At 35.0% G+C, this 72,089-nt stretch overlaps 3 protein-coding genes and 1 non-coding gene across 5 annotated transcripts; 1 reads left to right on the top strand and 3 right to left on the bottom strand.

Moving 5' to 3' along the window:
* Positions 1-29,205: 29,205 nt before the first annotated feature.
* LOC116146687 (transcription factor CYCLOIDEA-like) lies at positions 29,206-33,450 on the bottom strand. Of its 2 annotated transcripts, XR_004130561.1 has the most exons (4): positions 32,198-33,450; positions 31,907-32,020; positions 29,806-29,886; positions 29,206-29,282 (listed from the first exon to the last, which is right to left on the bottom strand). XR_004130561.1 is itself a non-coding variant. In XM_031432110.1 (2 exons), exons 1-2 carry the CDS (start codon positions 33,224-33,226, stop codon positions 31,982-31,984), a joined length of 1,068 nt encoding a protein of 355 aa, XP_031287970.1. In that variant the 5' UTR covers positions 33,227-33,450; the 3' UTR covers positions 31,765-31,981. The 2 variants fall into 2 exon arrangements, 1 of the variants encoding a protein (XP_031287970.1); XM_031432110.1 differs by lacking the exons at positions 29,206-29,282; positions 29,806-29,886 and having other exon boundaries at positions 31,765-32,020.
* A 7,798-nt stretch (positions 33,451-41,248) lies between these two features.
* On the bottom strand, positions 41,249-63,325 carry LOC116146654 (transcription initiation factor TFIID subunit 2). Its single transcript, XM_031432067.1, has 25 exons — positions 63,176-63,325; positions 62,486-62,819; positions 61,888-62,033; positions 61,722-61,788; positions 56,755-56,954; positions 56,483-56,636; positions 56,103-56,187; positions 55,885-55,976; positions 55,333-55,458; positions 55,184-55,237; positions 54,839-54,907; positions 53,450-53,547; positions 52,998-53,345; positions 52,815-52,902; positions 52,359-52,484; positions 52,218-52,274; positions 50,957-51,036; positions 50,819-50,861; positions 47,558-47,644; positions 46,039-46,128; positions 45,425-45,483; positions 45,256-45,346; positions 44,096-44,261; positions 43,590-43,773; positions 41,249-42,518 (listed from the first exon to the last, which is right to left on the bottom strand). Exons 1-25 carry the CDS (start codon positions 63,289-63,291, stop codon positions 41,390-41,392), a joined length of 4,089 nt encoding a protein of 1,362 aa, XP_031287927.1. The 5' UTR covers positions 63,292-63,325; the 3' UTR covers positions 41,249-41,389.
* TRNAF-GAA lies at positions 61,133-61,205 on the bottom strand. The gene has a single exon. It is a non-coding gene; the product is annotated as a tRNA-Phe (tRNA).
* Positions 63,326-64,313: 988 nt separating the features above from the next.
* On the top strand, positions 64,314-71,293 carry LOC116146674 (general transcription factor IIE subunit 1). Its single transcript, XM_031432090.1, has 10 exons — positions 64,314-64,455; positions 64,554-64,676; positions 65,024-65,144; positions 66,462-66,590; positions 66,757-66,866; positions 66,990-67,173; positions 68,392-68,592; positions 70,023-70,250; positions 70,376-70,589; positions 70,902-71,293. Exons 1-10 carry the CDS (start codon positions 64,433-64,435, stop codon positions 70,991-70,993), a joined length of 1,425 nt encoding a protein of 474 aa, XP_031287950.1. The 5' UTR covers positions 64,314-64,432; the 3' UTR covers positions 70,994-71,293.
* The last annotated feature ends 796 nt before the right edge of the window (positions 71,294-72,089 follow it).

Below are 72,089 nucleotides of genomic sequence, written 5' to 3'. Positions count from 1 at the left end.
CAAAGGCTAGACCATTTGGATTGGGTTGTGCCACCAGAATCCAATGAGGCGGTGCCACTGCCAAAAACACCTGTAGGTTGCATGAAAGCGCAGAAAAGGGTGAAAGCTTGTATCGCGCATACTGTAGTGCGTCAAAGAAGGGGAAAACAAGTGGCGAATAGCAGACTAGAGGGCTCCGAGGGACCAGCGAACACCGGTCGTGCAACGGGTGTAATACCTATGGCATTGCGACTCGACAACATGTCACAGCATGAGCCGTCCCATGCCACATCGCATGGGCACTCCCACAAAAGTGTAAGGTGGGGAGATTCCTAATATCACCGAAATGACGACCTCGACCATCGTCATGTGGGCAGTCCCCATCATACGCAGGTTGGTTTGAACCACCGCAGAGATCAAATTTTTTTTCCAAATCACTCAATGCCATCACACGGCTCCAGTCAGTGTATGTCAAGGTTTGCTAGAGCTTCTGACCGAGTTGAGGAAGAGCTTGATTTGTGATCTTTCCTCAACTGTGACCATGAGGGTCGAACCCCTGTTGCAAAAAGTGATCCCTAAGCAGCTCTGTTGCCTTAGATTGAGGAACTACAATGAGCGTTGGATTAGCTTAAGGCTCAGCAGAATGAGAGTGGGAAGGTCGCAGAGGCATCTCCCTTTTCTCCAGCAATTTTAGTTGCTCCTCTCCCATCGAGATTTAGAATACCCAACATATGAGAATTCAGACCGACAGGATCACATGTACGAATTCAACGACCTCATGAAACTCTACCAAGTCTCCGACTTGGCCAATTTTCGATGCTTAGCAATAACCTTGACTACCCATGCTAGTCGCTGGTTCAGGTCGCTTCCCGCGGAATCAATCAGCTCATGGCCTCAAATGAGCTCGTCGTTCCTAAGACACATTCAGGTGAACATGAAGTTCTCAATGTTGTTGAGCTACCTGAGCAACATACGGCAAGAGAGGGATGAATCCCTCTAATCTTACATAGACAGATTCCACAAGGAACTCCACAAAGTGGCTCATACTCTTGAAGAGTCTGTTCGGACTCTCATTATCGTGGGAGTTCGCCCGGAGACAGATTTGTGGAAGGAACTACAATCTGAGGACGATGTTTTCCTCACTTGCTTCTACAACCTCACCGAAAAATACCTCTGAATTGAAAATTCTATGGCCGCTCTCAATCGCCACGACCCCGATCCCTCAAGCAGTGCTCCCAACTGGGGGAAGAATAGGAGGACTGATTGCAGATGGGCTAATGATGATCAGTGGAAAGGAAAGAAGCAACGGTTTGAATCTAAGAAATCTTATGCCCTAGTTCCTCGTCGCGATCGCGACAAGAATCAATACACTCCTCTGAACGCCTCAACATCGACCATTCTGGATAAGTCAGAGGAGGCCAGCTTGCTCGGAGAGCCAGAGCCCATGAAGAATCCCCCCTCAACCAGAAACAACAAAAAGTATTGCCGCTATCATAGGGATAATGGGTATCATACCGATGAGTGTCGAGCTCTCAAGTAGGCAATCGAAGACCTTATCAAGCAGGGGCACTTCAAAGAATATGTTGATGGCTTGACTCCCGTTCGGGAGAAAGATCAAGAGGAACCAGGGAAGAAGTGTCATGGTCACAAGAGACTCTATTGTGTAGGGATCATCTTCGGAGGACCATACCTCGCAGGGAATTCTCGAGGTGCCTAGGAGAGGTATGCTTGGGAAGTTTGTCATGACCCCGTGAGTATAATGAGCACAGCGTTGTGACCCACTAAGGTTCGCAGGGAGGAGATCATCACCTTCTCTGAGAAAGACGTGTTGTGATTGCATCATTCCCATGAGGAGGCTCTCGTCATCGCGCCTAAAATAGGCCGGTACGAAGTCCACAAAAAGTTGGTGGACAATGGAAGTGCCGTGAATGCCATATTTTAACGAGCTTTTGAGAAAATGCAACTGGACGAGGCAAACCTAAAGCCTACCTCCATGCTTTTTTATGTTTTACCGAGGACCATCTAATTCCTAGGGGAATGATATCACTCTTGGTCACGTTGGGAGAAACCAACGAAGTGACCAAAATAACAGAATTTTTGGTAGTAGACTGTCCGTCCGCCTTCAATGGAATTTTGGGATGACCTATACTGAGAAATTTCAAGGCAACCATCTCCATCTACCATCTAAAAATGAAGTTCCCCACCCTGACAGGGATAGGGGAAGTAAACGGATCTCAACGCGAATCTCGTGACTGCTATATAAAAGTTATACAGATGGCATGCAAAGGAAGAGGAATGCCAGTTGGCATCCCAGAACAGGCAATGGCGATCAGTATGATCGAGCCGCAGCCCAGCCTGGTAGATGATAACATGGCGCATCTAGGAGTGCCCTCACAGTGGGCCAGTTAAGGATTTATCTGAGATATCAGTCTATCAAAATGAGCTGACCTGAGTGTTAAGAATCGGGAGTAATCTTAACCCTTAGCTCACTAAAGACCTGACCAGTTTCCTTAGAGAGAATGTCAACGTGTTCGCATGGACTCATGTTGACATGATCGGGATCAGCTCGAGTGTCATATGCCATGCGCTGAATATTGACAGTGCGGTCAAGCCGGTTCACTAGAAAAGAAGAGCATTTGACCCTGAATGCTATGCTGCCTTGGAAATCGAGGTAGATAAGCTCCTTTTGAACAGGTCCATTCGAGAGGCGCTTTACCCGAGCTAGGTTGCAAATCTGGTCTTGGTAAAGAAGCCTAGTGACAAGTGGCAAACCTGTGTTGACTTCACCGACCTCAACAAAGCCTGTCCGAAAGACAGTTTTCCTTGCCAAGAATCGACCAGCTCGTCGATGCCACCTTTGGACATGAGCTGCTGAGTTTTATGGATGCCTACTTGGGATATAATCAGATTTCGATGTACGCACCAAACAAAGAGTATACCTCATTTGTCACAGATTGGGGGCTATATTGTTACAAGGTCATGCCCTTCAGCTTAAAAAAATGTTGGGGCAACTTACCAGTAGCTGGCTAACCGAATATTTTTCGAGCAGATCAAAAAATCGACGGAAGTCTATGTTGATGACATGCTGGTCAAGTCGCATGTCGCTTCAGATCACATAGCATATCTCGCTAAGATGTTCAGCATACTCCGCAAGTACATAATAAAACGCAATCCTCTCAAATGCTTATTCGGAGTATCCTCGGGAATGTTCCTGAGGTATATGGTTAACTGAGGGGGATAGAAACCAACCCCAAGAAGATTCAAGCTCTCCTTAATATGAAAAGTCCGACCAACCGAAAACAGGTTCAGAGTCTAAATGGGAGGATATCGGCTCTCAGTCGTTTCATATCAAGGGCAACAAATTGTTGCTTGCCACTTTGTAATATACTCAAGGCCAACAAAAAGTTTGAATGGACTCCGGAGTGCGAGCAGACTTTTCAGAGCATAAAAGAGCACCTCGGGAAGCCATCTCTCCTGTCCAAGCCTCTCCCTGAGGAAATTCTACTCCTGTACATGTCCGTCTCTTGGCATGCGGTCAACGTAGCTCTCATTCAAGAGGAAAGCAGAGTTCAATGGCCAGTATATTACATGAGAAAGCGACTGTTGGACGTCGAGATGCGGTATCCAGAAATAGAACGATTAGCTTATGCCCTGCTGATTGCCTCCAGAAATCTGCGACCCTACTTCCATGTCCACACAATCCATGTTTTGACCAACTATCCACTTAGGCAAGTCCTTCAGAAGCCAAAGGCTTCGGGTAAGTTACTCAAATGGGCAATGGAACTGAGTCAGTTTGATATGCATTATAAACAGAAAGCAACCATCAAAGGGCAGGCTATTTTAGATTTCATTTCGGAGTTCTCGTTCCAACCGAATCAGGAATTCGAGCAGCGAGTTAGCAAAGTCACCTAGGAAACCGCTTGAAACTTATCGACGTGGAGCCTCTACGTCAATGGTTGCTCAAACAGGAAAAGAGTCGGGGCAGGTCTTCTCCTCCTCAGTCCCGAAGGGACTCGCATCCATGGAATTCTTCGATTTGAGTTCCAAGCTATGAATAACGAGGCCGAATACAAAGCGTTGCTCGCTAGCCTGCGATTGGCAAAAGAAATGGGTCTAGCGTGATTAGTATTCACAGCGATTCCCAGCTGGTTGTCAATTAGATCTTGGGAGAATATCAAGCCAAGGAAAAGAACATGATCACCTATCTAAAGAAAGCTAAGGCCGCACTCGAGTCTTTCAAGCACTTCACGATCAGACAGATTCCTAGAGATAGTAACTCTGTCGCAGATGCCTTGGCAAGAATAGCTTCATCACTAGACTCAGATGCACCGGAAAGTATTCATGTTCGGTACATAGAGATTCCTAGTATCAACTCGCCCGAGCAGGCCGTGGCTACAATGGAGTCAATTTTTTGGATGACTCCAATTATTTAGTATCTCTGAGATGGCACTTTGCCTAATGACAAGACTGAGGCAAAAATCTTGCGCACCAAAGCTACTTATTACACACTTATAGGAAATCAGTTGTACAAGTGAGGGTTTAACATCCCTCTCCTTCTATATGTAACCGATGAAGAAGCAGAGTATGTCATGAGAGAGATACATGAAGGGATCTATGGTAATCACACTGTCGCACAATCCCTCGCCAACAAAATTATCCGCCAAGGGTACTATGGCCCCTACTTTAGGAAGACACTTTCAACTTTGTAAAAGTGTGACAAGTTCCAGCGGTTCGTGAACATACCACGAGCGCCTTCCCACCAGCTGACGACAATGACCAGCCCTTGGTCATTCTCCATGTGGGGAATTGATCTTATTGGGCCCATGCCAGTTGGAAAGGGATGGGTCAAGTATGCTGTGGTCGCGGTAGATTACTTCACCAAATAGGTCAAAGCTGAACCATTGGCCGCGATCACTACTAAGAAACTCAAAGACTTCAACTTAAAAAATATAGTGTGCTGCTACGGAATTCCTCATGCACTCATCTCTGATAATGGCAAGCAGTTCGATAATGAGGAATTCAAACAGTTTTGCGATAAGCTAGGGATCCATAAAAAGTTCACCTTAGTCGCAAGACCGCAAGCCAATAGACAGGTTGAAGCTGTCAACAAGACCATTAAGCACACTCTGAAGGCTAAGCTTGTTGCTGCCAAGGGTAATTGGGTTGACAACCTCTTAGAAGATCTATGGGCATATAGAACAACTTCGAGAACCTCTACTTCAGAAACGCCCTTCTCGCTAGCATATGACTGCGAAGCTACGATCCTAGTGAAAGTAGGAACTAGTTCGCTTTGAAGAGACCTATTCAATGAAACGGACAATGAGGCACTTTTGCGTGCAAGTCTAGACTTAGTTGAAGAGCACCGCGACAAGGCTCGATTAAGGATAACATTCTACCAGCAGCATGCAAAGAGGTTCTTCGACTCTAAGATCAAGAGAAGAGACTTTCAGGTCGGCAACCTAGTTCTGAAAGAAGTCTTTCTCGGTAAAAAGGAACCGAGCGCGGGGGTACTATGACCTAACTGGGAAGGCCAATACCGCATCGCTAAGGTAATATGACTAGGAATGTATCACCTCAAAAGACTTAACGGTTCCGAAGTACCTCGAGCTTGGAATGTTGAGCACCTTCGCCCTTATTACCAATAATTCCGAACTTGCTCTTAATTTTTCATTTCCTTATAAAACTTTTCCTTGTGAACTTTGTAAATAAGATCGCTTTTAAGCAAATTTGTCTTGTATGATCTTGTTCATCGCAATGTTTTTAAAAGTTTCCTGTTTGCATATGTAACATTAGTTTTGTGAAGTACCCAAAATTATACATGCTTTCACAAATGGCTAAAAAATATTTTATATATATATGTGTGTGTGTGTGTGTGTGTGTGTGTGTAATGGAGACAAGTACAGAGAGAGTTAAGAAATGCAAAAATAAAGTTAAAAATAAGGTTGTGTAGAAGCAGGAAGAAGCGATCACTGGTGTCCGCCTCTAGGCCTTGTGAGTGCAACCTCAGTATCCCCCGGTTGGTCACCGACCACCCGATCAGCTACTGGATCCTCTGGGATATATTCCTCCGGCTGATCGTCCTCTGGAGGAGGCTCTTGTCCTTCCTCCTCCTCGACGTTATCATCAGCGTCTGCCATGGAAGTAAGGATGTTCTAGTATTCAATCGAGAGGTCGGAGAGGTCCATCCCTGAGTTCCTTGGTCGCAAACTATAGATGGCCTAAATCACCCAGTCAGCGGCTTTCCTCTCATTTTCAAGGCTTTGTCGCTTCATTTGATCAGTTAATGAAGCGACCCGGCCTTGGAAAAACTCGAGGTCCATCTCCAGTGCTCTCTTTTGCTTCTTGGTATTTTCTCACAACTGAGCTCTTTCTGCCTTTGCCTTCATGGTCCGTTCAGAGTTTGCTTTCAACTCTTGCTTTTTCTTGCCACACTCTTTGGTGAGTTTAGCCACTGTCCTCTAGAGCTCCTTGATCTCTTCGCCTCTCTTCTCGAACTCGGCCTTCTGGAACTCTATTGTGCAAAGGGTAGAGTTCCTCTCTAATAGGTATTGATTAGCCTGGATGTGGTATTCTTTTGCCTCTATGTCTAGAGCTGCGAGGTCCTGTTTTAGCTTCGGATTTTCTTCCTTCAGCTCGTGGAGACCCCTAGCGGAGTCCAGGTCGATCTACTATTGGGCCATGTGCAGGGCGAGCAGAGACCGCACGAGAAAGGAAATAAGGGTTAAACTCCATTTTTCTAAAAAACATAAAGGGTACGAAAACCAACCAATATTGGGAAATCCTTGACGAGGACGAGCTGCCTTACCTGGCTTTGCAGCTGGAGCATTGTAGCTATCAGGTCCGCAGGTCAAGAGGCCACGAACTCCTCAAAAGCCGCAGTAAGTTGGCACTCCAATAGGGTATACACCACCGGCTACAGGTATTTCAAAAGTTGTCCCATAGAGTCCAACACAGGTGTGTCCACCCTTGAAGGAATTGGCATCTCGTCAACCGGCTCTTTGCCCGCTCTCTTTCGGGAGACTGCAACTTTCCCTTGTCCTCTGCGCGAACGCTTCAGGACTATCGAAATGTCAGGTGCGGACCTCGGGGTCACCCCCGAGTGAAAGGCCTAGTAAGGTTGCGACCTCCCAGGCTGCGAATCTCTTTTTCCTTAGCTTGCAACTGCTTTCTTTTCTTAGTTTTTTGGCCCATGGTTTTCTGCTTGGGGGCGCAAGTAGCCGCTGGCCGAGAAGTTTCCCCTTGTTGTTCTGTGGGTGTTCGCGCAACCATTTGTACCCCTCTGGCGGGGGTATCGCCAAAGATCGCCTCGGCTAGCTCAGTCAGGGTGACCCGGGGAAAAACGAACCCCCTAGTCCTTGTCGTCGGTCTCAGGACTCTGGGTGGCATGGTCGCTACATGAAAGCATGATTAGTGAAAAAAGTCATTGCATGCAACAAAAAAAACTTCTAAAGTGCGAGGACACTTACGAACTAAAGGTTCCAGAGACACTTCGAAATTGAAGGAACCATATTTCCTCAGGTTGGTGGTCGTCACGAGCAGTCTCGCGTCGTGACTTTGCTAGGGTAGATTACCGAATGCTACGATTCAGTTGAAATCAGTCAGAGTCGTCAACTTGGTCATCTTATTTCCTGCAAAGAGATGGAAAAGTTTGTTAGAAAGCAAAGCTGAAGGAAAAGAAAAATTCCGCAAAGTAAAAGAGGGGAAAACCTACTCGGTTCCCTAAACTGGCAGACGTCATCATATTGAAAAAAGAAAAATTTGGTTTCATAGGCCTCGAGATTAATATGGTAACCAAATATTCCTCCCTCGATCGTAGATCGCTTCGAGAGGTAAAAAAAGTCTTTTATCCTTGCTCTTCTTCAGGTAATAGGAGCATGCAAGCTTCAGCACAATCAACTGGCCAAGGCCATTCTCACTACATGCAATATACATAGCAATGACTATCATATATGCATTGGGCATCAGTTACAGCGGTGCAACCTCGAAGTGATCAAGGATCGACCTAATGAAGGGGTGAAAAGGTATCAACACCCCGCATTTGAAGATCACTTCCGATATCACGACCATTCCCTCTGGGGGATTCGAGCTGTATATGTTCTGTGCTGGTAGATGTCCACGCTAAGTGCGTATTCGTCCATTGCCTTCTATATCTCATCTCGGGTGGTCATTGATAAAATCTCTCGCACGGGGCCCGCTGGGGCTTCCTACGCCTGCGAGCTCGTCCCCTCAGTTGTTTTGGTCGCTGAGGCATCCATTGCTCCTGAGATCTGAAAAAGGGGCGACATGCAAAGATAACTTAGTCTTCGTACAGTATTCCGTACGATGATGTGGAAGAACAAAAGAAACCCTAATGTACCTTCCTTAAACCCTAGAAAAACCCTAAAAACCCTTGGGGACCACCCCTAAGGATTTGTGCTTTAAATTCTTACTCTTTATGAAAGAAAAAGCCTTCTCCTCACAACTGCCGTAAATATGCACCACGAAGGTTTACCAAACAATTCATACCCACCATTATCATCAAGACAAGCTATCAACAAAATAGTAAAAGAAAAGCAAAGAGAAATCCTCCTTACCTCTTGGCTGCGGGAATGGACTTTCTGTCGTAAACAAAGGGTGCACGTCAATTGGAAAAATGGGAGATTGATTTCGTGAGAGCTTTGTTATTTCTCTGAAAGTGTGAGTTTTGTGACAAAGCTTGAGACGAGCCTGTGGTTTTTAGGGGGGGGGGGGTGGGAAGCGACGATTGATTTCCCTAGGTAAGCGATACTTGGGCGGAATACGTTTCTCGCCATTGATTGTGACCACGTGTCATCAATCCGCGAGAAGAAGTAACCGCCATGCTTCGAAAATGCCAATCGACGCTTCCCTCCATTGGAACAACCAAGTGACGACTTGATTATCTCCTCCACATTAAATGCACCCTTATCTGCATTTAATGCTTTGAAAGAGAATGTCGTTTCAACATGGCTTGCATTTAATGCGTATGATTGACACTTATTGCGCACTAGACACATCTGTCAGAATAAAGATTATTTTATTAAACAGATTAGCTATCAAGCACAACGGATAACATCTGAAGAGGTTGTTTAGACAGAACACACTTCGCCGCGTATCAATTTCGAGACAATGCGATTTCTTGTCCTTGGTAAAAATATGCTAAGTATTCTCAAGTCATGGACCGTGAATGAGATTTGAAACACATTGGTACGACACTAAGTGAGGCATGATCCAGGTCGTTGAACTTGTGGAAGAAGGCCATCTCAGGTTGCTTATGCTACCCTTAGAAACATGTGCTGTGACCTCTTTGCAGCTCGGTCAGCTCGACCAAATGTTATTCGGGACAAGTCAAGTCGTGGCATAATCATAAAGTTCTTAAGGTTCAATCCTTAAACCTTAAAAACTAGGGGACTTCTGTTATGCCTGAAAAGTTAGGGCTGACGTGGACTCTCGTCAGCAAGAGCCAATCAGGATTCAGGAAGGTTTTGTGCCGTCCAGATGCTGCCACATCGTGCAGTGACAGGGACGGTATGGTTCTTGTCAATACAGCAGGTAAATGCCAGGCTTGCGAGTGGTTAGGGATTACCCATCTACCTAAGCCCTACGCAATTTGAGGATATTTCTCGTACAGATAACTCATGGGATGCAAAGAAGAATTTGCACGGCACCTACCCACTTGTTGACTTATAATCATTACCTTGAACTCTCCCATTATAAATAGAGGACACCCCTCTCATTTACGGGAATAGCTGATCTTAATCTAAAACAGCTTCCACTCTCTCTCTCTCTCTCTCTCTCTCTCTCTCTCTCTCTCTCTCTCTCTCTATATATATATATATTCTCTCTAGATTGTAACTCAGCTCGCCTCACTTGACTTGATTTTACCCATCTATTAATATAATAACAGTGGACATAAGATTCGCTTTTGAGCATCGGAACCACTTTAAATATTGTTTCTCATTCATTGTTTCATTTTATGTTTTCTTATCACATGTGATTTTTAAGTCCGTTTAGCACTTTGCATGTGTAAATTGTTTGTGTCAAAATCTAGCATCAATATATATATATATATATCCCAGATAGCGTTTCTCTATATATAAAGAATAATACTACACATACATTATTTTTATACAACATTATGTGGAAAGATATAATTGAGTAAAAGTTTAATTTTAATTTTAAATTAACTAATCATATCTTACTACGTAATATTGTATGAAAAATATTATTTGAAAATGATGTATATATAATATTACTCGTATATAAGAGATTGGCAGATTGTGTTGCTCCTTGAGATTGAGCTTCTCTAGATCCCGGATCCGATTAAAGAGGTGAGAGCATGACTGTTGAATAATTTATTTATTACGAATATCACATCAGTTGCATTACCGATGCCGACAATATATACAGAGTCTGAACCTACATTTTTAGTCTCATTAGTTTTCATTCTCAACCAAAGGGTTGCCCTTACCTACGCCTACCCCTGTTCTCTAAATTTTGATCAAGCTTTTTTTCACAACTCTATTCACCATTTCGCAGTTCAAAAGTCTATTACTTCATACTCAAGAGAATTGCTGTGTGTCATAAAACATTTTAAACTAAATTTATTAGTGTCAGAATCTACTCTACTGTTTAGTATAGATTTGATTTTGATATCACAGGCATACAAACTTATATTATAGTACGTCACCTCCTCAGTTCTTCATGCTATACAGCCACTAGCTCTTTCACTTCAGGTGATGAATATAAATATTTGACATGAAAGAAAGAAAATAACAATGAAAACGTATGGAAGAGAGATTTCCATTTCCTCCTCTACTTCTGAAAGATATCAAAAGTGAAAAAAGAAAATGGGGAAACTGATAGTTGATGGATGGATATAAAGCTGCTTCTAAATCATATATCCCTTCGTATGTAAAATATACTTGTAAACTGTGACTTTTTCCATTGCTTAATTAGCTACTTGTGTTGCAATTTTCCATTGATAGTTTAAACATCTTAGTGATGTAATTAATAAGGGAACAATTGAGACTAGTTAGCTACCTACTTCCACCAAATGTCCTAATCTATATTTTCCTTCTCACGTTTTCAAATTACAAATTAAATATAATCTTGCTCTCTTGTCCTTTCCATTCCCTCCTCTACTTTCCCACTTCCCTAACATAAGGTTATACCTTTGGACATGAAGACATCAAACTCAATTACCCCATAAATGAAAATACATTAACATGACACACAAATTGTATCAATTTATTCTTGTGCAATTCCTGTTGAAGCATATACTCAAGAGTGGATGTAGGATGGACGATTTCAAAGCAGACTCTCCATTTTTTCAATAGAGAATATCACCAAGATTTTGTGACTCGTTACTGAATTTATTCCAAGTCTAGGATCTTAGATTGAATCAATATATCAATATCAATATTGATTCGATCTAGATCTCTTATTGAATATAACAAAAGCATGAGACATTTTAGTGGAGCTAAACTACCCATAAAATTTAAGAAGATTCAGATTTTTAGGTCGGCTTAGAGTAAATATATAATTTTTAAATTTTGGAGTCAATTGAAATAAATATTATTTTCCCTTGGGGCATCTCCAACCCAACACTAATTTGGTGTAAAACACCAAAATGGTGTGGAAAATTTGCTTCAACCCAACACCAAAATCTATAACAAATTAGTGTAAGTGAATAGTATCACACCAAATTTGGTGTAATACTATTCATCCACACTAATTTGGTGTGATACTATTCATCTATTATAAAATATATTTTATTTCTTTATTGTTATTTAATTTGTATTTATGTTAATTTGATTATTATTTATAGTAATATTTATAATAATAAATTCATAATAATAATATAATTCAAAAAATGATGAAAAATTAAAAACAAAACTTTATTCAATGCAAATATTAAACTATAATAATTCAAAATAAAAATTAACACTAATTTAAAAACACTAAAATTAAAAAAAAATACAACATAAACTAAAATAACAATTTTGTATTCCGGTATATTAGTTTCAGATCCTCTAAGATCATCAAAATATTGAAAAGAATTAGAGCTTACCATAGACAAATCAAGGGTACCAAGACTTATTATGCTCTTTCAAAATGCATTAATTGATCATTTGTGGGAAGAATCTACTAATTTAGAAAATTAAATTACTATTAATATATAATTTTACTTTTATGTTGTTGTTGTCTTTTTTTTTTGTGACATTTTATACTAGATGTAATATTTTTTTTATATTAAATATATGTTTATTTGATTAAATAAATGCTTAATTGTATTAAATTAGTATAATTTTCAAAGTTATTATTATTTAATAAAAATATCATTCCTAATATTTAATTAATATATACAAAAATAATTAATGAAATAAATTAATTATTGATTATTAGTAGAAAGAAAAAGAAAAAGAAAAAGAATATTCTAAAGAATATTTTTTTAGTGTAATATTTGGTGCAACAGGTTAGAGATGTAATAGTAAAATACACCAAAAATCATACCAATTTGAAATAAAAATTTACCAATCTCGTCTTTGTAGTTGGAGATGGTCTCAATCAAAATAGCAAGTTTTTAGGGTTTATACAGGAAATATATAGTTTTAAATGTTGGAGTCACATCAGAAATCGATATTATATTCTCATTATTTTCATACCAATTTCCAACCGAAATAGTAGTTTTCCCGTTATATAATTTTCAATTCACGCCATTGCCACCCTCTATTAAGCGCAGAAAATGAAAACATGTAACCCATCTCAGCTATGAAAAGCTGAATTAACACAAAACGAAGATACATTGATCCGATACCTGATCGATAAAAATAAAGTTTTAAAGGGTGAGAGATTTTGCCAGGTGTTGATTACAGAATGAAACTTAAAACTCTGAAAAACTTAAAGTGAGAAACTAGATCACGCCATAGGCAAAGTCGTCTCAAAAACCAAGGTAACTACTTTTTTGGAACCAACGAAGAGCTCCCTCTCTCTCTCTCTCTCTCTCTCTCTCTCTCTCTCTCTCTGCAACACACTGTACGTAAAATGTACTAGAAAGAAAAAAAATGGAGTGGAAAAAAACCTTCTCTTCTTTTTTTCTTCAAAGAATGCAAGTACAGATAGTCTTCATTCATTGTGCTGTTTCTAGCTACTTCTTTTTCCCTGATTTGTCTCCATCAGTTTTATGTCGTCTTCTTCTTGTTCAAACTTTGCTGCTTCAATTTATGGCTTAGCTTCCGTGTAGTAGTTAGAGTTTCTTTGTTGGAGGTTTTTCAGATTCTCTTTGGAAGCAAACAATATTTGACCAAATTGAAACAGGTTTGTTTGATGCAATTTTTTTGGCTCAAATTTTATCTCTTTCTGCATATGGGTTTTGTTTTGTTTGCTTATTTCTTCTGTTATTTGTGTTTTACAAGAAATTATCTTTTTGCTGGCGATGATGTTTTTAATTTGCAAAGTGTGCCTATCTCTCCTGCAAAGCACTAGAAGAATCTATAACGTATCTAAAAGGTGATCTTTGACTGTAATTTATGAATTTCCATTTTAGAATTCTGCGTGATAAGTAATGTCGTTTCTTCATTCCTTTTTGCAGAGAATGTTAAATTTGGTCATCAAGACTCACCCCAGGTAAACATTGCTTGCGTTTTCTTGATTAATTTAAATTGAACTTCTTGGTTGATTTTATTGAATGATTACATACCTAATTAATTACTCATCAAGGAATGGCTATTGCCATAATAGTAACTATAGTGGTTTCCACGTTTAAGCGGTATATTATACGCATAATTATTATGTTTTTAAGTATTTGTAGATGTAAAAATATAAATATAATTCTTATTATATTCAGTCATTAACACCAGTTCATGGTTGGACTTGAAAGATCATTATTCAGTGTTATTAGTTGAAATAGAAAGGATTTTTAAGTCTACTGATCTCAGCCTTAAAAGCAGAAGATCTTCACCTACCATTTCGTGATTGGACTTGAATTAAAAGGAAATAATCAGTTTATGCACCAAAGATTATGAGATCATAAACATATATCATAGTCTTTCATATATTAAGATAATTAATTAAATCATAACCCAGTATTATTTGTAATAAGCTTAAACACACACACACACACACAAAAAAAAAAAAAAAAAACCATACATATGTATTGATCACATCAATTCCATCACATCATTCTTTACAAATTTTATGTACTCTTAAATAGATCCGTGAGCATGTGATCACACATACTGTGACAAAACATGGAATGGATTCAATGAACATTAACAAGGAAGACCTCCTTGAACACTTCTGGCCAGGCCCCATAAAAGGATTTTGTTCAGTCAATAGCGTATTAGGTAAAGTAGGGCGATATTTTCTACTTTTTTTGGTAAGCAACATCATCTTTCTGCCCCATCCAAAAGTTAGGTGAAAACTTTTACTGGGTCCCTTGTTTATAGTCTTTTGTACCTGGTACATGTGTTCGTTTATGATCACTTGTATTGAAGTATACTGCCCTTTTAGGCTTATGTCAATTCAAGGACCAGTGCCCTAGTTTCTTTGTCTAGGATTTGACTACTATTAATTTTGGTTAGTATTCTCGAGCTCGAGGAATTAGGTTGTGTTAATTATTGTTTTCTATTTTATGTTGATGAAGGTAATATTTGGATGCTTATCATTTTCCTTTTCTAAAACAGGGATTTGACTCTAATAATATTTGGTTAGTATCTCGAGCTCGAGGAATTTAGGTTGTGTTAATTATTGTTTTCTATTTTATGTTGATGAAGGTAATATTGGATGCTTATCATTTTCCTTTTCTAAAACAGAGAGTAGGAAGGTAGAGAATTCGATGTATATTAAGGATTGAAAACCTGTTTTAGAAAAGGTAGAGAATTCGATGTATAATTAAGGAATGAAAACACCCTAAACATTTTTCTCTACATTTTTATAAGAATGATAATAAATATGTTTGTTGTTTTTTATAAATAATACTAATTTACAAACTTTCATATATAAACAATGGTTTTAACGTGATTGAGTAATTTGAATTAGAGATAAATTTAACAATTAGGGAGATAATATGTTAAACATGAAGGATTGTAACATCAGTTTGTAGGGGAATAGTTTGTATATGTAGCATTAAGTTTTCAATTTCTATTTAATTTTAGACTGCCTTTTCAAATTTTGAGAACACAGATTAAAAAAACAATAACTTGAAGTTTTAAAAGTTTGAAGATAGAATTATACGTAAGAACTACTTTCAGAGTTGATTGGAAAGTTATTCAAAATTTGAGACACAATATAAAGTATAATATCTTATTCTTATGAGTGAGAGTTGAAGATAGAATTACACCCAAAAAAAAAAAAAAAAAAACTGCTTTAAGATTTGATCGGAAAGCTATTCATATTTTAGAACACAAAATAAAAATAATATGTTAAAGTTTTTGAATGAGAGTTGAAGCCAAAATTACGAGAAAACGGTGCTCTTCGATTTGATTAGAATCATTGAAATTTTGAGAATGAATAACACTATATGTATAAATCTTTATACAAACTTTTTTTTAATGTAAACTATGGTCATAAAGTGATTTGATAAATGCATATAAAAAGTTAATTCGTTAAAGTTCAATAAATATAAATGAATTATGTGTCAATGAAAGACAAATGTCACATTAGTTTGTGTACATTAGTTTATATATTTATTTATATATAATAACGTTCTTTTGAAAAAATAAAAATTAATACTTGAAGTTTTCGAGTGAGAGTTGGATTTTAGGATTACCCCAAACAAAAAAAAAAAAAAAAAAGGAGAACATTATAGATTACCTTTAGGGGCCGTTGGTTCGAGGGTAAATAAGATAACGAGGGTAATATTAATTTATTTTGTAATATTCCTGTATTTAGTTTGCAAGTAATAAAATATTACAGTAATATTTTATTGCAAATAGTAGTTACTGTTGGTAATGTGGGGGTAATCTTATTACCTTGCTAGGGGATGTTATTAAAACATTACCGGGGTAATATTATTTTTCTTTCCATTTTGCCCTTAATTAAAAACCATTTCGGACCCAATTGCCGCCAAATATCTACCAAATAATAATTACCTAATCCCCCTACATTTGAGAAATTAGCTAAAACACCTCAGCTATAAAAAGTTTAAAAGTTAACAAAATACCCCTAGTCACCCAATACCACCGTCGGTCGTGACTCACCATCGTCGGCCACCGGCATCAGTCGTCGTAATGGTGCACAACCGACGGGATCTAGCTGTTCGTGCACCGGTAAGGCTTTTTCCAACCATGGATCTATGATCCATGGCCGGAAATGGCTCGATTTGGTGTTTCTACGGCTGTTTCACGACCACATCTTTGGTCATGAAATGACCATAGATCTGGCGGTTTTTCGACCATGGATTTGTGATCCATGGCCATTTTCGGCTTTGTCGGCACACAACTGACCATACAGGCTAGTCGTGCGCCATTCCATCGACTGTCGGCAGTTGTCGACGATAGTGGCTGGTTGTCAGCAGTGGCTTGGGGTGGTTGAGGTGTTTTAACAAAATTTCAAATGTAGGGGGTTAAAAGAAATGATTCAAAAAATAATAATAAAAAATACTATTATATTAATATTTAAAAAGGAGGGCAATTTAGTAATTTCTATAACATACCCATCCATTTATTCTTCCAACCAAACATATTATTCACCAATTTATTCGAACCAATCAAAGACATTTTCTAAATATTCTTAATAATCTTTAAGGTGGTCTTTATTTCCGTTAATATAATATATCCCTATAATAAAATATTATATGATCCAAACGCCCTCTTAAGGTTCCAAACTTTTATCACTCGGGTAACAATTTTTATATTTTTTTTATCAAATGGATCCTTAAAGCTTGAAGCTTGTATCATGGATACCCCTTTTTCCTAATTCATTATATTGCTGTTTATTTTATCACTCGGGTAACAATTTTTATATTTTTTTTATCAAATGGACCCTTAAAGCTTGAAGATTGGATCATGGATACCCCTTTTTCCTAATTCATTATATTGCTGTTTGTGTTAGATGGATGAAATTGTGACTTTGGCTTTATAAGAAAATGTTAAGGTAAAATGGTAACTTTGGTTTAATAAGTGTTTCATAAATCTAATAACAATGTAACATAGTTAGAGCAAGGGGTATATGTGGTAAATTTTTAAACTTTGAGGGTTTCTTTGTAAGAAAAAGTGGTACCAATGATACATTTTTCAAACTTTAAAGGATCATTTGTAAAAAGGTGTGAAAATTGTCATCCGAGTGATAAATATAGAAACCTTGAGGATAATCTATGACATTCTCCGCAAAAAAAAAAAAAAAAAAAAAAAAAAAAAAAAATTTGCTCCTAGATTTTCACCAAAAACCTATTCAATTTTGATAACAAAAAATGAAAAAATATAATCTCTTAAAGTTTGACCACAAGAACAGCTCCTAAATTTGACCAAAAAACTGATTTAATTTTGAGAACACAAAATAAAATATAATATCTTGAAGTTTACCAGTGAGAGCTGAAGACAAACTGATTTGAAAGGCAAGCTATTACAGTTCTTTTACGAGTTATTACCGTTTTGTTAATTGGCACTGTAAAGTAATACTTTTTTCATCACCAAACTTGATTGATAAGGGTTCATTTTAATGCTATACCAGAGTTGATATATGTGTGAACCTTAGATCATTGTAATGGATCCATTTAAATAAAATTTTTAGATGCATAAAATGCTAATAACAGGAGAGTTTATGAACTCATTTAAATTTCAATTTCTAGAGCAACTAGTATGGATTCAGTGGCACGATACCCTTGTTTCTGGATTCAAAGAGTTACAGAATATCAGATTGATTTCATGCAGCGAAGAGAAATTGGTAAGAATTACTGTTACAATTAAAGCCTTTTAATTACTTCTATCTCAGCTTTTAAGTACTGAGTCAAGTTAGGTTTTGTGTAGCTTATTTATAATTTATAATTTAGCTGGTTTTTTTTACCACTCATTAAGTGTAAATAGGATATTCAGAGGATTTAGGAATGGTGTTTGACTTGTTTTTGTGATGAAAAAAAATGGTTTCTCAATTCTCACCTTAGTGAGTCATGTCTCTTTGCTAGAGCAAGAAATAATGGAAGGAGGGAGCCAGGAATTTTATTCTGGGGGCCAAAATGTAATGGTCAATGAATGAGAGGACCACAGAAGTTACGAAATTAAATTATATTTTAAGTGGAAAAAATATGGGGGCCACAGTAGAACTAAAATTTATAGGGACAAAAAAAATTTATGTTAGGTTTAAAAAATTTAACCTCCTAGATTCTGAAATCTCATTTTCACCTCGTTCAGCTGGGCTTATATCAAACCTTATATGAGCCTCCTAACTATTAGAGATGTTACAGAAATTATGTCAAGAAGTGATTTTTTTTTTTTTTTCATTTTAAGGGAGATTCTTCTCGCAAGAAATGTTGTTTTATAAGTATATTCACCGTTAATATATACAATTATATAAGCTTAAACCTAAAAACAATACTCTATGTAGTGTGTGAAATCTGCATAGCAAAATGAGAGATCCCATGAGATCATTGTTAGGATATTATAGTCTTACTAGTTTGATTTTTCTTAGTGGAAATTCAATGATATTATTTTCATGCAGGTATCCAATTAGGTGATTCACATGAATCTTTATGATTTGTTTACATTTTCTTGTTATTTGTATTTCTCTTATCTCGTCTTGAGTGGTCTTCAAGAAACTATGAAGACTTAATTTTAGAATTTATTTTATCGCATTATTTTAAAACATCATCGATCCTCACTCTATTTTGTAGAGTATTTTCTTTTTTCACAAAATTTGTCTTCCGCTGCATATGTATTTATACTTTCATACTCACAAAGAATTATATTTCATAAATAATTATACTAATTATACTCTTTTTTTTAAAATACTTTAAACTAATTTACTGATTAATATCCAGATTTGGGATGTAATTATTTAGTATTAATCCTGATGAAAATGGTTGGTTTTACTCTCAAATTCTTAACTTTCTAATTTTTGAACTAATTTTTTGAACTTAATATAGATTTAGTTATAATTAAAAAAATTTGAACTAAGTTTCAACTCAAGTAAAATCGAGTTCAGAATGGAACTATTGAAAAACCATAATTAAATTTGTTTTGTTTTAGTGATTATTACTAGTTTAATTATTATCCATTAAAAAATAATAATGAGTGAATGATTATGGTTAATAGGCTAATAATGATATAAGGTTTGTAGGTAATTTAAACTAGTATATATATGTCCTCTCTCTATGTTTCAAATGTAAGCGAGTCGTCAAAAGAAAAAGATAAACAAACTTTTCTATTTTGTATTAATTGTAAGGAATAAATACACTTGTAGAATTTATTTTTTCAACAAAGTGATATTAGATCTATGGCTAGCGATGGTATGACGTCATTCCAATTTCCATCCATAAAAAATAAGAGGAAGACTCCTTTGGGGGCATATGATGTTTGGGAGATTGTGGAGAACGGGTTCATTGACTCACAAGATGAGTCAGCCATATCCGCGATCCAAAAGGAGACTCTGAAAGAACTCAGGAAAGAGAGACAAGAAAGGCTCTCTTTCTCATCTATCAAGCATTAGATGATAACTTCGAGAAGATTTCAAATGCAACCACTGCCAAGGAAGCATGGTAAAAGCTCCAAACCTCTTACAAAAGTGCCGAGAAAGTGAAGAAAGTACGTCTCCAAACATTAAAAGGTAAATTTAAAGCGTTGAATATGAATGAAGTTGAGTCCATCTCTAACTACTTTTCTAGAGTCTTGGATATTTCTAATCAATCAAGAAGAAATGGTCAGAAACTAGAAGGTGTAAGGATCATTGAGAAGATACTTGGCTCCTTGGATCCAAAATTCAAACAAATCATTGTAACAATTGAAGTCAAGGAACTTTAAGGTTCCTTACAAGCCTATGAAGAGAAACATAAGAAGAAGTAGGGGATCTCCTTAACGTGCAACACAAGGAGAAAGAGGAAAGCCATGACGAGAGAAACCAAAGTGACCGAGGTCGAGGTCAAGGTTGTGGACAAGGACGAGGTTATAGTCGTGGAAGATATAGGAGTTTCAACAGCAACAACAACTCTTATAACAATGAAAAAGCAGAAAGTTTATCAAGAGGCCATGGAAGAGGGCAGTAAAACTCGAGGTATAACAATTCTCAAGTTGTTGCTACAATTGTCAAAAGTTTGGCCATTACGCCTCTGAATACAAAGCTCTCAATAGTAAAGTTAAAGAGAGAACTAACTTTATAGAAGAAAAAAAATTAAAATGGCATCCTACTCCTAGCATGCAAAGACAATGATGAAGGTCAAGAAAACACATGGCATCTTGACATTAGTGCAAGCAATCAAGTGTGTGAAGAACAAACATGTTCATGAAGTATGATAAAACGGTACATGACAATGTTTCCTTTGGTGATGAGTCCAAAATTCCAGTGAAAGACAGATATAACATCTTTATTCGTTTGAAGGATGACAAACACCAATTTATTTCAAGTGTTTGCTATGTATCCAACATGAAACACAACATTTTGAGTTTGGTTCAACTTTTAGAATAAAGGCTATAATATTCACATGAAAGATTATAGTTTTTCTGTAAGAGGCAACAGAGCTAACCCTATTGTCAAAGTTCCAATGTCAAAAAGTAGGATGTTCTTGTTGAATATTCAAAATGATATTGTAAATTGTCTTAAGGATCGCTATAAAGACACGACAAGGCTTTGACATCTTCGATTTAGACATCACAATTTTAGAGTATTAGAATTATTATCTAAGAAGGAGCTAGAGAGAGGACTATTGTACATTGATCAACCAGATCAACTACGCGAGGGATGTTTACTTGGGAAGCAATTGGGAAAGAGTTTTTCAAAGGAGTCAAGTTCATAAGCTCAAAAGCAACTTGAACTTGATACATACTGACGTGTGTGGACCAATAAAACTAAGTTCCCTTAGTAAAAGTAACTACTTCATTCTCTTCATCAATGTTTCTTTAAAAACAAAAAGCAAAACACTTTGTCATACTATGATTACTGTTGTTAGCTCACCTGTTCTCGAACCAACTACTATATCTAAAGTTCTTAGTTTACCAGAATGGAAACAAGTAATGCAGAATGAATATGATGACTTAATTGCTAACAATCCATGGACTCTTGTCCCTTTTACTTCAGAGATGCATATTGTTGACAATAAATGGGTTTTTAGAACCAAATTCCATGTTGATGGTACCTTCCAGAAATACAAAGCGAGATTAGTTGCTCAGGGTTTTCAAGTAACTGCTAGGTTGGACTATTTTAAGACTTTCAGTCTAGTTATAAAACCCTTTACCATTAGGATTATCCTTACACTTGCTGCTACCTACAGTTGAGACATTCAACAAGTGGACGTCAACAATGCCTTTTTGAATGGTGAGATGAATGAGATTGTGTATATGCAACAACCTTCTAGTTTTATTGATCAGCAAAACATCATATGTTTGCAAGCTAAATAAGGCATTGTATGGATTTAAACAAGCTCCAAGAGCATGGTTTGATAAGTTGAAAAAAACTCTTATTAGTAGAGGATTTCACAATTCAGTTTCTGATTCTAGTCTATTTGTTCGTAAGGAGAATACTCAAGTGACATGTTTTGGTCGATGTTGATGACATCCTTCTCATTGGGCCAGACATTGTGTTTATTCATCAGTTGGTGGAAGAACTCAATGATAAATTTGCCTTAAAAACTCTTGGTTATTTACATTATTTTCTTGGGCTTGCGGTCACTAGAAATTCTTTTGGAATTCATCTTAAGTAGTCCAAATATGCAACTAATTTGCTAATAAAGACCAAGATGATAGAGCCTAATCCTTGTTCTTTCCCATGACTTTTGGCACAAAATTGTTTCTTGTAGACAACACTCTATTCGGCAATCTTAGCTTATTTAGAAGTACTATAAGGGCTTCACAGTATTTAGTTCTTACCAGTCCAAATATAAGTTTTATTGTTAACAAACTTAGCCAATTCCTTCAAGCTCCCACTGAATTGCAGTGGCAAGCTGCAAAAGTTCTAAGATATCTTAAAGGAATTGTGAATCATGGAGTAATTTTTTGACCAACAACTGCTTTAAACATAGAATGCTATACTGATGCAAATTGGGGAAACAATATTGTAGATAGAAGGTCAACTAGTGGGTACTGTGTATACTTGGGTCCTAAGCTGATTCAATGGAGCTTTAAAAAGCAGAAAGTAGTTGCCCTATCATCTACTGAGGCAAAATACATGGCACTAGCACATACAACCCCTAAAGTAGCTTGGTTACTGAGTCTCTTTTATGAATTAAGCTTAAATTTTGGCAAATCTCTAGTTATTTGGTGTAATAATGTTAGTGAAAGGACATTGGCAACAAATCCAGTCTTTCATGTCAGAACAAAACACATTGAAATTGATGCACATTACATAAGGGAACAAGTTCTTGCTAAGAAACTTACAGTCCAATATGTCCCCTCTAAGTTACAAATTCTTGACATCTTGATAAAAGCATTGTAAATTGCTCAATTTCTTACTTTAAAACAGAAGTTGAATGTAGTTGGTCAAGATACAGCAAGTGCTGAATGATCGAGGAGATTGAAGTAGTGATTGTCTTAGTAAAAGTGTTTGCAGAAGGCACTGAAAAATAAGCTATGAAGTTGAAATCTGCAGTAGTTATTGAATGTTGAGGTTGAAATTGTTGAAAGAATTTAAAAGTTGGAGTTGAAGTTGGAAGTTTTGATGTTGAAATAGAGAAGACTGAAGTTGAAGTTTTGATGTTGAAATGAAGAAGATTGAAGTTTACCGTTGAAGTAGACACTGAATCAGACTGAAATTGAAGTTTTGATGTTTAAATGGAGAAGATTGAATTGTCATAATTTTGGTAGCATCAACGCTAAAACTTCTCTCTCTCATCATTATTGGGAGATACTAAGGTACACCTTACATTAAGACATTGCATTCGCATGCCTTAACACCAAGACATCATATTGGTATATCTCTACACCTAGACATCATATCTCAATACTAATACATTACATCGATACCAACTCACACTAGAACATCGGTCATCTTACTAACACAAGTTATTTGTTATATCGTCAAATATTCTGAAACCCGACCTAGGGTGTCACTTGGCCAAGGGGTTGGGTCCTGGGTTGACCGATTAAACTGGTTAAATCGACGGTTTTACCATGATCCAGTAAGTGTAAAATCTTGTAAATACACCCCTCATAAATATGTATTAGTGCCTATAGGTTTGAAACCCAACAAAGACACCCTTGTAACAATTAGGTTTTCGTTTTTCCTAGCCAAATTCTTGCTAATTACGGTGACTGAAATTCAATCTGGCACCACCACTTGAATCATCGGTCTCCACTTTACAAAACCCCTCTAGCCCCGACACTTGGTAGCCCCCTATTCGTCGACTAGAACTCATGTATACCTTATTTTTTCAGCCAAATTTCGACCGAATCTGATGGCCAAAATTCAATCCGAAACCACCACCTGAACCATTGACCTCCACTCTACAAAACCCCTCTAACCCCGACACCTGGTAGCCCTCCGTTCTCTGGCCGTGACTTGTGTATACCTTGATTTTCCAGCCAAATTTCAACTAATTCCGACGTCCAAAATTCAATTTGATACCACCCCTTGAACCATCAGCATCCACTTTACGAAACCCCTCTAACCCCGGTAGTAGATAGCCCCTCGTTTGCCGACGGCCAGGTTAGGGATTTTGGGAACATTTGAAAGTGGTAACTTGGCCCAGAGAAGGCCTCGGGTCCTAGTCTGACCTGTTAAACGGGTCGAGCCGGGCTGGGTTTAGAACAGAGATATCGTCACCTCATTTAGATTGGTTATATTTGTAATTTTTTTTTTCATTTTCTAATAGTGCTTAACTCAAACCCTAGGAAGTCCAAATACAAGATTCTCAAATTTTGCTTGGTTAAACTTTGATTCTCAAAAATCCAAGCTTGGTTCATGCAAATTGATGGGGCCCCATGAAAGGGGGCTTCTGTTCATAAACTTAATAGATTCCACTACTAATACTTTCCCTGTGTGCACACTTAAAACTCTAGTCAATATTTTGATTGTACTTTTTGGTTTTATGTCACTTGTCAAATTTCTTTTTAATTACTTTTTTTTGCTAGTTATCCTTTAAAGCTGTCATTGCTACAAATGCATTTAGTATGTCTCCTCATAAGTAGACGTTTGAGATAGATTTTGTCTCTGCAAATAAAGGGCACTCAAATCAAGTTACTAACAAAATCAATAGTTTAAGTACATTTCAGTCCAACTAATTGATGTCATTTACTAGCTCTGTAGTAGCTGAAGGGACGTTGACTTCTAGTAAAAAAAAGAAAAAGAAAAAGAAAAAGATAATTATAAATATGTTGTCTTCAATATTTTAGTTCAGATCGAGTTGTGCCATAACAATCTCTTTTAAGTTGGAACATAGAGTGATTCCCCCTTCAGTCAAACACTTGGCTTGATCATGTCAAGTGATTTTGCAAATATTGAGGGATTACCAAGTCCATCTTATCTTCTAGCATCTTTCTTATATGAGTTGATCTATTCATCTTTAGAAATTTGGTATATACAAAATTTAGTTGCAAAAAGAGGGGCTAATGGAATTCTTTGGACGAAAGAATCAATTTTCTATATGATTGGCCATATGGTTCTCTATTATTCAACAGTCAATTAGGGGCCTCAATGATGATTTGGGTTGTTTCTCTCAAAATAACGGAGCTTTTCCTAAATCATATCATGTTGAGTGTCTAAGAGTTTGTCTCGATTTGGTAATCATTCTAGAGGCTTCCATCGAAACAATGCTTTATTCTAGGATGTACAATCAACTATTGTACCCCAACACATTTTGGGGAGAATCAGCTAGCTCTGTGTTTTAGTGGCATTTCGCCCCTGATGATAACTCATTCCTTGATTCTTCGATATTAATTTGTTAAAACCTCCACTTTCTCTTCCCCAAACTTCATCCTTTTATTTATTCCTTTGAACAAACCTTCCATTAATGTTAAACTACTCAATATAGTTTTCCATAGCTATTATTCTTAGTATTTTCTTACTGAGAAGTTTTGATTATGCAAATTTCTAACATCTCCCCAGGTGGCAAGCCTTTTAACCATTAGGGTTAATTATATTTAAAAGTCTTGTATTTACTAGGGAGAGAGACAATTACCAGGTTTACAAAAAAAAAAAAAAAAAAAAAAAAAAAAAAATTGTTCATTTCTCTCGTTTACCTAACGTTTAAGGAGATAAATACATCCAACTAAGAAGCCTAATACGTGTATTTACCTGATAACGCATAAAAAGTCAACTAATTTCTCTTGGCTTTTAATCCAAACTAGTATGAGAATCACAAATAACAGTTTTATTTGTGTATTATCATAACTTATATTTAGATTATTCATTCTAACACATAAAAGTTAACTTATTATGTTCCTTTGAATCCGAGTTAGTAGGAGAATTGTGTGTCATTTTTACGAACATTTAGATGATTCATTTTGATCATAAAAAAGTTAATTTATTCTCTTTGCTTTTAGTTCGGACACATCTCTTGTTAACAATAAAATCACGCATATAAACTCATCTTACAAATGATTGGTAGTTTAGTGTGATTGTCGAATTATCTGTTTTAATTAAGACATGAACATTACATTTATAAGTGTTCGCTGAAGAGAGTTTTTACATAAAGTATTATGATTTATTGTTAAAGAAAAAAATTACTAAAATCCATAAAAGGGTAAATGTACAATATGTTGGATTAGATAGAAGAAAATAGGAGTTGGGTATATTGTATAATATACTTTGAATTCAATAGTGGGTTACATACAATGCACCCTAGGCAGCTATAACATTAACGTCTTTTCTGTCTTCTGCAAAATTTGTACTACAAGCTTACAACCCACCAGTTGGCCTCTTAATTTCTTCATCCCTCATCCCACTTGACATGATCCACTGCACACTCAAATCCAATCGACTGTACTGTCTCCATCTCCATCTCTCTCTCTCTCTCTTCTCTCTCTCTCTCTCTCTAGGGTTTCTCAGAAAGGGGTTGAAGACAAAATAAGAATCTCTTATCTCTTTTTTTTTTTTTTTCTCTAGGGTTCCTCTCCCTGCTGCTCGATTTTGCAGGAATGTTTGGGAATTAATGTTTGAGATAATTAGAGCTTTTAAATCTGTGATTATCTCAAGTTGCGTTTGACTAACTCTAGAATTTGGGGAAGAATTGTTTGAGAAATTTTGAATTTTTTCTTTTTTAAAATTTTTAAGCATGGCGAATCTCTCTCTAGGGTTCCATATTTCCGATGGAATTGTGGAACAAATGTTTGAGAAAAGCCGAATAACCGTCTTTCCGTCTTTCTGTTTAGCCCAATTTCCGATGGAATTATGGGCTTCGCAGGTGACTTTAGAATCTCTCTTTCTTCTCTCCGGTTTCTCTTGGTTGGGATGGAAAGAAATATTTTTGTTTGATTTTTCATCGACTTGATTTGTAAAGATTGTTGTTTGATCTGTCTCATTTACTCTTACAAATAGTTTTTTTCTCTTTTTACATCTTCTTCTAGGGTTTGGTATATATTGTTCGTCCTGGATTTAGCTTGTTAATTTCTATAGATCAGATCTCATTAATGGTTTTGCGTAGCATCTTTTTGTTAATTTCTATAGATCAGATCTCATTTACATCTTTTTTTGGTATCCCGGATTTAGCCTTTATTTTTTGGGTTTTTTGGTATCTCATTAATGGTTTTGGATTTATATTTTCTGACAGTGACTTCTGGTTTTAAAATTATTGAATTTTTTGTCGAAAACTTAAAGTTTGAAGACTTGGATATAATAAATTCTCTAGCTCCCCTCTTTTCTATATTAAGTCTTAGTTTGAAGACTTGGATATAATAAATTCTCTAGCTCCCCTCTTCTATATTAAGTCATTTTAGCAGTACTATACTGAAGTTTAAATATGGTATCTCCCCTCGTTTCTATATTAAGTCATTTTAGCAGTACCATACTGAAGTTTGCATATAGTACTGAAGCTAAACCCAATGCTGATTTAGGTTCTAAGTATAAAAAAAAACTCAGTTTAAAAGGTTTTATTTATGTGACAATATAATTAACCATCTCCCAAAAGGGTTAATTGATCCCTCGCCGGCCGCCACTATTTGTCATCTAGTGTGTGGCAGTCTCACTGACAAAAGGCGCAAGAAAAAGATAAGACTTACTTTGCGTTAAGAGAGAGAATCAAAATTAAATATATAAACGACTCCAAATAACCTTGAAACTCTTACTTTTAGCCCATTAATTTGTGATTGATTCTGTTCTACTCATGCATACATAAAATTGCTGATAAAATGATCACCAACTCAGGTTGTTAATAGGGTGATAAGAGATTTATTTGATTGTCAATCTCACGGATTAATTTAGGTATGTATAAACTAATTTAGACATTCTGGTTATAATAATAAAAATAAAAATAAAAGAGCATGAATTTAGGCGATGACAAGGTATTTCTTGGAAATTAAAAGCGGTCCTACAAACTACCCAAAAACATAAAAAAAGGTTCTGGGTCTATACCTACAAAAACTAGAAGAGTTTGAAAAGAATAGATACCCACGTTTGGTCTTTGCCCTTCAATCTTTAAAGGTGAAGAAAAATAAAGTTGGCAAATTGAGATACCATGATGAGAAACAAAATTCTCTTTATAACATCAATTTCCTCAATCTCTTCCTCTTGACATTGATTAGATTAGCTTAGCTTAGCATAGCTATGCTAGGCCAGTTGACAATGGAAAGCAAACTTTTTTTTTTCTCCCCACTCAAAAAATAAATATCAAAATAAAAATTAAACAAAAATCAAGAGCAACAACTAGCGTCCTTATGGGGAATCTAATATAACAGTTAACTAGAATTTTTGGATGTATTACTTAAAAGGTTTTAAATTTGATCCATCTAGGTTGTTAATAGGGATGATTACTGAGGGGATTTATCTGACTATTAACTTTAGGGTCCTGAGAGATTAGTTGAGGTGCGTAAACTAGTCCAAACACGTCCGGTCAAAAAAAAAAAAAAAAAAAAAAAAAAAACTAGCATCCTTATGAAAAAACATGTACAAACCCAACTGCAACCACAAAAAGAACTGCAAACCAAATAATTTGGAAAAAAAAAAATCCTGGAATTAGTATTCTGTTTCCAGAAAAAGATGTTTATTTCATCATATTCTTCTTCTTCTCTTGACATTAATCAGTGCAGGGGACAAAGGTAAAGCATGCTATTTTTCCGGCTATAATAAGAAAATATAAATAAATAGAAGTCATACTCATCAACAACAACAATAACAACTAGCATCCATTTGAAACACGTACAAACCCAACTGTCACCACCAAAAACTTACAGAAGGCTGGGGTATATTTCGTACTACTCCCCAACCTGCTGGTATTGATGGCCATCATTAAAGAATACTTCTGTCAAGCAATAAGTGGTATCTCTCTTTCTTATCACTTTCTAGTTTTAGCCTCTTCTCTAAATTTGCACTAAATTCGTAAATTCATTATTTTAATTGCCTGCACCTTATCAGTGCAACAAGTTCTATCACCTTCCATTTGCAACTGTTCTTCAGCTCCATTTTACTCAACTTAATTTGAGCTTTAATGCTAACTTCTCTGTGCCCACATATTAACCAAATTCCTTTGGAGCTAAGTATAGAAGATTTCTCAATCTAAATTATGTGAATCATGACGGGCGTAAACATCTTGAGACAGAAAAGAGATGTTGGATGAATAATTGAATTGATACTTAATTTCTATCATATCAGATAATCGAATATACGGGGCTTCTGCATTAAAGAATTACGGCACCTTATTGTATAGACATGGATGATTGATACAGGTTACCAATAATGTCTGTTTAAAATGGAACAGAAAAGGACCAAAGCTTAATGGGGAGCTCAGGAAAAGTGAAGCCAGAACATGCTATCATGACAATCACCTTCCATTTCACATGCCGAGCACAACTTAGAGATGGTGGGCCTTTTGCATCATATCTATGAACCATAATGATTGGAGGAAATAATTCAAGTAAAAATATTCCAGGTTAGTTTCAAGAATTTCCAGGGTATCTTCTGAAGATGCATATCTTGCATAATATTGTTCATATCTAGCTTGTATTATTGTGGCTGCCATTTTATTCCTTTGTGACAAGTAGAATTTTGAGGTTTGGCAAACAATCCTTCACCCTCTGCCACGGAGAAAAATAAGTAGCCTACTTTCTCACATTTGTTAAAATAGCTTCGTTAGTAAGATAGTTTATGAGTTCAGATTCAGGTTCAATTTTATTGCTAACTGATGATATAACCCTACTACTTCAGTTTCGTTTATTTATTCATGATATATAGACACTCAATGTAGCTTGAAAAACATATATTTTCGATTATTACTTGAATTTTTCATCCACGGCAACATAACTATGCTTCAAGTTTTTCTGGCCTAATATTTTGCAGCTTTAGGTGTTCATTGTATTTACCTTTATCATGCTATAGCTTTTTCCGAGATGAAAATGAGAACCCTTCTAAGACAGATTTCATCTTTATCAAATTTACTTTATCATGCTATATTGGAATAATGTTTTTTCAAAGGATTTTTCATAATAAACTCTCCTCTTATGTAAGGATGACAAACCTTTTAACCACTTGGATTAACTATATCCAGTGGGTCTTGTGTTTGAGTCATAGGAGAGGTACCTACCACATTTGTATAATTACCTTGATTTATTGGACTTGTAGAGTATTCCGTGACTCTGAGGATTAAGTAGGTTCCAATGTAAGCCTGGATATCTCAGATACCTTAAAAAAAAAAAAGTAAAATTTCAAATTCAGCTATTCTAACATTTTAATAGTTGGGATTATGAAGATTAGTGTGTATCATGTAAAAGCATGATGCTTTAATTTCCTGGAGGTTTTATAAAAATTGAAGAGCAGTCAGTCAATGGAGATGTAAGTTGGGAGTCTCCTACAGACTTGCTGACTAAGATGCCAAATCTTCTCATTGTGACTTGGAACATATATGCTGAAGTTGCTATCACAGCACCACTGACTTCAACAACAAATAGGAATATCCATACACCAACCAAAAAAAAAAAAAAAAAATTATTGAGATAGAAAATTTCTTATGATATTATGTCCCTCCGCTTAATTAAGTGATTAGTTCTCCCTCTATCTGGTTAGTTTTCAAGGTTCATCACACTATTATTGAGGTGGGTAGGCCTCATGCTTTTTCTTCATCAAATTGATCATTTGATTGAGAAAAACCTATTACCACAAGCAAGTTAAACCCTCATCGATCTAAATTAAGCTGGTTTGTTTATGTGGCTTCTATATTGGAAAAAAAAAAAACACAAAATGGTACAAGAAGCAAGATGTTAATTAACTGAAATTATTAGCTCGAGAAACATGTTTTAGACTCTTCTGCGTTGGAAAATGGGGCTGTCAGAATCATATTGATTCTTATTAGAGCCAGCAAATTGTAAAGCTTAAGTTTATGGCTAATGCAGTGTATTCAACTTAGCATAATAATATAGTAACTGCATATATAGTATAGTTCAAACAGCATGCAATGTTAATACTTCATCACCATGAAGTTGATAAGGAAAACTGGAAAAGGTTTCATGAGCTTTCAAATGTTGTGTATTGTTTTTGTGCTAACTCCATGTAAAACCAACATAAATATATAGCACATAGACTATGATAAATCTTAATGAATAATATGCTCAAATAGAATGCAGTATATTATGCTGAATTTCATGGAACCTTTTCCACTTTACTCGAGAAATATATAGTTGTAGTATACACTAGATGTTCATGTAGGCTACACTTGCTCTGCAAAAGACAATCATATTAATAAACTACATAACTGGAGCAGTATGTTTTGAGACTTAATCATCAGGGGAGCAACTTTTACAGCTTAAGAACTTTCCTAGTGATGTCCAAAAAATGATTAGAAAGCTTTAGGTTCATATAGGAAAAACAAAGGAAAGATTGGCTTCAATTAAGGTACATATCAATGAAAAAACCAGATTATTTAATAAGAAGTCAAAACGTTCTGTGGGAAGTTTCCATGAAAGAGAGAAACTCGATAACTTGATTAGTGTTGCAGATTTTTTCCTAGAAACAGATCAGTTGTAGGTATCAATCTCCAAGTTCATATGTCACTATCATCAAGTTCATATGTCAGTATCATCAAATTCAATAATTTCATGCATATTTCCAAATGTATATGACTTTACATAAGGTGCTCCTTCCAGAATAATCTTATCCCTAACTAAAACAAGATAATGATATGTTGAAATTTGTTTCCTTAGGTACTCTTAGAAAGCATGACTTGATCATGTGGATAGTGGATGACTCATAAGTCTATTCAATCACTTCCTTAAAGAGTTGCTGTCTTATCGGTATGCATTTAGGAAGTTCAAAAGTCCACTAAAATACAATGAAACAAATACAAGGAGAAGTAACCCTAAAAGACCTGGATTTCCCACAGAATAGAGGTATTTTAAGAATGCAACATAGAAGATTTTTATGTTAAGTAAATTATAAGGATAAATTATTTAATTAAGAACACAAACAAATTATAAGAAAAGAATTTTGAAAATTTGCAACGATTTGATCAGCAGATTATATCTATAAAACACATAATATAAATTCAGAATATAGGATTAAGGGTACATAAAATCATTCCATAGTATAATTATACATAACAATCACTGGTAGAATCGTCCACAAGAAATTGCAAAATAAGATATCATTACATTACAATATTTTAAACAGAAAGGGAGGCAATACACAATATTATTGTTCTAGTGTTTACCTATTTGACACACACCAAAGATAGAGATAACTCTTTTTAGCATTGATGTTCTTGATTAATTGTTGTAGCAGGCTTCTATGGTTTGCCGAAGAATTGAAAATCTGGAAATTGATGCTGCAATCAGTAACAAGAGATGTGATCAGAACCTTCCATTTAGGTAGTTGATGTCGCTTAATATTGTTGATTTATGCACATTAATTTGTCTTGACATGAAGGATTTAGAGCTAGTTTTAGCATTAAATGTCACAACAGTTTGTTAAATTAAGAAATTTTCTTTTTAAAAAACCTTACCTCTTCGGGAGTTCCGATGTTGTGGGGATAATTGAAACTGGAAGTGGGGCTCCACTTTTCCATAACCACCACAGAATCATCTTCAAATTGTTCAAGGTTGGCTAAATGCTCAGAACCTTGTTCTTCAACCCCGGCCACTACATCCAAGGAACAGTTCTCGTATAGACCTGATTCTTCACCATTTTCAAAGGAACTGCAAGACAATAATTGATTGGACAAGTTAGTCGTTTCTAGGTTGCGACCAAACATCTTTCTACGTGTCCTCTCTCTAGCCCTTGCTCTTGCTTTGTTCCTCATATCCCTCGTAGGAGGGCGAAGAACATTCTTACGGGACTGTCTGATCTTGTTTGCTTTAATTGAAGGTTTTGATCCTTCAGAATTGATGGCAGCCTTGTGTACTCCAGATACCACTTCACACTCGTTAGTAGACGAAGAACTCTTTGCACCAGCACTGTAACTGTAATTCACGATCTGGGGAAGCTGTCCTTCCAGTATATTGTTCACGATGCAGGGATGATGTCCTTCTAGTTTTTCGATCTCATGTTTTGCCTGTGAAAGCAACCACTCAACAGTTTTACTGGCTTTGTCATAGCCTAACATATCTTGCAGTTTGAAAAAACGTCGAGCAACTTCAAGAGACAATCTCATTCTCCGGTCTCTTAGTCCTCTAGCAGTGTTGATTTTGCTGTGCCGATCTTTCTTTGGAGCAGGTGCCTTTCTCCTCGGGGGCTGCTGGGTGGTGACGTTTGGACTATTGTTAAGTTCATTTTGGGTTGAGTACACCATGTCGACAACACTTTCAGACACAGTAGGAATATTATCAGTTCCCAAAGGTTGATGTTGAAGTAAAAGCTCATGGAGAAAGTCATCATGGTCATCTAATGGGAAGTGCAAGAAGGATAAAGAAGCATCTCCTAGTTTTGAATTTGGGATGATGTCATTGAAAAAGGGCTTATTGAAAATTGATGGGTCATTTGTAAAATGGACTGGGTCATAGTAACCATTGATGTTTTTGTTTGAAGGAAACATTGTAGTTTAATTTGTATTTGCACTTGCACTTTCACACTTGACAACCCTAGCCACGTGGTGAGCTAGTCGCTGGCGGCTCTAGAGGTTGAGAAAGAAGCATGCAAGATTACTGTATAATATCAGGCTTGAATTACTAGCTAGATCCACCAAAATATCCTTTCTTTTTCAGCTCAGTTCTCTGAAAAGAGAAAAAGAAAAGAGAAAAAGAAAAGAGGTTAACATTGTTTCTGAGAACGACAAGGCATATAATGAAAATTAACTGTGTTCATTCTTCTTCTTCTTCTTCTTTTTTATTTTTTTTTATTTTTCTGTCTTTATATGTTAACAAGTGTTGGTGTGTGAATATATGTTGGTGATGAGACTGTAAGAAAGAGAGATACATAGATTATCTATCAATTACCTTCCTCGAGCAAAGACTAGAGCATGAGAAAGACAGCACAGAGGTAGCACTGTATGTCCATGGGAGGGGGGCTTCTTTGAATGTGTTGTGTTGTGTATATTTGTGAGAGAGAAATGTGTGTAAAGATGGTGTTTGAGGAGTTAAAGAGAAGGGGAATTTATTGGAGACAAAGTGCCATCTTTTTCTTAATCTTTTCTTTATAGAAAAAAGTTGGCTTGCTCCTCTTCTCTTATGGTTGGACCATGAAAGCGAACCAGAAAGTAAAACAGCAATATTGTGGGAATTGAGTGGACAGGAGTCACTTAGTATTGTGCCACTTCACGCGGTGGCAGGTGAGACATTTTTTTTATCAATCAAACCCAAGAAGTTGCATGAGCATATATATATATATAAAATCATAATGTTACACCAATTAAATTGATTACTATGAGGAGGTTATAACTTAATAAATATGTAATTATAAGAATTATTGTTTTGATTCAAAAATAATTGTTTTGATTTTTTATTTATAATTCATGTTTTAGTATTATTAGGATTTCAATTCATTATTTTAGTAGCATTAGAATAGTACGGAAATAGATATCAAAAAATCATTGTAAGATTGAGTGATCAGATTCGACAATTTTATTACACTAATCAAATGGATATTAATATCTTCCTTACTCATTCAAATAAGCAATAAGTTGTATATGTTTTAACTGAAGAAGAAATTAATCATTACTAGAATTAAACAAGAAGAGAAAGAGAGATGATCTTGAGGATGATTGTACAAAAATATCAAAAGTTTCGTGCCAAGAAGCTCTAAACATGCTTGAAAACTAGAAATACTTTGGTTTCAATAAAAGATCTAGTAACAACTCTAAAGTATAGATATTTGTCCCAAACAACGTTAGATAAATATTTTATTTCATCTTAAACCTTTAATGTAACATAATATATATTTTTTGTAATATTTATATAATTATTACTATGTAAAGGTAAGTTCCTTAAGACAGGACCTAGATAAATTATAATTTATTATAATATAAAATTTATTTTTATTTATAACTGACATAAATTAGAACTAAAAGTTTTTATGACTACATAACAATTATTTCTATATAAAGTATTATTATAGGTGGATTGTGCGATATAGATATATAGGGGGATCAGGGCTGATATTCCAATTCCAATTCAAGTTCCAATTTCAAACCTGTAATGTTGGTAGATTTACACGTGTATGTGTGTAATCTAATTAGTGATGAGAAGTATAATAATTATTTTCACGAGAGAGAGAGAGCATATATATATAACAATGTTAAAACAAGCCTGCAAAGAGAGACAATGCTTCTTTGACTGGATGACTTTGGAAATTAAGGTCGCTTTCAACAAAAAGAGAAACCTCATATCTCTATCTCTATCTCTATCTCTATCTCTCTTCCTTTCTTTCTAAATTGTTCTCCATGTCCAGCCATCATGTCTAAGCTTTGAGATAAGCGAATCATATTGTTTTTTCCAGGGCTTCAACACATTATTCCCTATCACAAGTTGGTGTTGTGAAGAAAACCCAACTGAGATTATATTATGGAAATGGCAATAAGTCTTATCCACTATTGAATACCCTTCTTTGCAAATTACTATTTTTGCACTCTTTTTGATGTCCATTTCCATTTATACAATCCGTCCTTTCCACTTATCTAAAATCATTTCCCTTCTCTCTCTCCCTCTTTTCTGTCTATAGCTGATGAGCCTGTCCTCTTTAGACTGGCTTTATTATTATAAAGAGGACCACATGAAATGGAGAGCTGTGGTTCTAAGGTTGCTTTCAAAGAAGAGGATAACTATGACAAAAAGATGGTGAGTTTGCACCATTTTTTGAAGTGGGTGATAATGAATGAGAGAGCATAAAAAACCCTAAAAGTCTTGCCTTAGTTTAAGTGCTTTCATTTCACTTCCCTCCGTGAACTCTTTTCCTTGTCTCTGCATATCCACAATTACCCCATTAATTTTGCACTTAAATGAAAACCTTTCCCCAGATTCATTTGGATTCAGTCTTTTAGGGGATGAACCATTTTCCATAAAAAGCTTCAAGTTAAGCTTCCAGGTCAATCATTTTACCCCCTGCAGATCCCATTTCTGGTGATCTTGCATTACTATTTATTCCACCCTCAATTTTCTAGTCTTAAAATCATTTACAATTCTAACGTCTGATCAGAATTTCCACCCATTAACTTTAAGTTATTGCTGAGGGAAAGAAAGTCCACATCTTACTTTATCCTTATGCCATTGAAATATCTCTTCGGTTTATGATATCCAACCAAGCATATTATGTCAAGGACCATCCTATTCTTTTGCCCTATTGCTTAGGGTTTCAGCTCTTTAACCAATCAAATTCCAAAAAAAAAAAGTCAAGATCAAAACCTGTGGGATGATTAAATTACTTATGTTAGGGAAAGACTCCTACTTGAACATCAAATTGAGATCCTGATTATAATCAAATAGCTCATAAATTCTCTTTCTAACCTTACTTTGTTGCAGGATTCCTTTGTTTGTAGAAATAGACACATAACAGATCCACAAAAACAGATCCACAAAAACAAAAGGCGGACCATCATTAAAAAAAAAACAAAAAAAAAAAAAAAGGGACGAGAATAGAAGGACAATAGGGCAGACTCGTTATTTCCTGCGTGGTGCAAAATTTCTAAAAAAATCTTTTAAGTAATCACGATTAGATGACTTGATGATAAAAAAGTAAAAGAATATTTCATAAGTTTCGAAAGTCGAGTCTTAATGAATGCTAACAGAGATGACGGTCGAAGGGTTTATCTACTTTAGGGCCCTGAAATTAGCCTAGGAGAGCGCGGATTAACCTAAACACACTCAATCATCCAAAAAAAAAAAAAAAAACCTTTAAGCTGCAGCAACGCAAGCGAATGGCTGTTTGACAAGACCATTAACCTTTATATAATGCTTAACCTGTTCATCTTTTTAAGTTGATACTTTTGTTGATGTTCTTTCTATTATTGAGGTTGTTTTGACATAACTAAAGTGCTTAGTTATCGTTGGTCATATATATAGAGAGAGAGAGAGAGTTCAATCAATACACTTAATTTTATTAGGAAAATGCTACACTACAATCTCTTTTTATAAATTTTTTCTCACAATCCCGATGTGATAGCTCACAATTAATTAACTGTAATTTATTAGGTAGGATCTGATAAGACTCGTTTCGAGTTAACTGATTACAAGCTATCACATCATGGTTGTGAGAGAAAATTTGTGAGAAGATGTTGTAGGTGTGACATTACTCTTTTTATTATTGTTATTTTGGTTTGATTAGATTGGCCCTAAAGTTGTTCTTTTCATGACATTACAGGCATATTTTTATCTTGTCTATCGATGGATGCAATTATATACGCAAGGGCCCTCCATATATTGATGTCATACATCTCCAAGAAACTAATAGAGGCAAAATTGCGGCCAAGGAGGATTTACCAAATACAGTACTTCTAAAAACAAATTTTTATGTCATTTCAATTAAATCAACAAATAAATTCTAATTAGTAGCTAATAAGCCAAATGTTTTATTGTTAATGACTTAATTCATCAAACATTTCACATATAATCATTTTTTTTGTGGTCGGATGAAAAACCCTTCAACAAATAGGGTTAAATATAACCACAAGGTTTATCTGGTTTACCAAATAAAAGATTATATTAGAATAATGTTTTCTCAAAGTATTTTTCATATTTCAAAAATGCGAATTCAATTTCTCGTTTTTATTTTACAAAAATAGTAATTTGATTGACCAATATCACAAGGGAGATTAAAATTTTTGTGGGTATGGATATGAAAATTAGTGATATTTAGAATAAAAAATCTTTAGAATTGGAATAACTTTTTGTTGTGGTGGGTTTAATGACACCATTTTTTGTCTGTAAAGAATAACTTTCAAATTAATTCATTTGGTGAAAGAATTAAACACGAATAATGTACACATAAATTGTGTTTAAGCATAATACATAGAATAAATTCAAAGCATATATAAAAAAAGTTAAAAGGGTTTGGGAATTTCAACTGTTGATATATCTATCCAAAATAGAAGTTAACAAAATCTAAAAGGTACTGCAAAATTAATCAAAGACTTTAACTGAAGATACATGGCCGTTGCTTTGCTTGTCAACTGTTGTTCAACAGAACTAATTTGATACTTTGGAGTATCGAGATGAAGAAAATTAAAAGATATTGATTAAGACTTGTCTATCTTGTATCCATTGTTTTTTTATTCTTTTTACTGTAAGAAATTTGTGAGTTATTGAGTTATCTTTGGAAGAAGAAGAAGAAGATGATTAATAATAAAATGTACTAGTTTAACTCTAGTCAAGTAAATATTTAGATTTGTCTTTTAGACTTAGTAAATGAGTGATCTTGTGGAACTTGGATAAGTAATACATACACTCTAACGTAATGGTTTGAATTCATAAAATAGTTCAAATGCATGACTAATAATCCCGAATGTACGGATGATTTCTTAAATCTAATGATTAAAAACTGAAAAAAATTATTGAATCCACCATAAATGAATTTTTCAAACACAAACTAATATAATTTTTTATTAATAGGAACATCTTTTTGTTTATATATATATATATATATATATAAGAACAATATGTAGAATATAAGGTAAGTGATTTGCCTTAAAAGGTCGCATTATATATAAACTTGTTTTAGGTGAAGTGAAGAAGAGAAAAGGGGGGAGAGTGAAAGCAACCAATAATAGGTGCGGACATTCTTTCAACGAACAAGTACTTATCCAGACCCCCAACCAAAGTACTTATTCACGTGCACGCTCAGACACACTCATGACTCATTCATTTCATAAATATGACCAAATACATGCATACCAAACCTGTCACTGTTGTCCAATCACTTTCCATTCACCCAACCAAACAAACAAAAAAAACACACTAAAAATTACCACTCTTTAATTCTTCAATTAAATCGAGTATTCATTTTTTTTTTTTTTAATTTTAAATATCTATTAGGACACTTTGGTTTCTAGAATATTGTGTTATTGAAAATATTATATTAATAAGAAGATAGATTACTTTTCAGATTATTGAAAATATTATATTAAATGTGTTTGGTTGAATTGAAATAAATTAGTGGATATATTATATTAATATGTTTGGTTGGTTGGTTGGTTGGTAAGGATAAATAGGTTGTATGTTATATAAGGGGTGTTTGTCTAAGCTTATAAGCTCTAAAATTAAGCTGACCTGTTTGTTTATAACCTTTTTAAGCTTATAAGCAAAAAAAAAAAAAAAAAAAAAAAAAAATAAAATAAAATTGGGAGGGAGGTATTTTTTTTTTTTCTTCTTATAAGCACTCTGCTTATAAGCTAGTTTAACCAAGTATATTACCACATTATCCTTATTTAATTTTAAAATTTCATAGTATACTCTTGTTTAATGTAGTACCCTATCATTTTATAATAAAATGTACTTATAAGCCATATTTTACCAAACACATCAACTACTTATCAGTCACTTATAAGTACTTTAACCAAACACNTTAATTTTTTTTTTTTAATTTTAAATGTCTATTAGGACACGTTTGGTTTCGAGAATATTGTGTTATTGAAAATGTTATATTAATGAGAAGATAGATTATCTTTAAGATTACTGAGAACATTATATTAAATATGTTTGGTTGAATTGGAATAAATTAGTGGATATATTATATTAATATATTTGGTTGATAAGAATAAATTAGTTGTATGTTATACAGATGATTAAATTATCATTCTTTCCTAATATTATTATTATTATTATTATTATTTGAACTATTTTTTTTAACCTCCTACATTTGAGATTTTGCTAAAACATGCTAGCCACAATAAAAGTTTAAATTTTAACAAAACTAACCCCACCCACCCAAGCCATCATCGACCACCATTGGCAATCGTTGGAACGACTGGATCAATGGTCGAAAACAGCTTGATCCATGGCTGTTAACAGCCAGTCTATCATAGCATTAATGACCATGCATATGGCCATTATCAACCATGAATCTGGCCGAAAACGGTCAGATTGGTGCACGACCGACCAAATACAGTTGATCGTGCACCATTCCGATGACTGTCGACGATGGTGACCAAATCTGACCATGGTCTTGGGTAATTTGGATGAAGTACAAGGGCAATAATGTTTTAAAAATCATGTATATAAGGTTAAAATTGTCCATGAAAATTCTTGTAAATTGTTTAGATAACAAAGGCATTATTGTCTTAAAAAATTACTAATAAAAGGTAACATTGTAACAAAAATACGATTATCAAGTAATCTGAAAATATATAAAAAAATTGTGGCAATTAAATTACTACCTAGGTAACCAATCGTGATTACTATTAGTATTGAAAAATTATTCGAATCTTATATTAGTTGACAACCAAATATAGTAATGTAAGTAATATAAGATAACATAACTGGAGTAATGTCAAATCCGCCCTAACCAAACGTACCCTTCATTTTAATCTATTTGAAGACGAGTTGCATCTCTATGTTAACTTTTGATGGTTGATTTTAACCATGAGTGAATTTCACATATTTTTAATATCATTTTTTAGTTTTATAATTAATGTATAAATTCAAATTTGTTAAATCAATGGTTAGGATACAACTTCATTGAGTAACATTATTAGTCTAAACTATCATTTGACGATAAATTAGTTGTACAAGTTGCATTAAATCTAATCTTAATCCAAATGCTGAAAATTGTGTTACCAAAAGTGACTTTCTTACTCAGTCCAAAGTAAAGACAAGGGGTTTATTTTCAAATGGCAGCTTGAAAAAATCGAACTGAGCTATCAAACATATCTACTTTTATCCTAACCCAAAATTTCAATAGGGACATAAACTAGAAAAAAGAATATTAGTCTTTCTTGGTTGGAATACAAGTGAATTCTATTGGGGACACTAATTGACGAAATTCATGGCTTCTTGTGTGTTTTTAATCAAGCTTAGTTGTGAATAAAAACGTACAACTATATCTACAATAATTATGTGACACTTATTTTGACATAATTATACAATTTTTAAAATAACTAATTGTATATATACGGTTGATAAATCTATTTTTAAATAATTTATAACACGTATTAAGAAGTGCCGCCATTATGTTTCTAGGAGTTGGGACAATTCTATGAAACGTGCACTCGCAAACAGTGTTAGATATTGACAGTATAACAGCACGTTATAAAATAGACAAATAATAAATAGTAAGGAAAATGTTTTTTCAGACGCTAGGAATGAATATATCCCCCTATTATTATATGTTGCTCGATAGAGATCTCTTTGAAAGTCGAAACAAAATAAACACTTGACAACACGAGTGCTTAATGGCTTTCTTTTTTTACACTTTATCAAACTAAAGGAACCAAATTACTTATCTGACCAACATCTTACACACGACCCACGGCAGATTTAATCACTTAAACCTGCAAATAGAGATTGTTTGACCACCAAGTGAAGCTCATTTACCCTCAAACTAGAGAAAGTAAACGCCAGTTGTTTAAATGACATATATGTTCCAGGAGAATGGATTAAAAAAAAAAAAAAAAGAGATGACAAATCAGATGCCATTAGAGAAACAGTGACACTCACATTAACAGTCTATTTCTACAGATTGCCGGCAGGGATGAACAGACTAGAAGTCAAAAATTCTAAGAGTGAGTTCTCTGGGTATCAAGAAAAATATTTAAAATGGAAGCAGAGTATGTACACTATAATTTGTTTTGTGTCTTACTTTTAAGTTTTATTCGGATTTTTGGGGCAGAGCTACCTTCTGAAGGTTCTGCCCTGCTTTCGACCTTCGTAATTGTTGCTTTTGGTTGACTGGGTTCAATTGGTTGTTGCAGTTGCACAGTTGCCATCTTAATGGTAGCTTCCCCTTTCTTACCAGATATTTCTACTGAAGGCGTTTTCACCTCTTCGCTAAGCAGTTTCGTCATCTCTTTCTCCTTTTGCTTTTTCTCCTTCTTCAGACGCTTCTTCTCCAAATACTCTGGGTCTTCCCGCTTCCTTTTCTTATCCTTGTCTTTCTTCTTCTTCTCCTTTTCTTTACCCGATGAACCGCCATTCAGATCTTGTCTAGCACCCGATAGGCTTTGAAGACTTACATATTTTTTAGCATGAGGGTCAACATTGTTATCTTGTAGGATGCTTGGTGATGAGGGATCATCGGGCTGCAAGTGCATGGATACTTTGCTAGAATCAGCAGTACACTGGAGTTCCTTCCCAAAATTGTCACCTTCACTCGGAAGTTTTGCACTGCCAATGCTAGCAGTCATCCGGGATCCGTGATCATGACATGAGTTGACCTCCTCAACATTTTGATAGCTAATGCTCACTGCTTCTACTGAATTCCTTTGGGGTGCATCCACGGAAACTGAACTGCTGGTTACACGATCAGCTTCATGTTGTCCGCCTTGAGATCTTTCAAAAGCTCTATTGTCAGCCTCTTCTGCTCTACTGGTAGCTGCAGATTGCTTAACCCTAATTTTAACAACTGGCATCTTCCGTTCATGACTGTTGGAAACAGTATCTGCATCTTTGGAAACTTCTGGGACTGACATCTTCCGTTCATGACCGTTGGAAACAATGTCTGCTTCCTTGGAATTTTCTGGAATAACCAATATATTCTCCTCACGACCATTTGAAACACAATCTACTTCCTTGGAAACATCTGAAATAGCCAAATTATCCCGTGAAAAGTTTGGCATATCCAGAGTTGGTTCCGTAGGCTTCATTTCTGTGACAAAAGCTGCACAAATGTTCCTCTGGTCACTGTAAGTATCACCATCACCTCTAAGCAATATTTTATCTCTGGGCACGCCATAGAGTGTAGGGGCTCTGAAAAAAAGTGTTGAGAATTCAATTTCAGAATTAGTTTTCAGCATGTTTTCTTTGAAAATGGAGAAATATAGAAACTAAATAACCTAAAATTTCTCCCAAACAAGAATATTTGCAAGAGTAATACTTCCTTACTGAGGCCACATTAGTACCGAAACCAGAAATTAAGAATTTGTCAAAAAAAAAAAAAAGAACAGACTGCAAATATTTTCTAAAACTAATATGAAAGTATGATCAGGAAAATAAAAGATAAAACACCAAGGTAATAAGCATAACACTGTGAGAAGCACTAAAAGTAAAGAGCATTACAGTGACTAGGACCCCACAAAAACGAAAGGGCAGTTCTGAGTGCAACTAGAAATAACAGTTTTACCGACTATGCCAACTCAGTCTATATAATTGTTCACATATTATTCATTTCTCTTCATTTTGACATCAGTCAAACCTAAGGGCATTACTTTGTGGAAGTTTATATATATCAAGAACCACATAATCAAAGGAGAGAAAGCATCATAATATGCAATCATGTCCATCAACAGCTTGATATGTTCATATGATGATTACAGAGCATTTCTAACCCAAAATTTAGGGTGAAAAAAATGGAGAGGATCAAATAGAGACACATTATCATTTTTCTTAAATTAAAAACATTACTCTTCCAATCTATATCAATTCATTTAAAAGAGAAGCTCCAAAATGGGGTTCAAAATCAGTTATTAAATAACATAAACCATAGTCCATTGCCAAGCTAAGTTTACAGCTCTTCATGCACGACTAAAACCCCAGTTGATCTCACCCCTAAAATGACACAGCCAATGTCTTTAATAATACTAACTAGACACCCAAAAATAAGATTATATCAACTGTAAAGGTCCAATGCCAATGATAGAATCTACAATGTTACCATATGATGTTGTATTAGTATTTCTTGTTCATCAAAAGGCAGATTTATCATACATCATACCCTTCAATAACTGATGAAAAATTACCCCAATAATTAAATATAGTTAAAACTTTCCTTACACATGGATAAAATTTCTATTGAAGAGGAAGTAGAAATAGTAGGCTCACCTTCCTGCAAGTATTTGTAGAATGCCAAATAGGTGGTGACGAAGAAAGACATTATTGAATGAAATACGGCTGTCAAGCAGATGAAGCAAGGCTACTAGAGTTTCGGTCCTAATTTCATCATTGAAATCAGATCCACCTCCAGCTTGACATATACGCATTGCATGAACACCCAATTTCTCCTGTCCTGAAAGCAACGAATATAAGAAGTTAAACACAAAAAAGCATACACTAAGAAACCAGCAGCATAACTTTTAACCTTAAATTCCATTGTTCCTTACCTATGAGTTTAAGTTTTTCAAATTTGATAACTAGATTATTACAAATTCAGTACATTTGTGTTGTGATGTTTGTTGTTGCAATTGTGGTGAGTGTAAACATAGTTATTGGGCTAATTCCTATTAGCTCATGTTTTTCGGTCGCTGGTTACTTAAAAACTGAACTAATAAAAGTTGGAATCTATAGGAGGTTAGTTCTTGCACTCAAGGAAAAAGAGGAAAGTGCAAAACCTCTCAAGGACGGCTCTTCCTCTATATATTTGACAAACAATGACAATGCTGCATCTATGCCTTTACAATGAAACTCAAGATCAAGGAGTGCCCTGCTTGCTTCCATTCGAACTTGCCATATCGTATTTGGATTCCGAAATGGTTTAATAAGTTCAACAACATGATCCTGCAGTGAGTAATGACCACAGGTGAATAAAAATAAGTTTAGAATTGTTAAATACTAGGGTATAACAATTTCCTATTAAGCTTTCTGGATTAGTGTTCCTCAATGTAAGAGCCAAACTCAGATTGATCAAGAGGTTTTACAACTGAATCTTCCATTCTATAAGTAAAATTACAACAATAAAGCAAAGTTCAATCTATATTTAAAAGCTACTTTGTATGTTTGTTTTCCTATATCCACATGATAAGCCCATCATTTAGATTTAGCCACACAAGTGACGCTCATGCTAGAGTCTAAGCACCAAAAGATGCAATTAAGGAAGAAATCAACTATCCTATAGGGTAGAGCAAAAGCTATGGTTTTTCTTTGCCATCACCTATATGAAAATTTATAATCACTACATCACAAGATATAGATCTTTTGATTTAATGGAATAATCTGAAAGAGAGATTATGATCATTTATAGTTTAAGTTCCTCCTTAAACCTCAATAAAAAGTGATGCATTTGACATTACAAATCAGTTGTTGAATACAACTCAACTTTATTACCTCAGAGCTGAAATGCAAGACCTAAATAAGCATTTTAGTATCCAAGACCCATGAAAGATTAACTAAATTTTTTTCAAAATACCAGGTTTAGTAATCGCAGACTTGGAGTTTCGACATTTTCAAGTGTAGAATATAAGTGAAGAACTTCAAGTTCACATTAAAAGTTTTCAGAACTTTGATTTCTAAATTTAAAATCTTTGATAAAAAAAACACTTAACCTGTTCTATTTGTTTTTCCAAATTGGGATTTGAGGTTCAGAAGTTTAGGTTCTAATTAAAAATCAAATTCTGAGTTAGGATCCAGGACTTCAGGACTTCCTTATGCAAACTTTGGGTTGCAATGATTTTTGTATCTAACAATCTTTTCTCACCAGCTTAAGCTTTAGGAATTAGTAGTTCATCAACAAGAAGGAACTTATCACAGGATAATGGATGAGAGAAAAACTTACAAGACAGATGAATCCAGAAAGTTTTAATGCAATTTGGGTCAAAGTTCGGATGCAGCTGACTGTCAAGATCCCATTGTAACTAGGCATCAGCCTGCAACATGCCATTTTACATGCAGTTAATTTCTATCATTATTTGAAAAATGGTATTTCCCATCAAAAGAAACATTACCTATCAAACTGCAAAAGCCGATCGACACGCTTGAGAAGAGATGACAGAAAGAGAATACTCTGTTACAGAATCAAAGAAACACCAATAACAGGAAGACTTCAGCACACGTATTGAATGTGAAGCAAGATACAATAATGTTTGAAGTTATAGCATTTATTATAAAAACGAAAATAAAATTAAGATCAAATTTTGATCATTTTAAATCTAAGTCGTCTGATCCTAAAATCAGTGTTCTAACAGAAAGTTTCTTAGCGACAGAAGCACAAAATCAACAACATTCAAATTTATTTACATTACTTATTCAAGCATCCAAAGACATCAAGGAAACCGCTGACATTTCTTGTCACTGAATTAAGATTACATTTTGAACTTAAGCCTTGATTTGATGACGTGGTAGCACATTAAGAACACGTTTTAGCTGAATGATTAAGACTTCACCTAAAAGCTTAATTTCAAAAACACACCAAGCAGAAAGTTGTGAAAAACTATGCGCTTAAAATGATTTAAAACCCAGCAAGAAGAAAGAGTTGAAATGACAAAATACTTAAGCAAACCAAAAAAGAAGCAGCAGCATAAGCCTGAAAGGAATCAAAGAGAAAAATAGTGTTAACCACCTGTTGCCCAAATTCAAGTTCACCAACTGACTGGACCAGTGCGGCAAGCCAGAACACGTCAGAATAGGGATTTCCATTGTTATCATTATACTGTTGAAGAACAGTGAAAAAGAACAAGGGTAAAAATAAATTAGAAACATTGATAAAGCATAATTTATTGAAAAAGGAAAATCAACAGTAAGATCACCCTAAGAGAAACCAGTTCCTTACATTCTGGACCATGACACAAGCAATAAAAATGACAAGATAACTAGTTCATTGTTCAGATGACAAATTTCTGGTAGTACTGTCAATATATATAAATTCTTAAGCTGGTGGACATACTGATAATTTGACTATACCAACTTATTTGTATTCAAAGAGTATATTCTTTTTTTTTTTTATACCATGACCTCCATCACGGCGTACCGGTCTTTTCTATAATTAACAAAAAAAGCATATCCGCCAAAAAGACATCTCAGAGCAAGGTATTAGCAAAGGCTTACCCACATTTTATAGTCATATAATTCCACTTATCAACAGATAACAAAATATCTAAAAGACTTACCTTTTTGGCATATTCTAACCTTTGACATTCAACTTTGAATTGTCTTGGGGGTTTTCCCCTTTATTGGCAGTATCAGGATGTTTCTTGTTTCAAACTTGTTATTAATAAGATCTAAGACTTTCAGTTTGCATTTTTCTTTTTTATTGGAAATCATAGGAATGTCTAAATACCATCAATAAATCAAGTTAAACAGAAAGAAAGGAGAAAGAGAAGTATAGTCAAAGCAAAACTCTTTGGTTATAAGAAACTCTGAATATGTTGATGGAAATGTAAAAAAGTAACAGGTAAGAAGTGGACCATATGTCCGCAAGAAGCATAAACACACAAGGGGTCAGCAAAATCTATACAAAAACAGTGCATAGCATCCAAAATCTATGCTATAAATAAAAAATAACCCCCTTCACCATACAAGACAACACCAGGAATCTTAAAATCATTCCAAATTGGGATGAATGAAGAAAATCGAGCAGAGACCCTAGAGCAAATGAAGAATAAATAGTTGGCACACAAAATTCATTAGCACTAAAAAGGAAATGCAATCTTGAAGACACGTAGGTATCTAAGGGAGTAAAACAAGACCCACTAGATAAGAGGAAGTTCTAATAATTACAATGAACACCTTATTACAGAATTCTATTTCAGGCCACAAACTCCACTGAGTAATAATCTGTAATGGGAAGTTGGGAACCTAAATGTTACGCAATTTCTGTCATAAAAATGAAATGCAAGAGGAGACTGTTTTAGTAAATCTCTTTGTAAAAATTCATACTTAAATGGTCATATCTCACTAAAACCACCACAAAACAGAAACATAGGTTGTTGTGCTCAATTTTTCATTCAACAAAATACATATACTCCTTTTGGTCAAAACATTGCCAAAATAGGCACGAAAAGAACAAAAAATAAAGAGTTTGTTTGTACCTCTTTGATTATCATTGTAGTGCAAAAGCTTAGTGAAATATGGGAAATTACCTTCAAAAGCTGTAAAACAAACTCTACAGCTTCTCTTGGGCTTTTCTTGTCTGCCGCTCTGACCATAGCTATTGCATGCGGAATAGCCTAAAAAACAAAATAACTAATGTTTCAAATTTCTCACAGCAAACTGAAAAGGGTATTAGTTCATATAGCGATATCAGTTCAGTTACAGAACAGTAACAACTTTTCAAAGGCTTCAGAGGGTCCACAATTGGTGATGTTTTAATATGGCACATACAAAATTTTGTTTGCTTCTCAACCAGCAATACTTGATGTAAATACAAAGGGCTCACAAAGAAACAATTTTAATTACTGTTAGACCGATTTTAGGGTATGAAATCGATCAAGTATCAAATCATTCTGACTCTGTTTCCTAAAGCAACCACAAAACTCTTAATTCCTCCAAAAATTAGGTGCAGACAGTAAGACCCTGCAATCTGACAACTGATGGTTTCAGTACAATCTTGCTTGTATCCAATTATGAAGCCTTCCTTTGTTTTAACTTAGGAGCCTTAGCCGTGTGCCTAGGCTCTCTTGCTTTTTACCAGCCTCAACCAACAATTCATCCCCCAAAACCACAGAGATTAAGCTCAGCACCCAAATTCTACCACAGAGATTAAGCTCAGCACCCAAATTCTACCACAATGTTAATCTTATTCTATTTACCACAGCATTCCAACCTTGCTCCCCATTCAGACCAAAAAAGTCGAACATTAATGAATTGGTCCTATCCAGCAAACATTTTCACATCCAGCACCAGATATAGTTAAGCATGCATTGATAGCAATGCCCACCCCTAACCTGCACTATTTTTAGTTCTCTACTGAAATTCCAAGGGCAGACATAAGCTTTTAGAGTGGCAAATCTAGTTCTAACAATAATTACATTCCTCACAACAAACAAAACCATGATGACTCATGAAGTAACAGTGGATTACCACATAGTTTGCATTGACAGAAGGGATACAAATCCCCAGAATAATTTTAAAGACAAATTGAAAGTTTCTGGCATTCATAGACCAGACTTATCAAAGAACAAAGCTGCAAACCCAAGTCATGGATAAAAAACAAAGGGTGAACAAACTAAAACTGGTCTTTATGAGGTCAATTTTTTCCTCAATGTCTAGTTCTCTTATTTGCTATTATAATTATATATTATATTTTTCTTAGCAAGATTCTATGAGATAGATCAAATTAGTCAATTTCCAAAAGATTCTATGTAACAATAAAGAGCATCAAGCGATCTTTTCATCCGCATAATCTATGCAGTTTTTAGATGACCTAAGTGTGAATTGCATACTTATACATGTGATATGATTCAAACTCATAGGTGAAAACAGATGACCTCCATCACCAATTATTTTTAAATTGATAGGGAATATAAGCAAGCAACAGCAAGGTGCCCGATCAAACACTTCTCTCATGCTCATAAATTCTATGAATGATAGCTCTATATGATGCCTGTAAAACACAGGAAATAAACTTCCTACAGTTTCGTGCATGGCATGGATACAACTCATTACATACCCTACCTCAATGCATTACCTCAAGAACGAAGTACTCTGGAAAATCACGAAAATCATTTGGCCTGCCAGATCATCAGAAAACAGAATTTTTAACAAGTACTAGAGCCATAAAATCACCAAAAAGTCTCAAGCTAAGTTAGCTAAGTTAGAATCTCACTTGGGAAGTCCAATATTTGCATCAAACCTTCGACTTTTATAAAATTTCACCAAATGAAGTAAACCAGCCCAATCAGTTTCCTGTAATACAATGACATAGAATCCCATGCGTCAGTAGCAAATACTGATAAAGAGTAAGATGGTACACAAACAAAAACATTGAAATTAAAAGAGCGTTATAAATATCAAAGTGAAAGAGCAAGCACAAATTTCATTATAAAGTGATGAGACCTCCTATTAGTAAAGCCTNATGTTTTAATATGGCACATACAAAATTTTGTTTGCTTCTCAACCAGCAATACTTGATGTAAATACAAAGGGCTCACAAAGAAACAATTTTAATTACTGTTAGACCAATTTTAGGGTAGGAAATCGATCAAGTATCAAATCATTCTGACTCTGTTTCCTAAAGCAAAGCCAAAACTCTTAATTCCTCCAAAAATTAGGTGCAGACAGTAAGACCCTGCAATCTGACAACTGATGGTTTCAGTACAATCTTGCTTGTATCCAATTATGAAGCCTTCCTTTGTTTTAACTTAGGAGCCTTAGCCGTGTGCCTAGGCTCTCTTGCTTTTTACCAGCCTCAACCAACAATTCATCCCCCCAAACCACAGAGATTAAGCTCAGCACCCAAATTCTACCACAGAGATTAAGCTCAGCACCCAAATTCTACCACAATGTTAATCTTATTCTATTTACCACAGCATTCCAACCTTGCTCCCCATTCAGACCAAAAAAGTCGAACATTAATGAATTGGTCCTATCCAGCAAACATTTTCACATCCAGCACCAGATATAGTTAAGCATGCATTGATAGCAATGCCCACCCCTAACCTGCACTATTTTTAGTTCTCTACTGAAATTCCAAGGGCAGACATAAGCTTTTAGAGTGGCAAATCTAGTTCTAACAATAATTACATTCCTCACAACAAACAAAACCATGATGACTCATGAAGTAACAGTGGATTACCACATAGTTTGCATTGACAGAAGGGATACAAATCCCCAGAATAATTTTAAAGACAAATTGAAAGTTTCTGGCATTCATAGACCAGACTTATCAAAGAACAAAGCTGCAAACCCAAGTCATGGATAAAAAACAAAGGGTGAACAAACTAAAACTGGTCTTTATGAGGTCAATTTTTTCCTCAATGTCTAGTTCTCTTATTTGCTATTATAATTATATATTATATTTTTCTTAGCAAGATTCTATGAGATAGATCAAATTAGTCAATTTCCAAAAGATTCTATGTAACAATAAAGAGCATCAAGCGATCTTTTCATCCGCATAATCTATGCAGTTTTTAGATGACCTAAGTGTGAATTGCATACTTATACATGTGATATGATTCAAACTCATAGGTGAAAACAGATGACCTCCATCACCAATTATTTTTAAATTGATAGGGAATATAAGCAAGCAACAGCAAGGTGCCCGATCAAACACTTCTCTCATGCTCATAAATTCTATGAATGATAGCTCTATATGATGCCTGTAAAACACAGGAAATAAACTTCCTACAGTTTCGTGCATGGCATGGATACAACTCATTACATACCCTACCTCAATGCATTACCTCAAGAACGAAGTACTCTGGAAAATCACGAAAATCATTTGGCCTGCCAGATCATCAGAAAACAGAATTTTTAACAAGTACTAGAGCCATAAAATCACCAAAAAGTCTCAAGCTAAGTTAGCTAAGTTAGAATCTCACTTGGGAAGTCCAATATTTGCATCAAACCTTCGACTTTTATAAAATTTCACCAAATGAAGTAAACCAGCCCAATCAGTTTCCTGTAATACAATGACATAGAATCCCATGCGTCAGTAGCAAATACTGATAAAGAGTAAGATGGTACACAAACAAAAACATTGAAATTAAAAGAGCGTTATAAATATCAAAGTGAAAGAGCAAGCACAAATTTCATTATAAAGTGATGAGACCTCCTATTAGTAAAGTCTATCAATATAAAGGGCATAAAGGCAATAGGGTGTTGGGTGTGTGAGTGGGCATGTGTGCTTGTGGCAGTTGGTTGGGAAATATTCACGTGTTGAGGAATCAAGTTGTTAGTGGGAGGAATATTTTAGCTAAGGGATTAGTACATAAAGGGAGTGGAGTTTAGGGAAGGATAGGCATATTTTCAAACGGTTATTAAGGGAGGTCCCCAGCTCCTCAAATTGCTAGGACTATCCCTTCTTTGTTTTTGCTTTCGGTTGGGTCTGATTGTAGCTCACCAAGACTTGTTTTCACTTTTGAATCAATATATAGTTTGTTTATCGTGTTTGTTCTTTGATTGTTGGGTGTGCTGTGTGAATTTTGATTGAGTTTGCTGGGGTTCCATCATAAAGCATAACAAAATTAGCTATAAGAAAGATCAGTGAACCTCACATCATCAATCTATAGGCAAGACTACCAGTGAAAACTAAAGCTAAAGCTTTATTTAAGCATTAGCGAGTAAAATAGGGAAATTCACACATAAGCCTTCTGAAACAACCTGACCGTAATACTATATTAAAAGTTATATCTAAAGCCGAAAGCTTAAGCTTATAAGAAAATAACACAGTATTATCAAGTTCAATTACCATATAAACGATTCATTTTCCCTGCTAAAAAATTCATTAAATGCACAACTTAAAATTGATCCTTTTATGAGTAATTGTTGAATATAAAGAAGAATCCATGTAATTACATTCAGAACCATCACGAAAAGCATTAGCATCTTCCAGAAAAATGTAGTCCAGAATTCTTTTGGAAAAACTCAGAAAGATACCTTTCTAACAAAATACACAAGTAGCTATCAATAAAGTTTATAGATTATACATAAATCAGGATGGGCAATCACAAATTAAATTTCTTAATTGGTTGTGAACTTTCCCAAACAAAGCAATTAATGCTACAGTCAAAATTAGGTTAAACAAACACTGGACCAATCAGAGCTCAATTAATTCAATGAATACAAGAATGATCACATTACCTCGGATGCTGTATTGGCCAATGCAAATGCTGCCTCAATCCGAACTCTCCAAAAGGCCTTAACACCACAAAGATACAGCTAATTACGTTCCATTAAACACATGAAAATCAAACCAAATATACCTCTGAAATTGATTAAAACCTTGGAGTCGCTGAGGAAATTATTCAGAGTATTAACAACAGAAAACGAAAGTTGCGGTAGAGACTCTAGTGCTGCAATTGCTTGAGCTTGAGCAACAACATCTCCATCCTTCTCTAACTGATTTATCTGATAAAACATACCAACAATATGAAGTCCTTATCCAAATAATTAAGTAAGCATCTTCGAAGCTTTTTTTTTGCTTTGTTTTAGCAAAAGATGCAGCTGAAACAACATCAAAATATAAATACAATTTAATTGCCCCAAATCGCAATTTGGATCCATAGCAAGATTTTAATACTTACAACTTCTCTAAGCTTCGTGTGAAAAATATAATTGACATTAAAAACTAGCATACAGACTGAGTGGTCTTTTATGTTTAGAACTATCCGGCCCAAAGGACCAGATTCAATTACAATTAGTTATGAAAAAACATTATAATTTCTTACTACAACTTACACACATCTGTACAGGCTGGTTAAAATGAATTTCAGCAAGATATTCCATTTCTGGGTCTGCCCTAATCCATGACAAGGGGGATTCCATACTGCCAAACAAAAGAATTCAATACATTAAAAAATAATAAACCTGATCATCTCTCAACAATAAATGCCAAAACACCTCATTAAGACGACAATATACCTAGAGCGCATATCTAAAGCAGCTACAGCATCAGCATTATCATCAGAGCCATCAGGTTTTGAACCCTTTTTAGGCTTCAAGGCTCGTCTAGCAGCAAGCTTTGAATGGCATTGTATTTCCAGCAGCTGCCATGTGTCTCCAGCCATTGGCAAAACTGGATGGTCATACATACCATCAAGCTCATGAACCCTAATACTCATCATCCCAGGCCACCCATTATCACTGTCTCGGTTTTCAGAATCCAGGTTAGAATTGAGAACTGGACCACTTGAATCAGGTGTAGCTGTGCATTCCCGCAATACCGCCAGTTCGACAATATTTTTCCGTTTGTTATATGAAAAACCCATCCTTATGATTCACATCCCAGAAAAAATATGGCATTAGAACAGAAGTTATCAATTGCAAAGCAAAAAAATAAAATAAAAAATTAATAACCCTGACAGAAATCATACCTCAACACCGGACACCCACACGATCCCACCCACCGAGGAAAGAACTCTTTAAGAAACGGGCGCTCAAGATTTCCAACCTTGTTAGCAAAATGTCGAAACTGCATCTCACAATTTATAATATACTCAGATAAATAAGTAAAATACCAAGATACCTTGAGAGCTTCAAGTTAGGACCTTAAATAAAGTCTAGCAAAAACAAGAAAATCCAGCAAACATCATTATGAAGAAAAGGAAACAGACCCAGTCACAACATATAACATATATTGCTATATCCAAAAGGAATTGAGCATACAAAAAATAAATTACAAGATTAGAAGATGTTAAACTAAGGAGGGTGCTACAGATGTAGTGGTCAACACTTAGTACTTCAAATTTCAATGTAAGCAAAATAAAACAAAATAACAACTGTAACTTATATTTACTGCCTTATGAAAACCTTCTTCGATGATACACAAGGAAAGCAAGAGCATTACAAGTCACAAAGTTAACCAAATTAGACAACTTTCTTGGACAGAAAATTTTCTCGCTTCCCTTAACAACAGTGTTTGGAGAATTACAGTTAAAAGAAGACACTAGAGTTCAAACTACATAGTTCTCTATTTCAGAAGACAATGGCATATTTAGTATTAATATCACCAAAGATATTCTTTTAAATTATGGATGCATTTGTGTCGACAAAATAATATGTGCATTACCAAAAAAAAAAAAAAAAAAAAAAAAAAAAAAAAAAAAAAAAACGATAGGAGGCAGAGACCTAGAAAGTATAACTATGCATTTTACATCAACTTTAAATTTTTCGATGAGCCAAACTTCAAACAAAACAGAGTGGACAAGTGTAACCTGAATGCACTTTTCATTGAGTTAAATTTCACCCACAACTCTATCAAATAATGATCTTCAATAACCCAATTGTATTAACTCTCAATCAAGTTCTAATACCTTAATTTTTAGTTGGGAAGATAAAAAAAACCATGTTAGTCAACCGGCTCTATCATTTTATTATTACATCTTCCAGAGCATCAGTGGTTATTTAATTAAACACGTGTGTGAAAGATAAATACTCTGTACTTAGCTTTTTTAATTATTTTGAGCTTGGCACAGTTAAGCTAAATAGTACCAGAAAGGAAGTAGCAACCACTATAGATCAAGGAAATTCATGTAGGATTGACCAAGAAAATCAGAACTGCATGGTCATGGAAAATTCTTACAGCAATGTCATTCACAAGTCACAACATAAAATCTGGCATGGCATAGGTAATAATAGTATGCATAATAAGTGGATGAAAACCCAAAAATAAATAAAGGGAAATACAAGTAAAACTTGCTGAAATGTAGAGCTAAAATATAAATAGATGAACTGGACATTATGCTGTAGTAGAATGTAATCACCTCTTTTGTACTAAGAGAACGCACAGGAGATGTTGCACTTTGAGCCCGAGAAACAATATTCTGCAAAATCTACAATTGCAAAGAAACAAGAACCAAATCCTAAGACCTTCAGTAGCAAGAATTTTCTTTACATTTTACACATTAAGTCAGGAATGGGACTATCTTCCCCAATGAGTGATATTTTTTTTTTTTTTTTTTTGAGAAGAAACTAAAAAATTATCATTACTTGAAGAAATTACAAGAGTGAATAAGCTATCCACAAAAGTTAACATCCATCTAATGGACCAGGGAAACCAAAAAGGATTGACAAAACAATTAACTATATAGCAAGCTGCTAGGCCTTACTTTGCGGAAGAAATTCGATCCCATTTGCTTTTCCAACATCTCAAGGACTGCCACCTACAAGAAATTAATCGATTAGTGAAAAGAGTTTTCTAAAGAAATTTTCACACAGTGTGTGTGGATATATTAAAATAAGAAATTTCAAAGCTTACTGATTTGCATGATCGTATTTTGCCATATATACCAATGCAATGGGTTCCATACAAATCCTTGCAAGAAGTAGAAGAGCTCAAAGTTGTTGCACCACTATCATCCGCTTTGCAAACAGCACAATTTGCCTACAAATATGTAAACATCAAGTAGTCAATATGCGTATCAGAGTACGGAAATACTTGCATTATTTTCTTTTAGTGATAAGGACAAGGCAAAGAACTGCAAAGATATCACCAAGACAACAATTTCTCAAATTAACAGATCTACGAATTACAAAAGAGTCACTAATTATTTCTCCAACAATTGCATAACTTTCCCCCAAATTCTTCTCACTAGATGTCTGCACTAACAGACTAAAAGCATACACAACTAAAGCAAATAAAAACGTAAGACTCTCAGCATCTGGTACTGCTTGATACAATTTATTTGATGCAATAAGCAACAACTACCATGCCTACCATAACCCACTGAAAACAGATAACAGTCTGTGGTAGCACTAACCAGAAAATAAAGGTCTGGAAGAATATTCACGCAAGTGCAAGAAAGCAAACCTTGTATCTTCGATAGCGAACCTCATTATTTCCCAAAAAATTTTTTATAAACAAATCCGTCAAAAAACCAGCAAGACCATCAAGCAGCCACTCTGACATTAGGAATAAAAAAATCAGTAAAATAATTGAAATATTATCTTCAAACTATATTGAATAAACCAGGGTCATAAACCAAATTCCAATCAAGCAGTACAAAGAATCATATTCTACCAACCTACCATCATTTGGTGATTCAGGTGTGATATATACTCCAAACCACTGTCTCGCAAGGGCAAATGCAAGTTTAATGCTTGTGTCTATGGCCTGTTAAGAAATATATGCACCCGTAAATCCCATGCAGGAAAAGGAAAACATGTGAATCACAGTGGAAAGATAGCCATGACATCTACATATATTATGCTCTAAAAAAAAAAAAAAAAAATTACATATATTATGCTCTGACAAAAAAAAAAAAAAAAAAACAATAGGCATGTAACCATATCTATCTTGACATCTACAACAACCTCCCACATTAACACACTACACTTGTGAGAAAAATGGAAAAGTTCACCCGTAAGGCAAAACATATCAAAACAACAAGTTAACTGGATGGACAAACCTGATCAATAACTTTCTCATCATACAGAACCTGAGAACTAAATATACTCATTGAAGCTCCAAAAGTAGATGAGGAAACTGCCATCTCAGGAGCTAAGAAAACTTGCTTGTATGACCCAAATGGAAATTTTGCCTCGAGGTATGCCTCATAATGGCTGTTGAAAAATGAAATGTCTGGTCAATTAACATTAAGAGGTAACAAACATAGATGCCGAACCAATACCAAAAGGCTATGGATGACTAATAATAACCATAAAACTTGAATTGGCAAACCTGAATGCATTGTGGAAAAATTCCACAGTGTTATGAAGCTTTGGCAAATTAGTTGGCAAACACAAGTGTGATACGATACTATGATGGGGATCAGGAAGAATTTCAAAAGGTGCAACTGCCAAAGTTATCCACCGAGCATTGACCGGAACATCCAATTTATATACATAAGTCTTGCGAGGAGGATCATCTTTGCTCAAAACCTGAAAAAGTACATGGAAAGATAACAGTCAAAAAACTAAAGTTAATAATCATTAAATGCTCAGTTGAAGCAAAATACAACATATAAACATGGACATTGGATGCCTAAACCGTATAAAAGTAAAACATTATCTGCCTGGTGGAAAGGGAGGGGATTCATCAATATGTTGCTTAACAAGTTCAATTACACAATAATGATCAAGCTCAAAGCTTCAACCATAAAATAGAAAAGAAAATATGAAAGAAACATTGTATAAAGGTTTCATATGAGTAAAATAGACAAGCAGCAAGTTAAGAAGCAACATGCAGGAATTTGGAAGGGGATAAATTCATTGTCCCTGCCCAAGGTTTATATCAAATACAAACAAACCTCATTGGTTTAATTCTTGCCAGTAAGCTCCCACAGGTTTTATGGAACTTCTAAAGGTTTTTACAAACTTCTAGAAAGGTATATGATGATTTTCATAATTTAAGGGTTTGCTAGGGAGTTTCATGATAGCAGTTACGAGGATAAACCACCATAGCAGTTTTGAGGGGTTTTTAGTAGCGGTTTTTAAAACACTCAACCTGTGTCCAAGAGTTTATTTTCCAACGGTTCTCACAATTTTTTAAAATGATAAATTTACATATATGCTCATAAAAATACCCCAACTTCATACAATACTTGGGAGTTTTTTTTTTTAATTACCAATACTTAGTATAAAAGTTCCTTCCAAGTTTACTTACTCTCCAGCCTTCACGTAATTAATTCAAATGCATTCATCTTTTGCCTTATTTATTGATGACTAGAATGATTCTCGATTAGGGAAGTTTAACTTCAATTTCATGTCTTTGTGCAGATATTTTGTGGTAGCATTATCGATTGCTCTGTTTACGGAAAGTTCTGTCGACATGTAGGAAGCGCGTCCGCAATCGCTTTGGTTGCTTCCATTCTGCTTATTCTGCTTTCTGTGTTGTCTACAACAGCCTCCTTTACAAAAGGGTTCGTGATTAGAGATACCAGCTATCCTAGTTCTACCTCCACTCATGCCATTGCTGCAGTTTGTGTGTTAATTGAATTATATGTTTTGTGTATTTATGTATGTCCAGTTCACATAAAGTAATTGTTATAAAAACTATGCTCCTCCTAGAACCAAAATCAAATCACATGACTTCTTTCCTTGTGTAATTAAACTTGCCAATCTGTGATGTACGAGAGTGTAGGGGAAACAATACACAGCCAAGATTATTCATTTAGATCTAAGGAATGAGAGGATTTAAACTTAGGAAGGAAAAACCATTTCAACACAACCATGGAGGCAATAGTACCATTAACTACAATCTCTGCAATAAATCTGCAAGTGAATCTATCACTTTGACAGGTTGAAAAGCATGGTCATAAAAAGAGGGTCCCAATAAGAACTTACAAGTGATAAAGAAATAAAGAATCTATCTGCGGCATGAACTGCTGAAAGCGCAAAAACTCTTGGACTCCATTACTTTACACAGATCTAGAATAGTAACAAACTAAAAACCTAAATAAAAAGAATAACCTTTTGCAAATCTAGAGCAAATCAATTAAGAAGAAGGAGCCTTCCCCCATTTAAGCATGACATTTATGCCTTTAAACCCAAACAAAAAATGAGAGAGAAAGAGAGAAACAAACCTTGTTGAGAGAATTAAAGAAGCTGGAGAACGAAGAATCAAATGAAAAAGGGTCAGTCTTTTTCTCTAGCCCTCTGTTTTGTGCCTCTCTTTTTATCAGCAAAGTGATTATTGTATATCATAGGATATTATATAGAGGAAAGGGGTTTTTTTGGGATAAAATTTTTAAACCAGCCAAAACACCCCGATTTGAGGTGTTTTATAAATCCCTAAAAAATACACTACACTGGTTTTGGGAGGTTTTTAAGTTAATCAAAACCAGTGCATGAAAAATCTGGCAAGTAATAGTTTTAGAACATCTCAAAACCAGTCTAATTAAAAAACCCCCAAAACCAATGGAAAAAAAACTCCCAAACAGACCCTAAGAGGAGATCTCTAAAACACCAGTGGACTCTACTACTACTTTAGCTAAAACTCAGGGTAGGTCAATGAGATTTACCCAATTGCAACTCTTACAATAATGAAAGGAGTGGAATCTCACACTTGACCCTGAATGCAAGATGTGTGCAGACTGCACAAAGCTTAATTCTTGATTTATTAGCAGTCAAGTTAACAACAAAAAGCAATAAAAACAATGCACTAAATTCCAATTCTAAAGTCAATCCACATAGAATAGAAACATAATAGCTGTTATGAAAAACAATTATTCTATTTAAACTATTAAATGAGATCCAATCATTTTCAAATTGAGCATTCTTGATTCTCATCAAATAGAACTAACTGCCTGCATAAAACCTAAAGCTTTTGATTATCCCTACCTCCCTCTCTGTTGAGAAATTCCTTTTTTTCAAGTAGTCAAAGTCCCCCTGACCTTTCCTAACTGAAGGTTACTTCAAAACTTACATAGTGGTCAAGAAAATTGTTCACATAATATCCCAAGTAGATGGTCCAATATTTGAACCTTGACCCTCTTGGTTGAAACTAAAAGCTTTTACCACTCAACCCAACTGTTGGGGTTTCTTCTAAAAACTCAAACAAAATAATCACACATACTAGATAGGGAAAACCCCTAGAGTTGCCACCATCAATATAAGCCACCACAACCACCAAAACTATCACCACCAGCACCATCATACCATATCAACAATCACTCTAATATCACAAACATCCATTACCATTAAGTTCAATACCACCAATTATCACAATTGCCATGAACAGTGTTACCATCAATAAACCATCATAATCATCAGCAGCTCAATCAAATGAAAATAAAATTGAAAAAAATTGAAGAAAAAAATAGTAGTAAGGATTTTATAGTCTTTTTCTCTTAGTTACCAATCCACCAAGTAAACACATGAACAACAATAATACTGCTTTCATGTCCCTCGTATTTTTTCCATCCATTATTTTGTTGTTCCACAGATGAAGCAAGACATTTATTTTCATATGATTAGATCCCTCCCCTCAACTCCCTTTTAAGGCAATTTTTTCAGTATAGTTAAACACCATCAGTCATTTATTGTTTTCTCCTAGACCTATGTTTACCTGTATAAAGACAACAAAAAGTTCCGGTGAAAGATACTATAATAGGTATGTACTTCGATGAAGGCATCCCAACAATTTATCAAGTCTTTAAATTAATCAATTTAGCACATTTTTAAGTTAATAATTAAGCAATCAGAGTCAACAGTACATAAGCAACATCTCTATAAACGAAACTTATTGACCATTTGAATCTCCTTACACAAGATTGGTTCCAACTTTGCTGGATGCAAAATTCTTTAAGAGCTTATATGGACACATGCAAGAAAGTTATCGTCTCTTTCTAGTTAAGCAACTTGAAGATGAGGCCATCGAAAGATGGGGAAAAAAATCTCCCATATTGAGTTTGCAGGAAGTTATTACAAGATTGTCACACTTGAAAAACAGGGAACTTATTTTAATTTTTGTATAATTCTCACCACCTCAGGCCATTGTAAGAAGAAGATAAAGCAATCAGAGGAGAAAGAAAAAAAAACTACTTTTTTTTTTTTTTTTTTTTAAAATTTGAGTTCCGTTCCAGGAAGTTATTGGCAAGATTGACAAGCTTAAAAGGGACATTCATTTCAATTTTGCAAAACTCTCACTATCAGCCTCAGGTTATAATAGAGTTTCTCAACTTACAAAAACTTACACTAAGTCTAAAGTCATAAGATTAAGAATTTCATGTTGGACACATTCTACAATCCATTATTTCCATATAACACGTCAGTTGAAAACCATGAAAGCACTTTCTCTTGTAAAGCAGAACCATAAATATGATAACTCTCAAAAGTTTAGTATTAGCCTCCACACACGCAGTTAGCTTCTAATAATTCATCATGCATTTTTTTTCAGCATGCCCTCTTCATTATAGACAAAATCATTCCAAAAGTCCTAGCCATAAGTTTTAAGAACTAATTTCAGCTAAAACAACTCACATCAATGTTAAGGATGACTATTGTACATCAATTTGTATTATAACTCAGAAAAGATGAATATTTCCCATAGAAAAGGGTTTTCAGCAACCTCGATTGTTAAAACTTGACTCAACAAACCTTTCAATCCCAAAGATGCGTGCGGTGAGCGTGGATTGAACACGCGACCTTCAGATCTTCAGTCTGACGCTCTCCCAACTGAGCTATCCCCGCAAACTATTATCCGCTAACAAGTCAAAACTTGGCCTATATTAAGTGTCTTATCCTTGACTAAGGGAAAACAACAAATTTAAGCATCATTTTATTGGACAAAGCAAACTTCTCTCCCAATGACCAAAATCAAAACCTTATATTGCCATTGAAGGAGGCTGGGATAAATGGTAGAAACTGAGAGAAGAAAGAAGAGTTTGATGCCTAAATTGGCCCCCAAAATATAGTTTTTGTCAGGTTTGGGTTACTCGCATAAATTGCACGCTAGGCAATATATGAGACATAAATTTAATAAAATTTCAATATAATGCTAATATCATCAATTTTTATTTTGGATAATCAAATATGAGGCACACATTGACAAGCAACAGTAAACAATCAACACATATCCAATAAGAATTAACATAATCAAGAGATTCAAGAAAGTGAAAAAAGAGGTTCTAACAATTCATGAATATTTGAGAAATCACAAGCATTTTGTCGATGCACTAATAAATATTTAAAACCCATCCCTCTTACCTGATACAGAAGGCTTCCAGTGCTGACAGCAATGAGATTGTGGGAGACAGTAAATTCCAGGTCATAACTGAAAGATAATGCAATAACATGAATTTCTTTGAACGTTAAAGATTACAGATGACCAAAATCATCAAGCAAAAACATTAACAGCACAAAGAGTTCATACCAGCATTGTTGAGAGCTATCATCTATACAAGGGAACCAGCAACGAGCTCGCCTTATCTGGTTATCAGTATGTAACACATTCCCATCAAAATGAATCCCAGTTTCTGCTTTCTCTACCCAATAATCGATACGAACCAGTTTCACATTCTGCACCCAACATCAACCTACATGAGAAACCACAGACGTGTAAACCTCATCACAATATCTATAGAGAGCCTTCTAAGAAAACCAAATGCAAATAACAAAACCTAAAATGGGCTGGTTAGTGAAACTATCAATTACTTGAGCTACCATCAATTAAATTGCTATCATGAACGTGAACTTTTCTAATCACAATGGGTGGGTCGGGAGGTAAAAATCTTGGTTTCCAAGCAGGTTTAAAGCCTACAAGTAGAAGAAGGATCTGCAAAAAGTACCTAGCTTCAAACACAGTTCACAGCTGACACCTAGGAGTAAAACAGAAAAGAATACTAGCATGTTATAGAGAACACAGTACACAAAATTTATGACATTTCAAAATATGCAATGTTGTTCATGGTACATTAACATCATCCATGACTTAAAGACGTGCACAATATGTTATAGATAGGCACAATAACCTGCTTTGCTTCACCAGACGTGTCCAACTTATTCTCCAAACTCGTATGGTCTATCTGTTCTGTTAAACCCTTGAAAGGCTTGCAACAATTGATCAGCAAATTTGGTACCAATTCTCTGTCCAGAGCTGATACATATGCTGCAGCCGCAGCATCCGCAGCTGAACTAGGCGAGGTCACCATTCTCCATCTCTTCTCATTCTCCACATTTTGATGATTTGGATAATATTCAAACTCAGTAGACTCCCCATCTACTGACACACTCTCGATTCCCAAATTCTCCGCATGTAACCCTACAATCCCGATATCCGGTACCACCATTTCCAACTCGGTGTAGCTAAACCAACCATAAAAAAATTAAAAAAATTAAAAAGTTAAAAAATTAAAAAATTAAAAAAAAATTAAAAATAGGCAATTGGCTCATTACTAAATTACAAGTAATTTGTATATTGAGGAGAGTAAAATTCGACTAACATTACCGGAATAAAATTTGTAAAAATTCATATTAACACTTAATCGATCAATTACAAGAGACTGCCAGGTTAACAGGAGTAAAATTAGACAAAGTTACCGTAATGGCATTTGGAAGAATTCGTAATAGCATTTGGAAGAATTCATATTAGCATTTCGGTAACGTTACCGGACTATTAACCAAGAATATGCGTTAGAAATGTTACAAGTGAGAAGGCAAACCCATAGATTTGTCGCTTATCCATGTCGATGGAAAGGCAAAGCTTCTGGTGACGGACCACGGCGCCCGAACTCTCGGCCTTCGTCTCTTCGTTCTTCGGCTTGCGAGGCTTCGCCATGGCTCGCTCGCTTGATGCTAGCTTGTTATCTCTATGTCTGATAATTTGTTAACAGCTTGTTGGGGCTCCATGCGTTTATTTATAGACGAAAGTTCGTCACGAGCCCTCGCTTCTGGTGTACTAGGTCACACCAGGGTGACGTTGTGCCCTACCTGTTCTTGCTATCTGGACTCTACACGTGGCAGCCACTGTGATCTGATGGAGAACCAATAGAAACAGACTAGACTTTACGTCTAGACGCTGGGATTTTTTTGGATGGCTTAACAAAATTTTTTGAAACCTTCAGCTCTTCATATTCATAGTTTTTCCCCTTTCTTTTCTAATTTTAGTTTAATTTATAATATCTTTGCAATATGAGGATTTTTATAAAAATAATTTTGTGTAAGAATTTTTATTACCAAAGATTACGGCTCCGTTTGGTTCACAATTTTGTGTTTTCGGGAAAAGTTTTTTGAAAAAAGTTAAAAAAAAAATTGAATTGGGCGGGTATTACGATGTAGGATTTACAAATTTAAAATAACCCCTATGTTTGTTTTTTTACAAAACACCCCTTATAATAAAATATTAAAAGTTAACAAAAACACCCCCAATCCACCCTCAAATACGGACAGCCGGCCACCACCGCCGGAGGATGGCCGGAGTCGCCGTAACAAAAACATTAAAAATATTTAGGGGTATTTAATTTAATTAACAAATTTAGGAGGTTTAAAAAATGTTGAATAAAGTTGAATAATATTGTGAGTTTTTTGGTATTTTACTGTTTAACTTTTTTGGGAATACTAAAAGTAGTATTCCCAAAATCCAACCAAATCGAAGCCTACTTTTTCCCAAAAAATTTAATTTTAGTATTAAAAATAAAAACTCCGCATAATTAAGGGTATCTCTGCAAAACCAAAAGATCGAGCCCCACTAAAAAATATTAATACATAAAGGACCAGAAAAGTATTTTCCGAAACTTACGGGGTCTCTGGAAAAATCATCTTCTATATATGCAGGCCTTGTCCTCAATTTAACCAAGGAGATGTCCAGGTCTTTTCTCAAAACGAAATCTTACGACCGATCCCAAATCAAAACTTAAAAAGAGAATTTACCGTAAACCCTTAAAATCTCTGGACATTCGATTAAATTTCAGTCAACAACAATGAGCGTCGAACCTTTTAACAAGTAACACTTTCTACAATTATATCAAATTCAAACTTTAAGTTCAAATCAATCAATTATGTTAACAGAAATTGACGCAATTCAATTCGGTGTGTTCACAGATTGGTGAAGCTCGCGGCCCGGGCATTTTATGATGATATAACGACAAAAGGCGATAATCAACCCAAAACTGGTCGGAGTGATAACAGAGGGATTGCCGTTGTGGTGCTCGATGCGCTAACGAGGTATTTGTAGGATTTAGAATCAATTATGGAATTATTAAAATGTGTTCTTGGTTTTTGAAGTAGAAAAGTGGAGTTAGAAAATCAACACTCTTGATTGTGTATTAAAAAGTTGGTTATTATGTGTCTTAATTGAGACTATGCAATGAAATGGGGGGTTATTATGGAGTAGAGTTTTAAGTTAGTGATCTTGGCTGTGTAAGTAATTTTAGAGTTTCATTTTAGAAGTGATAAGAGGTTTACTCATTTTGAAAGAAAATATTGTGTGTTTTTGAGGGGCACTTCTGTGGTTAACAAGATTCTACCTATATTTATTGTTGACCTATATATATTATTTTTTTTTTTTCTAGACGGCAATGGGTAAGAGAAGAAGATTTGGCGAAAGATTTGAAACTGCACTCCAAGCAACTTCGCCGAACATTGCGATTTTTTGAGGAAGAAAAACTAGTCACCCGTGATCATAGGAAAGAGGTCAGTGTTCACTATATTGCATGCATTTTATTGAGGTCCTTCTTAGATCCTACTAGTTTGTTATACTTCTCTTTATATTCTACCCTCAGCTGATTCCGAATTATAGTTTTATTATGTTTTCTTCTTGCCTTGTGTAATTTTATGGCAGCTTCTTACTAAATGCATGTAGGACTATCCAGAATTATATCAAACGTATTATGTATTTATATTTTTTAGTGTTGTTATCTTTTGTATTAAATTTAGTGCTCGACCTAGCTCTTATAATTCTTTATGTTAAAAGAATCTCGATTTAAATTTACTTAAGAGGTGTAATTGGAGACATTAAACTTTGCATAGTGCATAGTTTGAATCCTAACAACACACAATGTTTTTGGCTGATCTATAAATGCATTCTCTTCTGGCTTCTGTTTCTATGATAGAACGGTTTTGATTTGGATTTTTGTTTCAATACTCTAAGAAGTTCTTTGTTGTAGATGTCTAAAAAGCACGGAAAACAGAAGGAAAAAAAAAAAATTGTTAAACAGAAGTAAAGAATACATTTTTTTGATAAGCAATTCATTTTTCTTTTTAAAGTCATGTGGCATCCCCTCTCAAATTTTAAATTGTGTTTTCTTGAGGAGATTCATGCTATCATATATAGTTTTATAGTCATGATCCAGTCGCTCACTGTTGCAAAAAGCAAAAGACATTGAGCTAATATACTTTTCTGATCACTTGATTGCAAAAAGTAAAAAGTTTTTAGGAACTGTTGGTAGATATTTGTTTTTTTTCAAAATTTTAAAAGTGAAAGAGTTTAACTAGATGTGCCTAGGTTATTACCTGTCAACGTTTGTTTTAGGTTGTCTTCTTTATTTGATCCTAAAAATTTATGATGGCAAGGGAGACTCTTTCTTTAATATGGGTTCGTTTTACAGACAACTTATTAAAGGCTTGTCCTGGTACTCACCTCTCTTTTTTTTAAGTGACTTTATGTTAAGTGTTATCTGTTTGAGTTTGGCTCATTTAAAGTATGAGCAAACTGAAGGAAGGTTGTTAGATGGCCAGTGGTAAACTGAACTCAAGTGGCTTGGATCACTTTACACCCCTACTTATTAGAGGCTAGTGATCAGTTATGCATCAATGTTTTTGTTGTTGCTTCATTGCTTAGTTTATGTTGTTCATGTGTGTTGGCTGCTATAGGACTCAAATTTTTGTCCTTGATTTAACATGTGGAAAATTGCCCAACATTGACTGTCAGTTTTTGATTAATCAACATGTTCCCCAACCATGTAGGATTCGTTATTTGTTTTCTTCTTATTTTAATTGATTTTGTTGCAGACAGCTAAGGGTGCAAAGATATATAGTGCTGCCGTTGCAGCCACAGCTGATGGTCAACCATTTGGAAAAGAGGGAGAAGAAAAGATTAAGCTGCACACTCACTCATACTGTTGTCTAGATTATGCACAGGTTACTCTTACTTTGATCACCAAAGTTGATAAACAAATGTCAAATAATTTGTTAGGACAGAAAAGGCAAAAGAAACCTTCTGCTTTCCTCTTTAATCTTTCATCTTATCATATACCAACTAAATCCTAGCTTGTAAATTACTACCTAAAGCAGAGATCCCTTGCAGATCTATGATGTTATCAGGTACAGAATCCACCGAATGAAGAAAAAATTGAAGGATGAATTGGATAACAGGAACACAATTCAGGAATATATATGCCCTAAATGTGATAAAAGGTCTTTGCTATCCCTCACTTTTAATTTTTTATTTTTTATTGTTGATGTTACTTTACGCAGATACACATGTGGAATGAATTTTATATTCTTGAAAACTTGAGTATTTTCTGATGGCATATCCAGATATAATGCTTTGGATGCTTTGCGATTGGTTTCTGAGGAAGATGGTAATTTTCGCTGTGAAAGTTGCAATGGAGAACTCCGGGCAGAGAGTGACAAGTTTGCAGCTCAAGAAGGAGGAGATGGAGATGACAATGCAAGGAAGCGGCGGCGTGAAAAATTGAAGAGCATGCTTCAAAATATGGAGGTTTCTTACTGATTATGGCTTTCTTTGTTTACAACGTTGGTACTTTTCCTCTGTCTTCCATGCATTATCCGAATTTCTATGGAACAATTATTAAAATAGATCTGTTAACTTTTCCCCATTATTTAATACATTTGTTTACATGTTTGCAGCAAATAGATCTGCTTTACATAGAATATAGGTGTACTTCTGCACTAATAGCACGGTGAGGTTTGAATAAAGACAGAGAATATCTCTTTGTTTTATGGTTAATTATCGTTTAGTTGGCTTGGTGACAAAGTTTGTGTAATACTGGGTTGAAATAGAAAGATCTTGGTCATTGCTTAGCAATTAGCAGTGAACTTTTCTGGGTCTTGTGCTCAGTTGCTTGTAGCCTTTTTTTTTTTTCTTTGTAGTCCTACTTGCTTATAACATCAGACAGTTTGGACTATAACTTTTGGTGGCCTAGGCCTTAATCAAATTGAACTTATTGAGTGTCTATCTAGACAGCTTTATCTAGATGAAAGGATGATTGTAGATTTTGTTGCTTGACAAGTCCTGAATTTTTTTGTAGTAAATCTTTTATAAACAGTTTTATTGGTAATCCAAATACTCCTTTATTTGAGCCCTCTGAAGTGATTTTGAAAGCCAAAGTTTCTAGCAAAGTTAAGGTGTTAGTGTGAACTTTTGTGCTTAGAAACATCAATATAAATCATTTGATTCAAAAGAGAAGAACTTATATCTCATTAGCTTTGAGTTTGTGCACCTTGTGAAAACAGACTATGAGATTGTTGACCACTTATATTTGCACTGCCCTTACGTTGGAATTTCTAAGAATTGGGTCTTGTTCTTTGGTTTGTTAGAAAGACGTGCCACTTTTGGAGGCAGAAGAAAAAAAGTTGTGTTTCGAAATTTTGCTATAATAGCAATTGTTTAGGTTCTATGGCTAGCAAGAAATAGGAGATTTTTTGGCAAAAGTGGGGAAGAGATCTTGTTATTTGGATAAAGTAAAATTTTGGGCTTCTTTTTGTGCATTCTATGCTTTTGAGTTCCTGTAAGTTTCTTCTCTATTCACTGTTGGGAAGCTTCGTTTCCCTAGCTAAGGAAGATTTTGTGTAAATTTTGAGCAGGGTTTTTTTGATATTTTGGAATAGGATATGTGTTTTCATGTTGTATGTTTTTTGAGCCCTTAGGGCTTCTTAACTCTTGTCTTTGTTTTTTAATTTGGTTTAATGACTGCAGACTCAGCTTAAGCCATTGATGAGTCAGCTCGACAGAGTGAAAGATTTGGCTGTGCCTGAATTTGGAACTCTCCAAGCATGGGAAGCTCGAGCAAGTGCTGCTGGGCGTGCAGTTAATGGTGATTCTAGTTCCAATGATCCATCAAAATCTTCTCAGGTTGGGTATGGTGGAACACCAATGCCATTTCTTGGGGACACAAAGGTGACTTTCTACTTTGACCTTTTCCCCTTTGAGTGTGAATTTTTAGGTTGGAGTTTGAGTTCTATAATATTTTCTTTTTGCTTTTGTTATAACATGTGCCCATGCTAGACTATAATGTTATTTACGGTGGTGATTGATTCTGTTGCTCATAAAAGATGGGTTGCCTAAGATGTGTCATAGTATATATCAAAACGAGTTAAGTTTATATCTAGCATGGATCCCCAAATTATGGTGGGTTCTTAACTTACTAGTTTAAGCTTTTGATTTTGATTTGTCTACTATATTCAGTTTTTTTTTTCTTTTTTTCTTTTTTACCATGTTTTGTTTAGTCTATGAATCAATGATCACAGGGCCTATGTGTCTGAGTATTCTGTTTTGTTTGCATGTGAGAGACAATGTTAGCATATCCCATGAGTTAAATATCTATTATGGTTTCTTATACAGTTGTATTGTGACTGGGTCCTAAACCAAGCAATTTTTGGTTTGAGATTGTCTAACAAGGCTGGTTTTTTTAGCAATGCTATCATGAGTTGCTTGTCACTAATTAATTTTTTTCTTCATTTTGTTACCTAATTAAGAATCCATGTAATCTGTATTAAGCTTTGTTGTATTTTTAACCAACCTAATATACAAGAACAGATAGTCTAATAAACCTTTAATAATTTGAAAAATAACAACCTAGCACGCTGATTGCAGTTTTTGTGTTTTAAGATTAGCCTTTTTTCTAACTTAACTAAACATATTCCAAGATTAGTGAATAGAATTTTGTAGTATTAGTGACCGAGCTTGTTACAGCTCTAAGTATGAGCGTTGTCTGGTAGATTTAATTATTTTCCCCATGTAATTGGTCTTATATATATTAACTTTTTAGTTAAACCCCCTTAACATAAAATTACACCTATTAATTCATTTTCGTCAAATGGTTAAAATCAAAAGTCAAAAAATCACGTTTAATGTTGACAATCCATCGACACTCTATGCCATCGAATAAATAAATTGATGTATCATTGTTTTAAAGGTGCATGTAGATTGCGTAATCCATGATTTGTACCTGTAAAATAATGTCATATCACTTGGGATGCAAACAGGTGGATTGCAATGTATATATAAAGTAAAAGTTAATAGCTATGAACCCCTGAAGTAATCCACCCCTGCTGTTACTGAGATTATACATGTTTGCTTAGACATGTCTCGAAATTACTAATTGCAGGGGTTCAGGTCTATTAGGTATACCTCAGGGGGTTTAGGTGTATCTCACCAGGTTTACAGCTATTAACCCAAAAGTAATGATTTAATTTTATCTAATTAACTTCATTTCCAGTGGAGGAACACTATCTTATCTTGTTGAGTCTGCAACTCTGTAATGTCTCATGTCCTACAATTATATTGGATTGGATTTTTTGTGAGCAATTTGTGATTGAATTTTGCAGGTTGAAGTTGCCTTTGCTGGTGCTGAGGGCAAGGAAGTGGATGTCAAATCTGATGCTGCAACATCTCTGAAAGTGTTGCCACCTTGGATGATCAAACAAGGAATGAACCTTACAAAGGAACAACGCGGAGAGGTTGAGCAGGAATCAAAGATGGATGGAAGTTCAGCTACTGGAGGATTGTCAGATGACAAGAAGTCCACTGTTGAAGATGATAAAAAGAGTTTACAGGCTCGTGCAATGAGATGAACTATTACATTTCTTTGTTTTGATATGTGTTGCATGTGAAATTGCCCCTCGCTCTCTCCATTTGCTCAAAAGTTTGACATAGTTTCTGTTTCCCAATTATGTTTCAGGATGAGTATGTTAAAGCTTATTATGCTGCTTTATTTAAGAAACAACAAGAGCTACAAGAAGCTGCAAAGACGCAACAGGAAACTTCAAAAACACCACCCATCTCTGATGATGGGCTTTCTGGAAATTATGCTAATCGTCAAGTGGGCATGAAGGCTAAACGTGAAGAGGATGAGGGAGATGATGATGTTGATTGGGAAGAGGCTCCAGTTTCAGGTAATTGTAGTAAATATCAAATAAATTTTAGAATGATAAAGAATTACTCAAACAAAAGAATATTTGTTATCACGAGGCTTTATTATTTGAGTTCATTAAATGACTGGTGAAATTTTTATGGGCTTATCTGTTGACATTCATTTGGTCTACTCACCAAAAAAAAAAAAGTGTCACGCATTTTTTTATCATAATTTCACACAACAAACAACAAAGTATGTGATTTTGCATAGAATTTTGGTGTTCTGAACGTTACCATATGCCACTACTTCAGTAATTATTATTCATCAACTATGTTCCTTTGCTTTACCACAGGCAATACAAATGAATTTAAGGTCAATGACTTGAATGTGGAAGCCGAGGCTTCTGGAGAGGAGGAAGATGATATTGATTGGGAGGAAGGTTGAAGGAAGAAGAAAATACTTTCTTGGTAAATTGAATTTCTGCTTCATTAGTCTGTAATATATAATATCTTTGAGCCAAGGTGGGCGCTTTTCGCACAAAGTTTTCTTCAAGTCACCATTGCTAGTCATCTGTACCATTTGAAGAACTAACTCAAACTTTTTAGATGTGGGAAAGCAACAATTGGATGGGTACACTGGACACATTTTGTAAAGGACTTTTTTTTTTTTTTTCCAATGTATTTGCTGACAAGATACTCTAAAACTTCAATAAATGGTATAATTACCACTAACTTGGGCATTTTTTTATTACTTTGATTGCTTGAATTTTGGCATTGGGACATGATATCTGAAACACAATTTTCTTAATTTAAGTTTTAAACGTGTTTGATGATTTTTAACACAAATAATCTCTTGGGTGTGCTTTTTGGATTTTGGTTGGCAACTTTTGGGTGCTCTCTTTAATAAAGTAAATACAAGTTTGAATGGTAGGAAAAGGTCATTGTTGTTTAACAGTAGAAAAGAAGAAGAAAGCCTCTTTATGTTTCAACTTGTGGGCGGTTTTCTGGGCGTGGCTTCGGTCATTCTCCTTCTCAATAGGAGCCTAGATAGTTACGTTTTTGTTTGTTATTACTTTTGCCTTTAATATCCCTCCCTCTATGATATAAACTATTTCTCAATAGAAATATGGAGTTATTTTACAGTACAAGAAGTTATACAATCATTGAATTCTTTTATTCTTATTTAAACATTGATCAACCCATTGATTAGAGTTATTTTTTGTGCAATAAATCACTTGGTGTCTCAAAATCACTAAAAATAAAGCAAGAAGTAGAAACAAAGGTGGCCTTTGTAGCCTACCCTAAATGAGGCACAACCCAGAATTATGGTAATTGATAAAAGTGCTTCCACTTCCACTCACATTCACAATCAGAAATCAAAACCCACAAACAAAAACTTATGAATATTTTGGGTGGGTGGGTGTGTTTGTGGTTTAAATGAAGATCAAAAGTGGGACTCAGAAGTTGACTTTTAAATTTCAAGCTGGTTAATCATAATTTTCCTTCTTGTGATGGCCAATCCAACTACTCTTTTTGACAAA

Source organism: Pistacia vera, unplaced genomic scaffold (genome assembly GCF_008641045.1).
Source record: "Pistacia vera cultivar Batoury unplaced genomic scaffold, PisVer_v2 Contig481, whole genome shotgun sequence".
In the NCBI taxonomy this organism is placed as follows: domain Eukaryota; kingdom Viridiplantae; phylum Streptophyta; class Magnoliopsida; order Sapindales; family Anacardiaceae; genus Pistacia; species Pistacia vera.
The sequence above is the reverse complement of the archived record's forward strand: the minus strand, read 5'-3'. Positions and strand labels throughout refer to the sequence as shown.

Coding starts and splice junctions, on each gene's coding strand:
- LOC116146654 (XM_031432067.1), bottom strand. CDS start 63,291: ATGGCGAAGCCTCGCAAGCCGAAGAACGAAGAGACGAAGGCCGAGAGT. Junction 55,977..56,102: donor ACCTGAATCACCAAATGATG/GTAGGTTGGTAG, acceptor TCCTAATGTCAG/AGTGGCTGCTTGATGGTCTT. Junction 43,774..44,095: donor GGAAGAGCCGTCCTTGAGAG/GTTTTGCACTTT, acceptor CGTTGCTTTCAG/GACAGGAGAAATTGGGTGTT.
- LOC116146674 (XM_031432090.1), top strand. CDS start 64,433: ATGAGCGTCGAACCTTTTAACAA. Junction 65,145..66,461: donor CCCGTGATCATAGGAAAGAG/GTCAGTGTTCAC, acceptor ATTTTGTTGCAG/ACAGCTAAGGGTGCAAAGAT. Junction 67,174..68,391: donor GCATGCTTCAAAATATGGAG/GTTTCTTACTGA, acceptor TAATGACTGCAG/ACTCAGCTTAAGCCATTGAT.
- LOC116146687 (XM_031432110.1), bottom strand. CDS start 33,226: ATGTTTCCTTCAAACAAAAACATCAATGGTTACTATGACCCAGTCCAT. Junction 32,021..32,197: donor ACATCGGAACTCCCGAAGAG/GTAAGGTTTTTT, acceptor TACTGATTGCAG/CATCAATTTCCAGATTTTCA.